Source organism: Sodiomyces alcalophilus (genome assembly GCF_042370955.1).
Source record: "Sodiomyces alcalophilus JCM 7366 unplaced genomic scaffold ACRALscaffold_5, whole genome shotgun sequence".
Taxonomy (NCBI): Eukaryota; Fungi; Ascomycota; class Sordariomycetes; order Glomerellales; family Plectosphaerellaceae; genus Sodiomyces; species Sodiomyces alcalophilus.
Genome location: NW_027263536.1, coordinates 2,161,691 through 2,233,779, shown reverse-complemented (window position 1 = coordinate 2,233,779; position 72,089 = coordinate 2,161,691). Strand labels below are relative to the sequence as shown.

Sequence of the window (72,089 nt, the reverse complement as noted above, 5' to 3'; positions counted from 1 at the left end):
CGGAGTTATCGGATTAGATTAGCTAAAAGTAATAAACCGCGAGGTTATCGTGGATTAGATTATATAATAGCGGTAAAAGGGCGAAAATAATAGATAGCGGAAGCGGCTAGTATCCCCTAGCGATCTATAGGAGTTTATAGACGTAAATCCCAGAAAGAAAAAGAAAACTATTAACGACCCTAACGTTATAGTAAAGGCCCCCACGTAGACGACCACGCCGGTAATATAGTCGGCGACTAATTTCGCGATAAAGGACGAACTAAAGGCCATGGATATAAGATCGAATAATTATATTAAGCGCCTCGAAAGAATAATCGATGATAGAGATAAGGCGTTTAACGCTAAATTCACCTAGTAAGTAAATAATTTCTAGAAGAAGCTCGATTAAAGAGCCGATATTATATATAAAGGATAGGATAAACACTATATTCCGATTAATTAACTAGAAGGCGACGGTTAGTAATAGAAAACGGAACTATAGTAAATCGGTAAGAAAGTCGATAATAACCAGGAGGTTATAGAGGTAAGTATTAGAGTAATAGAAGCTTAAATTACGGTAATATAAAAGGAAATCGCTTAGCTAAAGAAAGTTACGAAGACCTAAAAATAGCTAAAATCGACTTATCCAAAGTCGGCCTAGCCGACTATACCCTAGCCACCACTATAAGCGCCGCGACCACCACCGTTATAGAAGAAGACTAAATCTTCGTAGCCGTAATCTTCGTAATCTTCGTAACCGTAGCCCTAATCTTCGTAGCCGTAAACGTAATCTCTGTCACGATAGAACTCGTAATCCACTAACTAGTTAGAAGATTCCGACTAATCGGTGGGACATATAAGATAAGGTAAACGATAAACGAAAAGGAACCTAGGAGGAGGAACGGATAAGACGAGACGAATTTTGCTTCGGAATAACGGGTATTAATTTACTTTTAAGATAATAGTATAAACAGAAGTATATAGAGGAGTGTGGTATAGTAATCGGGACGATTAGTTTTACTGGGGAGGGCACTTATTATATATATCTACTAGCTTAGTCACACACACACTTACTTAGTTAGCGGGACTATCACTGATATTAGTCTATAGGCCCGCAGAGCTCTACGAGCTCAGACTTACAGAATACAACTTCACTTTTCCTGATTTCCTCTTATACACGTTTATAACACCATAGACGCGGGATTCCGCGTAGCACTCTTCTAGAGTACTCGACGATTCCTAGGTTAAAGGAAGAACCGAAGACGTTTCCCACTTTCCTAGAACTTCCTAGGACTTAGTCTCTCTTTTCAGGACTGCCTAGAACTCGCTGGCTTTCCTAGAACTTCCTAGGACTCGGCCTCTCCTCTTAGGACTTCCTGACTTCCTACGGCTCGCCGACTCCTCCTATAACCAGTCCACCCTTCCTAGATCTTGCTACGACCCGTCAGGACTTTATTTCTCTTCGTGGAATTTTCTAGGAATTTTCCTGGATTTTCTAGATTTCTTCTAGAATTCCCCTCGTCTTCCTGAATTCCCGGCCTTCCGGGATTCCCCCTGCCTTCAGGGAATTCCCCTTTTCCCGGGGATATTCACTATCTTCGAGGTTTCCCTCTCTTTCGTACCAAAAAGCTTATTTTCGTATCAGAAAACTTAAATCCGTTCGGATTTACCACCGCGGTTCGGTCCGCTTTTTCCAACCAATAATACCTCTTTCTGACCGATAAAGGTTCCGTCCGTTTTCCTGCCTCTTAGCACCGCTTCCCGACTAACAGAGGTTATCCTTTTCCCTTTTTTCTTTAGCCGTAAATAAACGATCGATTCGAACAACCGATATAAAATAAAGAAAAAGAGATAAAGTAAAAACAAGACCAGGGATTAAACGCGTGAAAAAGAGCTATAAGTATACCGTTGCGCCACTCACGTCTTTGTACGTGGCTTACAAAAGTGGCTTGCAAAAGTGGTTTAAATACTTAGCTATGGTTAAGTAGAAGTCTTTACTTAGATATTATCTATAATAACCAACCGTTTTACAAACCGTTTTCAGTTCCGGATCCACTATCTATTACTCTATTCATAGAGTATATAAGAGGTCTTCCTTTTCCTAAATCTATTAGGAAGTAATAAGGAATAACGAAGATATAAAAGAGATTTTTTATCTCGAAACTTCGTGGTTATTAAGGTTATATAACCTTAGTTATATCTTTTATAAGTGACTATTAAGATATACTTCTTTCTATTAACGAAAGCTTTCAAGGGAAATCGTAACTTTAAGTTATTTCCTTTATTATAAAAGCATAAGAAAGGAAAGAAGAGTCTTTATACTATAGTAGATTATTATCTACGTTTATAGTAAAAGTCTTAAAGCTATAAACATAACCAAACCTCTAATAAAGATATTGAGCATAGGCTTCTCTATTATTATAAAAGAGTATTATAAAGCTTAAGGCTTTTATATTCCTTTATAAAACCTAGCAGTTATAGATTATTCTTAACTGGATATCTTTCTGTATAAAGGTAAAGGAAATAATTGTGTAACTACATGAGCTCTTTATTATATTATTCTACGAGTACTAAGAGTACCCTTAATAAGTCTATGACTTTATATATCGATATTAATCGATAAGTGGAACTAAGTCCGGTTACTACTATACTTCTTAATAAAAAGAAGTAGTTAACGGTTATTACCCTACTTACTTCTTAATAAAGCAAGTAGTTAAAATAAATCCTTAAAAATCCTTAAAAAAGGAAAAGATATAAAAAGAAAAAGGAAAAGGATATTATAATAACTGTTTTAAAGCAAGATACCTCTGCTTTATTATATACCCGGAATAATACCCTAACACCTATTAGGTTAAGGGAGGTTAAGTTACAAACAGTTTAAAGGAAAAGTCCTTTAAAGGAGTATTAAGACTTTAAGTCTCGCTCCTATTTTTCTTAATAAAGAAAAGAGGTAATAAAGACTTTATGTCTTTAAGCCTCGCTCCTATTATTCTTAATAAAGAAAAGGGGTAATAAAGACTTTATATATACCTCTTACTAAAAGAAGATAAATAAGGTTCTATATCTTTATCTAATAAGGAATTTAATATCTGAAGGAGATAGAAAGATTATAAATCTTATCTCTATGAATTCAGAATATAATACGACTTTACTGTCTTAAAGACTATAACGTTTAGATTGTCCTAGTAATATAACCAGTGATTTAAGTATTAGGATACTTATCCTATTTACTATATCTATCTAAAACGCTATGGATATTATTGAAGAAATAGAAGAGGTAAAACCTTCTATTATTTATAATAAACTGGTTATAACATCAGTTAATGAATTAAATAATACGAAGTATTATCTTCGTGGCCTTATAATATCAAACAGAGTTACTGTTCTGATAGTGAAGTTACTTTACTTCTATCTAAAAAGGCATTATTTATATCTATTATATCCTATTAATAGCAGAAGCGGGTACTAGGCTTATAGTATCAAAATATCTATAAAGAGTATATGGCCTTGTTATGGCTAAGAAGTCTTCCTACCTTTTATAAGGAATAAAAGACTTAATAATGATATTGTTATTATATCACTCTTTAGATATATACTATATTTATACCCATAACGGTTTATTTAATCTTATAACTATCTACGTTAAAAGTCGAAGATTTCTATATCCTAAAAGGAACAAAGCAAAGAACGCATTAAAGATCTAGGATTTATATATCCATAAATAGATCTAATTCTACCTTTAAAAGGTCTAGGACTTATATATCCAATAATAGACCGGGTAGAAAACAGCATTATAAAAGCAAAGAAAAGCTTTTATTTAAAGAACTTTATGTTCTTAAAAGTATATAAGATTAGATTATTTAACCTAAGGCCTTAGCAGTTTACTTAAAAATACTCTGCTTCGCCAAAGGATTGATTATATCCAAAGAAGGGGTTCAAAATATAAGAACTGTATCGCTTAAAAGCAATTAGGGGCAGCGAAGTACTCTCTCCATTAAGACGTCTTATTATAGACGTTCTATCTATACAAGTCCCTTATACGCATAAACCATATAGCTCAAGTTATAAGCTATGGTTAGTATAGTTATAAAGGTTAAGACCTAGCTTTTTATGCAGGTTTAAAAAACAATACCTTTAGGGTAAAAGCTATTGAGCTTATTCTCTTACTTTAATTATAGCACTATAAAATGCCTTTTAAATTAAGAAGCCTGATATTTCTTATTGGTCTATAACGTATAATATTATACGGACCTTAATCTTAGAAAATCAGAACTACGATTCTTACGTGCTTTATAAACAGGCTTATATAACTATACGGAGTTCGGTTTCTATAAGAAATAATAACGAACTTAAAAGCGTATATAAATAATAATCGGTTTATATTTTATAAATAACCGAAAGTCTTCAAAGCAGCGCGAGGAGTCTGACTTAACTATTCTGAATTAGGAATAACAGACTATGACCTCCCCTCAAAAGCGATCCTGTAAAAGAAAGTTCCTCTATCCAAAGAAGATAAATAATAATAACACCAAAAGTTATTTAAAGGGCTACGACCTATAGCGGTATCAGGGCTCTAACCGAGACTTAGTCTCTTATTAAAAGACCCGCCGTATTAATAGGATCGTTAAAATTCCTCTGTATATCTATGAATATAAGAGGTAAAAAAGGCATTTCTAAGTTCCAGAGACCCTCCAGTTAATCTAGGAATGGTGCTTCTGTCTTTTTTCTAAGAAGGGAAGCTATATGGACTTTATCTCTGAGTCCTAAAGATCAGATTACGATCTAAAAAAGTAAGGCCTTACTATATTAATCAGAAGATACCCTTTAAGGAAGTCTTTAGCAGTTTATTATAGAGTATTTACTCTTAACTGTAAATTATATACGAACCAGCTATCTAAAGCAAAGCCTATAATAGCCCGAATAAATTATAAAGGATAGAGGCTGTAGAAGCTGAGATTCGAAGAAAAATCTGGAATACCTTGTATATTATATATATATAATCTCCTAAAGAGGATATAACGCTGCCTATACACCTAAAGGGGGGTGGTAGCTCTAAAAGATATATTAAATGCGTTTATACCGGAAAGCCAATATAAAGGCCCGGTGGGTTATATATGGTTTTGAAAACGGGCACTTTAATGTCTTAAAACTATAATGAATTACCTATGAAGCATATAGCTATAGGTTAACCTATATCCTTGGAGTTTATCTCGGTTGGATACTATACAGCTATAATTTGCTGTAAACTCAAACAGCGAGGATACGCAAAGCAGCTAATATATGCTATATAGTATATATATACTGAAATAGATATTAAGTTATCTATATCGCCTAATAGTTCTATAACTATTATAAGGCTTAAAGCCGTTATTGCAGGCTAAGAAATAAGGCATTATTCGGCCTATAAAAGCTTGTACCACTGGCATTAACTCCTAATAGAATCTCTAATATTCTAGGGAGTATAATATCGCCTAAAGTGAAGCTGCCTAAAATCTTATAAATCCTGCTATAAAAAGACTTAAGTAATAAGTTATATACTTATTAAAGGTTCTATCCCTATTTCGTTACAGGGAGTTTCAAAACACCAGTGCAGGCTATTAAACTACTATTAATTCCGAAAGGGGGGTATAAGCCTATACTACCTAAAAATTATAGTTGTATATAACTCAAGTCTTTAACGGCATATACCCCTATTACTACTCAAAGAATACTTTATTCCTTTTATAAAAGGAAGTATATAAGGCCGATATAAAATATATTAACAAGGAATAGGTGCCTTACTTTACCTAGTATTGCAAAAGAGACTAATATCAGTCTATGCGGTATCTATATACTAGGTATTAAAGTAACCCGTTAAAGGACCATTTTATGGCTTTAAAAGAAGGGCTAAGGCAAAATCCTATCCTGATACAGTCTGTATAAGACGTATATATATATTCGGTTACTGCATAAGAGTTCTTAATATCTATACTTAAGAGGATCTTGTTTTAGATTCCGGTATGGAAAAGCCAATAACCCTCTATTATCTTATAAGATCACGAGGGGGCTAACAGATTTACTCAATCCCTAAAAGTCATAAAGATATTAACAGATAATTTAATTGCTGTTAGTACTTATATTATAATGGGAGTATAATAACCGTATATTTGATACGGTATTATCATTATAACCAGGGCTGTTAACTATATAACGTAAGACCATAACTAGTATATGAGCTAGTAAATCAAGGGGGTAGTGGACTTTTTACCTTTCTAGGTTTTCCCACTATATGGATTTTCAACCTTTTTTCCTATTATAAAAAGGCTTAGTGGGTTTTTCACTATATTGTTTTCCCACATTCTAACCTAAAAGGTTTTTGCCCAAATTATAGGGTTTTTACCTAGGTATAAGGATTTTTAAACTTTTTGCCTATCTTAAAAAAGTCTCAGAATCTCTTGCTTAGATTCTAAGAGATCTACCTCGGTAGTAGGTTTTTTACCTATATAGGGTTTTCCTATAGGTTTTCCTACTATTATACTTAGGGTATTTTCTCCCTATTATAAGGGGTTTTACCCAAGTTAAAGAATTATTTGCATTTTAAGGCGATTTTCTTAAATCAAAGAGGAGTTTTTAAAATACTTTTTCCCCTATAGTAGCATAAAGTGCTATGGACTTATTCTTTGTATAAAAGAAAGAAACTCGAAAACAAGAGCCATAATACCCTTTTTAGCAGCTATTAATTTAGCAATGAATGCTATCTAAGCTAGATTGTCTAGCTTACGAGGGGGTGTTAATATCTGCTATTAATAACTATTATATAGTTATAGGCAGACAAATAAGGAGCATAAAGATATATATTTCTTTATACTAGCTTATATATATTAATAATATTAATAAAGCATTTATGGCTTGATTATTAATATATAAGGTTAGTAATATGAAATACGAGAAGAGAAGAAGTCTATTGCGTAACGCAACGCAGTCTACTGCGTAATACAGAAAGCTTATATTAAGTCTACTACGTAATACAGTATCCTTCTCTTCTTTATTCCTTGTCTATATATATCTGCTTCTTCCCTCTCTCTTCCTCTCTTTCTTCTTTTCTAAGCTAGTTACTATATTCTTAATATATACGGATAACTAATATATCCTGGATTATCTCGGAATCATTCACATAAAGGACCACGGTTACACGGTTTAAATAGCTTAAAATAACCGCCCGGGTCCTTCGTAAAGGTCTGCCCGGTCACACGGTTCAATAAGCTTAAACGGTTCGATTAATCTAATTGCCCGGGCCTTCGTAAAGGCCTGCCCGGTTCCGCAATTCGAATTAATCAGTTCTATTAGTTCTATTAATTAATCAAGCAGTTCTATTAGTTTAATCAATCCATTAGTTCTATCCAGCTAATCAGTTAGTTCCTAGGCAGCCCCGCCCTCTAGCTAGTTAGTCCGTAATAGCCCACGGCACGAATACTTTATAGCAGCGCAGTGTCCCTCCAGGACCCGCCTACTAGTAATAAGTCAATCGCCCGCGCGTATATAAGACCTCACCGACCTGAACGATCTGAATAACTGAATAAACGAATCGAACTGCTTAAACTGATCGAACTGCTTAAACCGAAGACGTAACTGAAGACGTAACTGAAGACGTAACCGAAGACGTAACCGAAGACGTAACTATCGCGACTGCCCTAGGCGACGGAAGCCTGACGTAGAAGACGTGATAAAACTGACCTGTACGACGACTGCCCTGTAATACTTCCTAACGGTCGGCGCGCCCTTTAAAAGGTAGAGAGTTTAATATATCAGGAGGGTTCGCGCGCAGAGTGAAAGAAGAGTATCACAGGGCAAAAGGACACAGAAATCACCCCTGTGGGGGGTGTTAATAAGATGAAAATTAAACTCTGGCCTCCTCCTAAAGAGGGGTTCGGAGGCCACGTATTTATAATACAATAACCGATCACGTAATCGATACGTATATAATTAATACGTATATAATCGATGCGTACATAATCGTACCCATGACAGGCTTGCGCTAAAAGCTAATAGTATTAGAAAGCGGTTATTATCGTAGGCTATATATACGGAACCGATAGCCGTTCCCCTAAGCAGGCTAAGGTGGCTAAGTTAACTAAGTAGTAGAAGTGCTAGACTGTTTTCGAAGTCCGTTCTTTTCTTAGTCTCGCTACCTTTTACTATATCTGGATCTACCGTTTCGCTATTATCGCTGGGCCGTTAATAGACTTACTAAAGAAGAGTTCTACCTTCCTATAGAGTAAGCCTTAGTAGTATACTATAGATACTCTTAAGGTTACCCTGACCTTTATACCCGTCCTAATTATTATCGAGTATAGTAAAGGGGCTAGTATTATCTATATAATTATTACCGTATATATTAAGAGCTAGGGCAGGATTTTAGGCTAATATATTAATAGGAAAAGAGCTATTACCCGGTACGAAAGCCGTAAATAGAACCCGATAAAGAAGGTCTATAATACCGGTAAACTAAAGCTAAGGAGAGTATTAAAGGTGCTTCGCCGACTCCGTAATTACCTTTATAATGTCCGCTTTATACCAGAAATAAATACTTAAGCCTTAGTATCCTAGCTTAGTGGTTCTGCTATAGACCTACTTAGCGTATTTATTACTCGGTGGATTACCTGGATCCGGCTCTTCGACTTTAGGATTAAGTATATTAAGGTGACTAAGAATACTATAGCCGATAGACTTTTAAAGATACCTACCACTCCGTCTAATTACGCTAATAAAGCTATAAAGGGAGATATTAACGACTTTATTAACAGCCGATTCTTCCTTATAGGTACGGATAAGAGGTTTAATAACCCTAACCTGGCCGAAAACGTTTTAGACCCGGATATTACCTAGAGCCAGTTCTCTTAATAAGTGGCCTTATATTTAATAAGCCTACGGATACCCTTTTAAATAGACCCTTATAACGCCCGCTATATTAAAGATCCGTTAACCCATGTTTTTATAAAGGACGGTCTGCTATAGATAAGAGTTACTAAGAAAGATTCGACTCCTAAGAGGTGGATTAACGATAAAGAGACTTAGGTTACCCTGATTAGAAAGGCCCACGACGAGTTCGGCTATCGTGTAAGGGATAGGATATACTAAAAGCTTACCCCCCTATATACCTAGGACGGGATTTATAAGTAGACTAAGGAGGTTATCGAAGTATACGCTAAGTCTTAAAGCCGCTAAGGTAAAGCACGCGAGGATCCCCTAATCGCTACTTAACTGCCTTAATAGGCCCTCCCCTTTATATAGGTAAGTCTTAATATTTAGTATCTTAGTAGCTACTACTTAGTAGAAGCTTAATATTTATTTATGGGATAGGTCGAAGCCTATCTACTACGGAAGAATATATCGCGAGCCGTCGCGATATTCTTATAAGAGGACGTTATTTACCGGTATAGGCTATACTAGTATATTATTATAAACGGAGGCCCTAAGAATAAGGGCAGCGTGATTAAGCTAAATCGGGTATAACTAATAAAGCGGAAGGTTATCTTTACCTATTACCCCCGCGCTAATAGTCTAAATAAGGTAGGATATAAGCCTATCGCCTATACGCTTATGATCTAATAAAATATTTATCGCGGTATATTATATAAGATCATGTCTATAGTCCTTTTCGTAGACCGCACGACTATCTAAGTATCTACTAGGAGGACCCCCTTTTACCTCCTTTATAGCTATAAAGCTATTACGCTTATTAAGACGACCTGCCTTACTTAGCGAGTACTTAACTAGGGCCGCGTGAAGACCCCGGAGGAAAAGTTATTACTACGCCTAAGGGCCTTCGCCTAGTTAGAAGCCGATTAGAAGACTATTACCGATATAATTAATAAATAATAGTAATAGAAGACCGACTTTATTAACTGTTTAAGAGTTAGGACCCTATATAAGTAAAGACTCCGAGTAGGAGACTTTATCCTTATATATGATACTAGGCTAGTTATCGATAATAGCCGCGATAAAAAGCTAGACTATCGCTAGAATAGCCTATCTCGTATTATATTACTTAATTATAATAATAAGACCTTTAGGCTATCGACTTTATTAGGGGAAGGGCTCTAGGGTGTTACTTTTACTGCTAACTGCCTTAAGAAATTTATCTAGGATAAAGACGGATACTAGGAGCCGGAGGACTAGACGATACTAGAAAGGGATTACGCTAAAGAGCTAATAATCACGTACCCTGCCCGCGGCGTTCTTATCGATAAGGAGCTAGTTAAAGCACCCCTCCTCCTAGGTAAATCCCCTAATAAAGACACTAAGGCCGAGGGTAATAAGCGTGATAATAATATAGGTTCCCCTAATTAGACCGTTAACGCACTCCTATAATAGTTAGCGAGACTTTAGGATATACTAAGCGAGTATTATAAGAGGTTAGAAGCAGAGCTCCGGAAAGCGACGTAGTCGGGAAGAGTTAAAGTCTATATCCTTAAAGATCCTGACTTTAACGTAAATAAGTATAAGGACTATACTAGGACCTTATACTTTATCCCTTACTATTATTTCCTACCTAGTTAACCTAATCGTGGTAATACTATACTTAATAGAAGTCTTATATATAGTATTAGGGCCGAGGATATATAAGGCACCGCTGTCTGCTTATCGTTAAAAACTAATTATTACCCCCCTAAATAAAAATACCACTTTTAGGACTCCTTAACTCGCTTCTTTTCTTATTTTTTTCCTGTTTACCCTTTATTACGCTAATTACTCTATTCCATGCCCTTTTACCGATTATTTTATTTATTAGTTCCCTTTATTTATATTTTACTATTATTATTTTCCGTTTACACGTACTAACTAAGTGGACACTATAAATATATATCTACTAAATATATTTATTATTTATCTACCTTTCCCTTACCCGTTTACGCCGTGTACCGAAATATAATATCCTAAACACACTAAGGTTACCCTGATTATAATAATTACTACTCGAATCACCTATCTTTATTTGACTCCGGCTTACTTTTATAGTCACTGTTACTAGGGCCATATACTTCCGACTTATACCGCTAAGCCTAAGCCCTAGAGATAAAGAGAATATAATACTACTTTACTATCTCTTCGCGATCCTTTTTTATCGGGTTATTCTAAATAGTATAATAGAACTTTTCGAGATTATCCTTATATTTATACGCTAATATAGGGACCTATACTATTATATAGTCGCACGGTTTAAGACCCCTTCCTCTATAAACGTCGCGTATCTACTAAGTATTTTCATAGTATAGAGTAATAGTACTTACCACGAAGATGCTATATTATAGCGATAACTATAGACGTATCTTATCGTTATACTTGGACTATAATAGCATTAGTAAGTCTTTAGTACACGCATTAGAGTAACTAATACCCGTATAGTTATTATCCGGCTATAAGACCTCCTGATTAGACTAATAGAACTGCTTCCGAAGTCCGTTATCGCGATACGTGTAAGCTATCTCGTGAAAATAGCAGTTAGCGTAGTCTAGAAATCGATCGCTGCGTTAAAGCGATACGTACTCGAAGAAAGGATAAGTGATCTTATTATTAACCTGATTACTTATAGCCGATTACCGTTCCTTATAGCACTAGTATAGCACCTTAATAATAACCCCGAACCCTTAGATAATTAGGGCTCTAACCGTATAAGCCCGGGTTATAGTCTTTATAATATACTCCCTCTACGGAATAGCGAGGTTATTAGCTATAAATATATAATAACGAAACAGAGATAAGCTATTACTAGGCCTTACTTTCTTATATAGGTCCTATCCTATATCCCTATTAGCGAGATTTAATAAGCTCTCCTAAACCCGACCTACGATAATAGCTTTAGAGTCGCCTTAGATAACTTAGCCTATAAAATCTAGTTCGATATACGAGGCGCTACCCTTATTAGCCACTTTATACTAATTAAAGTACGAGTTTACCTGTGTTTATAATATCAGCTAACCCTAATCAGGGTAATATAATAAGAAGCGTAAAAAGAACTTACTATTATATCTTAGGCCGTTATAAAAATATTATACTTATTAATTATACCTATAATAAGTCGTGTCTTAGACTAAAAGCACGCTATAGGATAAACTAACTCTTAATAAGCCACGGCATTCTTACGCTTATAAGAGCTAAGGTTATTAAGCCCCGTGATTAGAGCTTTAGCGGATATATCGATAATCTTATTACTATAGTTAAGGAGAAGTTTATAGGAAAACACGATATCGAACTATAAGATAATATAAAGACGTAGAGCCTAAAAGATACGCCTCTAGCCGGTAACCCTCCGCCTTATATCCCTTAAAGACGAATAACGTGGCCTAGCGATTTATGGTTTTCATAACTTAAGAAGGCGTAGTTAAATAAATAGCTTATTTTAAGTTACTAAAAGATTAGGCTTTAAGCGTGATTTACGATTACTTCCCTTATATCGTTTTATTATAAGGTTATGATTATAGGTATAATAAAAAAGGTATTATCTAATCTTTTTATCTAATTAGATCGGTTATACGGTAAGCCAACTTCCGTATTTAGATCCTACGCTTAATTCACTAAGTTACCTTTATCCGAAAACCATAAATAGTATTAGCATTACCCTTTTTTTAATAATCACGACCCTATTTAACTAATAGCCGGAATAGAAACTCTAGTTAAAGCTAGTCTTATAAGGGAGGCACTACCTAGAAATATAAGATATTAATAAAGGATATATATCCCTTATTACTAACTCTCGTTAACCCGTTTTCCCTCTCTTTCTCTCTTGTCCTATATCGTTAAGTTTATTTTTCTAGCTTACCCCCGCTATTTATTTCTTTACTATTTATTACCCCGCTACCCTTATATATTTTTCCAATATCCGCCGCCTATATATTACCGTGATTAGGCTAATGAAGATATTTAGAATATCTGCCTCCCCCGGTATTAACTACTAGGAGCCGGCTCCCGCCGGTCCTATCCTTACCGCTAATATCGTCCCCGCTACTCGTGTTATTATTAATAAGACCACGCGCCCCCGTTATATCGGCGGCCCTAATAATAGCCGATAGGTGTTTCCCTAGTAAGGTCTACCGTATCGTTTACTTAACGTCCCCGATAACGCTGCCCCCTGTATAGGTTTCCCTTAGTAGCCTAAAGATAATATACGCGTAGTCTAGCGCCTCCTCAAGAATACTATAGATAGCGAACTTAACGCTGCTATAATTAATATAACACTGCCTTATATCCTTATAGTAAGTATATTTAGCAAGAGGTCCTAGAATACTTATCCTATAGTACAGTTATTATTTAGGATATACTACGACCTAATAAATAAGAGGTAGCTAAAGAAGGGTAGTCTAGAGGATATAATACGTGTAATATTTAAGTGTAGATAAGGGGATAGCCGTCCCGTGGCCTGGATTAATATTACCCCTTACTAGGAGTTAAATATCCGGACAATAGTTTACTCTCCTTAACTACTCGGGGAGATTAACCGTATTAAGAGAAGCCGCTTTATCCCTATTATTTATTATTTTAAGAGTCACTTTATTAGTCTAATTATAGATTAAGAAATATAGTGTATATATAGGTTTAATAGTATTTAGAATATAAGTAATACTAAAGATCGCCTTTTACGGTTATTTAAGTACGCTATAAGTTCGCTATATAGTATAAATACACCTAATAAGGCCGTCTCTAGCCTTACTCGGCGTTTCTATATTATCCCCGGACCTTATTAGACGGATAATTACTTATACGGCCTTTTTGTTATTAAGTGGATATAAGCTATTATCTAAAAGGGCTACTTATTCCCTTAAAGCTCGAAGATTTATTGGTTTACGTAAGGACGTTACTACGGAAGTGATAGCGCCGCTTATACGCGTTATATTAAGGAAGAATAGTTATTTTATATTATAGTAATCCTCGGTTTTAGCTATTAGAAGATATTGGTAGTCCCGGTAGTCCCCTAGTCTCCTCTGCTACCCCCTCCTAAGAGTATAGGTTTTACTCCTATTAATAAACCTGTTATTAAGTCTAAGCCTGCTCCCCCTGGTTCCTCTAATTAGGTTAAGAAGAAGACTTAGGCCTTAGTTAGGAGCACTCCTAAGAAAGATACTAGTATCCCGGTATATTCTAAGACGCCTAAGAATATCTCTAAGTAGCCTTCGGCACCGGTTACGCCTAAGAACGTTACTAAGGTCACGAAGAGTCCTAAGAAGACTCCTAAGTCCTCTAAGCCTTCTAAGTTCGCTGGCATTAACTTAAATAGTTATAAGATTATTTAGATATCGCTAAAGAAAGTCTTGGTATAGCCTAAGAAGATTAATATCCAGGGTAAACAGACTAAGGATATAAAGGAGTAAGATAAGGGTATAAGATATCTTATAGCTACCTATTCTATAGGTTATATAATCCTCGCCCTATAGACTCTTATATTAGCCCGATTAGGCCTAGCTTATTCTCCTAGGATAACTGGGTTTACTTATATAATAGTATCTACTAAGCGATACTTTACGATACCACTATTAATAGTTCTTTATATATACCGCCTTTACGCGCGATTCCCTAGGAACGATAGTTATAGCATAATACTAGAATTAAGTAGAATAAGGATATAGTTATAGCCGCTACAGAGCGAACTTATACCGAGAAGGAGGATTATATAATCGGCGGATAGACTCTCCGTAAGCGTAAGTAAGTTTTGGAATAGTTCTGCTAGATTATATTTAGCTTAATTAGGGTAACCTAATTATATTTAAAGTTATTATAGCTATAAGGACGTGAGTAAGATAACTAGGCCCGATTATAAAGGGGTGGATCGGAGACCTAGTACTATATTATTAGGATATTATATAATATTATAAGACCCGTATATCTTTTTTATTTATCTTATATATTATATATATATAGCGACGCCACCTAGATATAGAGTATACTTATTATCCTATATAATTATTATCCTTTTAACCCTAAGTTTTGCCACGTTTATTATATTCACTTCGTTTAAGCTCTATTGCCCTGATTAAAGCAGCGCGCACCTTAAGAAACCTCTTTTAAAGGTCTCCTTATTATATGTGTTGTTTTGGTTATATGCACTTCGTGGTCTTAAGCACTCCTGTTATCGAAGACTTGTCCGAGTTTATACTGCCTAAGCCGTTCTGTATAGTAACGGCTTCGCCTTTCTTTAGTAGGTATATATAATATATAATTAGTATAGGTACCGTATACTATATTACTTCCCTTATCTTATTAACTATTATAATTTTCCTGAGTAGATACTTCGTAGGTACTAGTAGGAACTAGGTACACGGGCCGACGAATTCCTTATAATATCACGATTTAGGATGGTAAAATGGATATGTTAATAGGGGGCTAGAAGACGTGAGTTAAATACCTTACTTACTAGGTACGTTATACGTTATACAAAGTAATAGAGGTAGTTATACGAAATAGTAAGTAGCTACCTGGCTTAGTATATCCGGTACTTTGCGTTATCGCGCGGATCCACTAAGACCCACTGATTATAGTCGGAATAGTAGGACTTAGGGTCGTTCTAGTTAAGCCCTAATACTAATATACTAGGATAGGGACGCGAATATTAAAGAAAGGCGAAGCCGTCACTATGTAGAACGGCTCCGCTAGGGCCAAAACAAACAACTAACCTATAGGCTAGCCGAAAAGAAGGGTCAGGCTCGTCACGGGTACGTATCTAAAGCTAGGGTCCCGAGGAGACGGTCGCCGGGCCTCTAGAAGGGTCGGCAATAGTCCGATCAGGGGAACGGATAGCTATAGATAGGCAGGCGGGCCTACGGTCGGCTCTTCTAGATCGTCTAGATAACTAAAAAGGGAAGGATAATATAAATTATGATTATAATAGGTGATAGGTGACGATTATAAAAGATCAGATAAAAAGCTAGCTAGATATAGTGGGTCTATTCCGAAGAATAGCCGTATATAAGACCAGATCTCTAGGACCGAGTGGTTACGTGATATCCAACGTCCTGACCCGGAACACGGGTCTACCCCTCTATAATCGGCCCTAAATTATTAAGCCACGCCTCGTGGTCTTAATAATTTTAACATAAACATAAACAGTAACGTCCTAAATATATCTCTATTACCCTGATCAGGGCATCCATAAGCAGTCCTTCTTTCCTCGCGCACGTATTCCTAAAGCCGTCTCTCGAAAACACGGGCTCGAAGGATAGTAACCTTAAAGATATAGAGGTGACCTCGTAGGTCCTTTATACATAAGCCAGGCGGCGGCGGCTTCCTCGGTTCCGTATAAAGAATAAGTAACACGGCGGCGGTAGTGGGCGGTAATAAATAGGCGGCGGCCCTAGTATAGTCTTTAAGAAGACCGTGATATAGAACACGTGACCGTGACCGTGAACGCATACAGGGCAGGCGGCGGCCTCTTTAGTTCCATAGTAAGGAATAACATAACGCGGCGGCCCCAGTAAAAGATCAATAACGCAAAACGCAGAACCAGGTAACACAGAGTATATCCATCTCTTTCTACTACCCAGATCAAGGCAGGCAGTCCACTTTAGTTCGTAGGCGTAAAGCACGCAGGTCGGATCTTTTCGGCGGCGTGGCAGGTCGGTTCGTCGGGTCTCGGTAAGAATCGCGGCAGGCTCTTTAAGGCGGCAGAATCGTGGCCGGGCTCGAAGAAACAGAAAGAAGAGCAGGATTAACAGGATTAACTAGATCGATCGGATTAACTAAATTAATCGGATTAACTAGATTAATCGGATTAACAATAGGCAGGCGGATTAGGCTCGGGCTAATTAGAGGAATAAAGATATCGGGGAAAAGAAGAGTAGTAAAAGGAGTAGGAAAAAAAGGAAAAAAGGAAAAGCTTATAGTGACTCTGCTAGCAGAAAACGGCAGGCAGGATTAAAAAGGGTAGGCGGGATTAGTGGTACATGGTCTGCTTCGAATAAACGGCGAAGATATCTAACGCGTACCACTAAACTAACTAATAAGAATAACTTAATAACTAGCGATCCAAATTAATTAAAATTAGCACTATTCGATTCGGCTTATCCTAATCAGGCTAACTTAGTTATAAGTAAAAGAAATAGTAGAAAACTATAAAAGATATAGTTAAAAGAAAAGCTAAAAAATCGGTAGGTTACTCTTATAGACTTATAGTATAGGCTAGGCCCCGGGCCCAGTTATCCATCGGCCCTAAAGCTATACGAAGAAGCTCCTACGGCGTACAGCTTTCCATACAAATAACGGATTAGATCAGGGTATTTATATAGAAAAAAAAAGAGGGTAAAATCGGGCAGGGTGGAATCGGGGGAAGGGCAGGACTAGATATCCATCGGCCCTAAAGCTATACGAAGAGGTCCCCCTCGAGGGCAGCTTTCTAAATAACCCAAAAATAACAAAAAGATCCTAATCAGGTTAACAAAGGTTCGGGAAAAGAAAATCCGGTCCTAGGGCGTAATCCAAAAGAAGACGCGGCCCTAGATTCGAACCCACGATTATTAAAAGACACGGCCCCCGTCAGGAACTAGAAAAGCTCCTATAGACCCCACGCACACGTCTTCTGCTTCTAAAAACGATTCTATTACCCTAATCAGGTAAAGGGAAGGGCGGGAAAAGGAAAAAGCAAAAAAGGTAGGAGGAGGGAGGAAGATAGTAAGGAAAAATAGGATTAAAAATCCCTTGGCCCTAGTAGTAAATCCACCTAAAAAACATTAACGCCTATTCGGGACCTTAGAGCTAACGGGGCTCTTTTTCACGGCGGGCGCTATAAAGCTAGCATAGGAGCTCTTTACCTCGGGCATAACAGAGCTAACACAGGAGCTCGGCGCCGGAATAAGGGGATTAACGGACTCAACGCGCCAGTTCTTCTAAAGCGCGGAGCTATCATAGCTTTTCCGGATCATACAGCTAACGGGGCTCTTCCTTTCCGGGCACATACGCCGATAATAGCTATCCTAACCGTAGGAATAGCACCTAATTAGGCGAACAGGGATATACCGGGCGGCGGCACTCTTTTACTAGACAGGACTCTTCCGTAGAGTCGTACTTCTACTGCGGCGGCGGCTCTTCCGACTACTATTTCGGCTCGGGTTATGGCTACTTTTAGTAGGCTGCCTACGCCTACGAGTAACGACGTTACCGTTAGTCTAATTAGACAAACAGGAAGCAAATAACATAGAATCTTCCGATTATAGAGCGTATAGCTCTTATAGGGCTCCTTTACACGCCTTTAGCGTAACTCTTATAAGGACCTTACAATAACAGGTTAACCCGATTAAGAGTAATAGGAACGTATCCCACCCGCGACCACCTCAAGGAGGCTAACTATCCCGGTATTATATCCTCCTCTTTCCATAATATCGCCGTTATAATATCTTCCTCTTTATATTCGACTATTAATATATAGGCAGTCTCTGCGTCGGATTAGGTTACGGCTATTATTAATAAGCAGGCAGCCTCTACTCTTCCGGATCCATAGTACTTAGGACTATTGAACCGGATCTATAGGACTATTTATATATAGGTAGTCTCTACGTTAAGATAGTTTATAGCTATTAAGCAGGCAGCCTCTATATCGGGATAAATTTTAGCTATTACTAATAAGCAGGCAGCCTCTACTCTTCTAAAGTATTATCGGGATCGCTCTTCCGGAGGCTCGGGCCCCGGGATATTATTTTTAGTGTTTTTATTATTATTATATCATAACCGGAATCAGAATATAAACTTAAAACAGAGTCTTCTTTCGGAACTCTCCTTCTAGTGCCTATATAACGCGATATTCTTCTAGGCCTTTTCTAAAGCCCTTCGCCCGTTATTAAAGAACTAACCAGTAACCGTATCGTATCCGAACGCTTAAGACTCAAAGACTTAAAAACCGAAGACTTAAAGGCTTAAAACAGAATAAAGAAAACGGTAACCATATCGCTAATTAATAACGTGATAGGCCGTTCGTTTAGGCAGGCCGGAACTACCCTCGTATACTATTAGTTACCCTAATTAGATAAACAGGACCTCCTAGGCACCGATTATATCCGCCTCTAAGCATTAATTAAAGAAAAGCGAAGCCGTTACTATACAGAACGGCTCCGCTAGGGCCAAAACAAATAACTAACCTATAGGCTAGCCGAAAGGAAGGGTCAGGCTCGTCACGGGTCCGTATCTAGAGCTAGGGTCCCGAGGAGACGGTCGCCGGGCCTCTAGAAGGGTCGGCAGTAGTCCAATCAGGGGAACGGATAGCTATAGATAGGCAGGCGGGCCTACGGTCGGCTCTTCTAGATCGTCTAGATAACCAAAAAGGGAAGGATAATATAAATTATAATTATAATAGGTGATAGGTAACGATCATAAAAGATCGGACAAAAAGCTAGCTAGATATAATGGGTCTATTCCGAAGAATAGCCGTATACAAGACCAGATCTCTGGGACCGAGTAGTTACGTGATATCTAACGTCCTGACCCGGAACACGGGTCTGCCCCTCTACAATATAACGCCAATAGCGATAATACCTCTAGAAGCGAAAATAAAAAGGAGGGCGGTAGCGAAAATAAGGATACGTAGGCGGGTTAATACTATTATAGTTATACCTTATTAGTGCTTCTAGGACACTGGCTGATAAGGCTCTAAAGTGAATACGAAAGTCTGGGTTAGGTGCTGTCTTTATTTTATAGATTCTATATCGGGACGGTCCTATTATAGAGTCTCTAATACATAGTTCTTTATATTAATATTGTACTTATAATAAGTAATAAATATAATAATAATAAGTATAATATCTAAGTTAAAATAAACAGTGTATAGTTATAGCTATATAACTAGACGTCTACTTTATAACCAGCTTAACTTATACTATAATACTATACGTATTATACGTGTATATATACTTGGCTTATAATATATATTATATAAATATACTAGGTATCGTAAATACGATATCTTGGTTATTACTTAAGCTAATAACGTGGCGTGATAACCGTCGCGTAGGCTGTTGACGTAACAGTTGACACCCAATCTTCCAGGGCCTTTTGCCAGCCCTGGATCCAGGAAGAAATCCCAGAACTCAGCTCTTTACACATATATAATCACACGTTCGCGTAACAAGCAGTAATCCTACGGATCTACGAATTCAACAGCTATTTGCTTAATTTTCCTCTCTTCCGCGCGTACAGCCTACTACTCGTAGCCCAATCTATCAAAATTATACACCGAATCGAACCCGGAACCGGGAGACTAACGCTAATAGAGACGTTATAATAGGCGGGATTAATTAGGTCCGGCCCGACATTATTATAGACTAACGTCGTGATAACCAAGAGTGCTAGGGATATAGGAAGAAGGGATATATCCGTATAAACTATAAGTCCCGGGATAAGGGCTCGAAGGCTAAGGGCGCCCGTGTAGCGAAGGTTTAGGCCGGGCATAACGATATTACTATAAGCTGAGATAGTTCGGATAATAAAGAGTCGGAAAAATAATACCTCTAATACGAAAACGGGTATTAAAGCCGATAGCCGCCTTATAGCAGGAGTAGGAGGCGTTTAAATACTTAGCTAGCGGCGACTTAGCCCTAATATTAACGCGAGTAAATATAAGATATATATATACTCTTATAGATACGGGTTATAACTACTATACTACTATAAATAAATGCTTTACCTAAAGACTTTAATTACTATTAGTCGATAACAGAAAACGATTATTAAAAGGATTCTTAGATACGTCTAACCTGGCTATTAGTACTAGGATCGCCGCGTTTAAGCCTAAGATTAGCGGCTATATATAACGAGTCTTTACCTATATAGTAGAAGGACTAGGTTAGAATATATTCTTAGGGAAGCCGTGGCTAGAATATAATAATATTACTTATTACGCGAAGAATTATAGGTTATACTATAGAGTCGTTAATATTAACCTACGATTAGTAGGCGAAGAAGAACTAGCTAATATACGAGCTATCCGCGAGGTACGGCTAATCTCGGGATTAGTGTTTATAGCCACGATATAATAAATAAGAAGGGGGTTAAAGGGAAAAGAAAAAAACGAGTTTAACGCCTTAATCCGTGCCGTTAGTATATAGGATATCGACAAGGCCCTTTATAAAAAGGAGCTAGTGGACCCTTAAGACTATATCCCTATAAGTATATTATAAGAGTAGGCGACCTCTTTATACCCGATAAAGCTAACGACGTACCCCCTTACCAACTAAGGGTCGATTATAAAATCACCCTAAAGCGAGGTCCTAATAGGCTTAAGCTGACCTTACCGTGGGGCCCCTTTTATAGTATATTAAGGGAGGAGTTAGTAGTATTCCGGAAGACGGTTAACGACCTAATAGAGACAGGATTTATACGGGCTAATAGCTTAGCGGCCATTATACCGGTCCTATTTATAAAGACGCTAAGGGGCGGATTACGCTTTTATTATAACTATAGAGCTCTAAACGCGATTACCTAGTAAGATCGCTACCCTCTCCTACTAATCATAACACCCTATATAACCTGACTAGCGCTAAGTAGTTTACGAAGCTTAATATAGTTACCGCCTTCTATAAGATCCGTATAGCCCCCGGGTATAAGAGTAAGACGGCTTTTAGGATACGCTTTAGTCTTTTCGAGTAGATAGTATACCCCTTTAGACTAAGCGGCGTACCCCCTACCTTCTAACGCTATATTAACTATACTTTATAGGAGTTCCTTAACGACTTTATTATAGCTTATATCGACGATATCCTAATCTACTCGAGTAGATCTTATAAGGACTATAAAGCGAAGGTCCGACTAATACTATATAGGCTTATAGATACCGGCCTAAACCTAGACCCGGCTAAGTATAAGTTTAGCGTAATAACGGTAAAATATCTAGGCTTTATTATTATAATAGATAAGGGAGTATCTTATAACCCCGAGAAGTTAAAGGCTATCCGCGACTAGGAGGCTCCTACCTCCGTAAAGGGAGTATAAAGCTTCTTAGGATTCACGAATTATTACCGGATATTTATCTATAACATCATAGGTATTATAGCCCCCCTCTCGGTACTAATAAAAAAGGATTAGCTGTTTAGGTGGGGGGCTAAAGAAGATGCCGCCTTTAAGGAGCTAAAACGACTTTTCCAGATAAAACCCGTCCTATAGTTATAAAACCTAGATTATAAGACTATATTAGAGACCGACTACTTAGGTTATACGTTAAATAGTATCCTATCCTAGGTAGATAAGCTAGGACGTCACTATATAGTCGTATATTACTCGTATAAGCTTACCCCGGCGGAGTATAACTACCCTATTCACGATAAGGCGATATTAGTGATTATAAGCTATATACTCGCCTACAAGGCAGAACTAACTAGATACGAATAATTTATAATATTATCGGACTATAAGGCTTTTAAGTATTTTATAACTAAACGGTCCCTTACTAAAAGGTAAAGCCGCTAGGCCAGCGAATTAGCCTAGTTTAACTTTATACTAGAGTACTAGTAAGGTACTAAGAACTTTATAGCGGATATACTCTCCTATTACGAATAGGACGCCTTAAAGGATAGCTTAGATAGCTAGGAGTAAGGGCGAGTAGTTTAACTATTACCTAACTCCGTGATCCCTAAACTAATCCCCGAGCCGATTATATAGAGGATATCCGTTAAGCGGGTATTTAAAGCAGATAAAGACCTTTAATAACTTTAGTATAAAACTATAACGACTAACCCTTAGTATTAAGGGGTCCTCGCCGCGATTACTATAAGAGCTTATAGCTTTAACCCGTCCCTTAGACTACGACTATAGATCACGGAATACTCTCTTAACCCCGCAGGATATATAACTTTCCGGGATCGTCTCTAGGTTCTAAGCTATAAAGAAGACTCGTTATTAAGGGGACGCTTAGTATAGGCGATCTATAACTCTATTATTAGCGGCTACCCGGGTAAGGAGAATATAATCGCTATAATAGCCCGGTAGCTTTTCTAGCCTAGTATAAATAAAGATATACAGAACTTTGTTTATAACTATAACCTGTATAACGGGAGTGATTAGTAGCGGAACACAAAGTGCGGCCTATTAAAACCACCGCCTATACTAAAGCGAATCCGTAGCTACCTCGCGATAGACTTTATAACGGACCTGCTACCTACTAGTAAGGGCAGGGCGTGTGTTTTATAGGTAATCACGGACCGGCTAATAAAGTTAGTAATATTAAAAGCGATAGAAATAATAAAAGCGGAAGCCTATACGGAATACTTCCTAAGCTATTATTTTAGGTTTTATAGTATACCCCTCTTAATCGTTAGTAACTAAGGCTCGAATTAGACCAGGAGATTCTAGCGATACTTTTATAAACTTATAAGGATCGAGTAATGACTTAGCATGGCTTATTACCCTTAAACCGATAAAGGACCTAAGAGACTTAACTAAGATATCTAGGCCTACCTCCGCGTCTTTATATACTATTCGTAGGATAACTAGGGTAGCCTATTACCCGCCGCGTAGTTATCGCTTAATAGCAGGAAAAGCTCGATAACTTAGCTAAGCTCTTTCTTCCTACAATACGGGTTCTATATCGACCCTATCTAAGTCCACGACCGTTCGCCTATATATCCGAAAAAAGCCACCGCCTATAATTTACTAAGTCGCTTATAAGGGGCTATAGAGTTTATATAGGTAGCTATAGCCTCGAAATAATTATAAGATAAGGAAACCGCGAATAAGCGGCGACTCCTAGTAGAACGCTTTAAAGTAGAAGATCTTGCCTAGCTATTTATAGCTAATTACTGTATACCCAGGCCTTTAAAGAAGCTAAGCTAGTTATATTAGAAGTATAGAGTAACGAAAGTAATTAACTCTTATATGGTCGAGTTAAATATGCCCTTAGGGATATATCCCTGCTTTAACGTTAATATCCTAAAATAAGCTAGCCGCGACCCACTCCCCGGATAAATCGTAACCGACCCCTAGCCCGAACCGATCCGGGACGCCCTTAATAGCGATAAGGAGTAGGAAGTAAAGAGTATCCTATACGCGCGGAATAAGCGGCGAGGTCGCGGTATATAATATAAAGTACTAGTATACTAGGCAGGTTATATAGAACCTACTTAGGAACCACTGGACGCTATAAAGGAGACTAAAGCGTTAGACGCCTTTAAAGCAGAATACGGCCCCGCTAATAAGAATAACGGACCTTTATATAAATATACTATAAGGAATACACGAGGATAAAAAGAACTTAATACGAAAAGGGCGCGGCTTATAGCCGTCAGTTAATTAAAGGGGGGGAATTAACTAGCCCCCCCTCCGGTATCTAAAGAGGTAAATAGTGCCTCTGTAAAGGACTTTAATTAGCGATATTATCGCCTAAGCCCTCTTTGCTATTATTATTACTATTACCGGTAGCGGGACCGCTACCTCCTTAGAGAGTAGCGAGGATACCCTCTAGGAGGCGCGTTATCGCCGCGCTATATAAACGAACCTCTTAGCGGAGGGCCGCCACCTCGCGGCGGAGACCCTCGCTATTATTAATAAAGGCGGAGTTAGTGGCGGCGGGGGCGGGAGCTACCTCGGATAAAGAGGTATAGTAGTTATTACGGGCTAGCTTAAAGGCCTCGCGAAGCTAGACTAGAGATAATAGTGATCTAAGAGAGGACTTAGAAACACTTATGTTATTATTATTAGAATTATTATATATAGCGCGACCCGCCTTAGCTATAGGCTACACGAACTAGATAGCGGCGGCGGGGAGCTAGGAAGGTTAGTTATAACGACCTCGCTTATAAATCACGGGGAACTCACGGGGCGGTATATATAGGATCCTATAGTATATTCGTAGTATTTAGGCTTATTACGGGTAGCGCTAGGCCCGGACTAGTTATAACACGTCTAGTTAAATTTCTATTTAATACCGGCTATATAATCGGTATAGGGATAATAAAAAGCGTCGTAGGGGCGACCGGGGGGGTAGGCTAGGCCATGCTAACGCTTAGGAGGCGATATAGCCTGCCTAAGAGTTAGTAAGACCCTCGTAGCGAAATACTAGGCCCTATCACGAACCTCTTTTTTAGCCGGACGCTTACCGGTATCCGCTATAACGGCGAGGGCTTCTCTGGCTACACTTTAACTAATTAACCTTATTCCTCTTTTTTAAAGGCCGGGGGGGGGCGCGATATCGCTAGTAGCGGGCTATTTATCGGTAATACCCTCGCGGGTATAACGGGCGCTATAGCGGGGGGCGGATATCTAGAATATAACCTATTAGCCGCTACCTAGCTAGATCGGCGCGAGAGCTTATTAGGGGCGCGAGTAAGGTCGCCGCGAATAGCGCGTAACCCGAACCTGCCTAATATAAGGGAGGATACACGCCACCCTCGTAACGTATTTAGGTAAAAAGGCATCGGCCCTTAGTTATCGCGGCCCCGGGGAGGGGGGGGGGGGGTTAATATCACGGGTTAACCCCTTAGAAGTATAGCTCCGGTATAAGACCGGAACCGCTAATTAGCACGTAGATCCGACGCTCGGACCTCGCGTTACCTATACCGCGGATTCGTATACACCTAGTAAATCCTGCACTTCTCTGTAGACCTTTTCCTTTCTTTCCTTAATTCTAGCTAATATAATTATTCGGACTTACTTAGTACGATTAACCTATAACTAGACGCTTATAATAACGAACGGATAGCGGGGAATAATAATAATTAATAGAATAGTAAAAAGTAAATTATCGCTATATAATCGGCGATACGATAATAGAAGATAGTTATAAAAGGAAGGTTAGAATACTATAAGGAGAATTACGTAACGGAACGATATACTCGTCGCTAAAGGGTTACTTAAGGCTAGGTATAATATCTACGAAAGGTTAGATAACTATAGGTAATAATAATAAGTATCGCGGAGTTTCTATAATAATATTCGGATAAATCACGAGGCATATAGTTAGCGCTAGAACGCCGATAAGCAGGTAAATAAAGGAGCGGATACTCTTTTTTCCTACGGGTTCTTAATAAGGGCTCGTATAGAACTAAATGGAGAGAGATAATGAATCGTGATAAACGCGTAATTAAAGGTAGTATAATAATACGAATCTACGGGACCAGACTCGTTAGAAGGGGGGTGGGGGGGGGGGCGGGGCAGTGTAATAAGATAATCGCGGTCCTATGGGCATATAGTCGGACCGATAGCCACGAATAGACCATCAATCCGAATCTATCTCTATACATGCGTTAAGGGATCAGTTTAATCTCTTAAGTTAAAGTCTTAGTTTAAAGTCAGTGCTTAGTTAACGAAGATACTACGATCACTCTGCGATACTAAGCTATCAAGCCTTTTATATAATATCTTTTCCTTAACTAAAGTCTACGGACTTTCCTTTCGTTACATACTAATATCCAGGGCCGCCTCTATAGGACTAAACTATAGGCCGCCCCCGGCCTAGACGGCTTCCTAGGAGGACTCCTAAAGGCCTATAGCCCGGTCTTATACTAATTCCTAGCCACGATTCTCTTAGCCTACCTATCCCTAAGCTATTTCCCGCGATATTATTATACTGCTATTATTATAATTATATAGAAAAAGGGCCGCCTATAAAATAACTATAAGATAGCTAAAGGCTATAGGCCGATATCCCTCCTTAACACGATTAGGAAACTGTTTAAAGGAATTATAGCGGACTGTTTTATAGTCGTAGCGGAAGAATACCGACTCCTCCCGGAAGGCTAAATAGGCAATAGGCTAGCATATAGTATAAAGATAGCCGTATAGCGAGCGATAAAGGCTATTAAAGCCGCTTAGGTCCTAGGCAGTACCACCGCGATATTCTAGCTAGATATACACAGGGCCTTCGATACTATCCCCTATACTAGACACCTCGAGTCCCTTAAACGGAAAGGATTCCTAGACTAAGCTATCTAACTAATTAGTAGTTTCCTCTAAGACCGGATAGTCTACCTCCTTTTCGATAACCAGGTAATAACCCCGCGGCGCCTCCACGCTAGTATCCTATAAGGATCCTCGGTCTTACTAATTGTCTTCATTTTCTATATATCTACCCTATATAAGGAACTCGAATAAGCTATAAGAACTATGATTATCAGCTTTTCCGATAATATAAATATTATTACTTTTAGTAGTATAAAGGCCTAGACACGGTATTAACTCGCCTCCGCCTAATAAATATATAAGGCTTAGTCCTTAGCGAGTAACCTTTAATTCGAATCCTCGAAATATATAGATATTCCCTTTACGAAATCTTACTCCCCCTCCCCGATACCTAGTTACCTTAGCATTATACCGGCCCTACCCTTAACGGAGACTAGATTCTTTAGGGTATAACTAGACCGGAAGCTAAATTCTTATAGTATAGGAAGGAGATTTAAAGTAAATTAGCGATATAAAACTATACCTTAACCCGACTCGCCATAGTATCCTAGAGCTATAGCTTCGTAGATACCTAGCGCCTTTATATTATAATAATCTATCTAGCTATCTCCTAATACGCCTCTACTTTCTATATAATCACTACTAAGTCCCGTTATAGCCTCGCCGCGGCCCTTAGCTTAGCGTAGAATAAGTGTCTTAGAATAATTACGGGAGTATATAAAGCTATACTAAGCCTCTATAGTATAGTGGTGGTATACCTGGTATACGGTTAAGATAACCGGGTCGGTTCGAATCCGGCTAGAGGCGTATATAAAAGAGGAACCCCTTTTCCTTTTTTACGCTACTCGGATCCTATTCCAGGGGGCCCTTATCTGCCTTAGTATATATAATAAGGGTTAAACAGGGGGCCTGTTAGACCCACCTTCCGCCCGGCTTCGCTAGTCGTTAATAGGTGCTACGGGAGAGTTAGTCGCCCTACCGTGGAAAATAAGAAGACGGTATCGCGCTACCCCTGAGCGCGTAAGTAAAATACGCGGCGTCTTTTCCATGATAGGGAGGCAGCCTCTTACGCTATTATATAAGCGTTCGGCGTGGGTATATAGCCCGCGTTAGCTCCACCTATAGCCATAGAACAGGGAACCTTAGGAGCTTTAAACCCTAGGAAGCGTATATATAAGTCGCTTATAATAGACCTATAAGGGTTATCCCTAGGGCTTATAGGAAGGCGTATAAAAATAAATAGAGATAATTACGCGCGTGCCGTTAATTAAGTATATAGCCGGCTTTAAAGCCGCTACGGGCAAAACGTTATAGGCTTCTTAGAATAAAAGCCACGAGTTTCGGATATATATTAAATTAGTAACGGGGCCCCCGCGGTACCCGTATAAGGCAGTAATCCTAGAGGAGGAGAGTATAGGGGTTTTTATCTAAGTCTTATATTAGTTCCCTAAGTCTTATACTACGGTTCTCCCCCCTATAGGCATAAAAGAAGGACCGTATAGTTAGAATTCTAACTCCTAGCTACTTAAGGTAGGATAAGGATAGCGGAGTAAGAGATAATAAATAAATAAATAAAAAGCTATACTAATCCGAGTCTTTAAAAAAACGTATATCCCCTCCCTTAATCTATATTTTACCCGCCTCGCGGCTAAAAGAGCCTAAGATTACTAAGATATAAGAGCTAAGGGACTTATCCTAGCTAGCGCCTAAGCCACGAAAAGGGCGCTAGCGGTACCGGGGCGCTATTACCTTACTTAGCGAGTACCCGCTTAGCCTACCTAATCCTTTACCGCCTAAACCTAAATAAATAACCGGAGCCCGGATATCGCCTTCCACGAGGAATAGAAGGAGAGGTAAAAAGAGACTAGGGCTATAAAAAAACAGACCTATACCGTAACGGTATTAGATCGGGACCTATACAAGAAAGCCGTATAGAGATATAGGGATCCCCTAAAGCTGTAAAGTTTATTATTACCTATATCCGCTCTAAGAAACTTAGTCTTAGGGCCTTCCTTTTTAAAGTAAGAGTCCTAGGTTTTATTACTCTTCGGTGCCCTTACGGCAATAGGGGTATAAAGATAGCTATATATATTATCCTATAATACTAAAATACTACCCCGGAGTTATAAGGGGACCTTTATAACGCTATAAGGCGGCTACTCTTAACGCGAGGCGACTTTTTTAACGGCCTAAACTACCCTGAGAAAGCTAAAGTAATCGCGAAATAGTTCCTATGCCTTAGACGCCTAAACGAGTTCCGCCTCGCCTTAGAAATTATAAGGAGCTATATGCTAAAGGCCCTATAACGGGACCACCCCGGTATAAAAACCGCCGTGTAAAGATAGTATTTAACCTAGACTTTCGTATTTCATTATAGGGTCTTATAAGCCAGGGCTCTAGTAATACCGATAGGGTATAGCTATAGCGGTATTAACCCGCCTTCTTAACCTTAGACTCGCCGCCCTCCTCTCTTATATTGCTATTAGACGTACTATTATTATCGGCGTTATACTCGTGGCCCTGCCCTGCTATATTAGCCTTACTATACCACTAAAAGACCGTAGTAATATATACGTATTCCTTTTATAGGATAGTAATTATTCCCTTTAGCCGGTTTAGCCAGTGCTCTAGACTAGCCAGGGTAGCCTTACTATAATAGCGGCTAATACGGCGAGTATATCTAATGGTATACTTAAAGGATACCACCGCCGCTATAAGCCGACCGCGGGCCTATTCTAAGTTAGCGCGGTATAGCTTTAGTACCCCTAGAGTCACGACTTATAACCACCCTATTATTACCCTTACTAATAACCTTTATATACTCCAGATAGTAGTTAAGGACTCGCTATTAGTGCTTTAGGGCTATAGCCGAGACCTACTCCTATTATTAGAACACCGCTATTACCGCCTTAGTATTATTAAGCCACTATTATAAGACTAACGTATATCTTTATAGGTCCGACGACTATTAATATTGTTAATATTATATATATAGTACGTAATAGTCATCATAATTATAAGTATAATATCTAAGTTAAAATAAACAGTATATAGTTCTAGTTATATAACTAGACGTCTACTTTATAACTAGCTTAACCTATACTTACTATAATACTATACGTATTATATATGTATATATATTTAGCATATTATATAAATACACTAGGTATCGTAAATATAATATCTTAGTTATTACTTAAGCTAATAACATGGCATGATAATCATCGCGTAGGCTGTTTACGTAGTAGTCGCCACCTGATCTTTTAGGGTCTTTTGCCAGCCCCGGATCCAGGAAGAAATCCCAGAAGTCACCTCTTTATATATAATCATAAGCGGGCGTCATAAGCAGTAATCCTACGGATCTACGAATTTAATAGCTTTTACTTGATTTTCCTCTTTTCCGCGCGTATAGCCTATTACTCGTAGCCTAATTTAGTAAAGGTTATAACCCCGGGTTAGTAAGGAAGGAAACCTACTCTGTTTTATCCTTTTATTCTACTCGAAATACTGAAAAGACTTACGCCTTTTTAGGCCACGTAAAATACTTAAAAGACTTCTACCTGTCTTTTTAGGCTGTCCCTTTATCTCCCCCGGTTATAGATCCTTATCTCCGACTATGCGAAATTCCTTTATCTCCCGAAGATAGCTAATCGAATCGAACCGTTTATAGCGATACTACGGTTTAAATCTCTTTATTCTTCCTAATACGGTTACTAAGAGCCGTGCTAAGTAAGCTCTTCCTGACCGAGAAGAACCACGTGATCGGAATAAGACTCTTTATTATAATCGTATATACTATTCCTTTATTTATAAAGGGACTTTTTAAAAAAGAAGAAAAATAAATACGTGGATTAAACGCCGTAGCTCTTTTAAAGCTCTTATAAATGCTCCACGAATAATAGCTATAATAATTAAGCCACGTAACCTACCGCGCTACCTATAATAACAGGACATTATAACGTGATATATAAGCTTTTAATAAAATGTCCGCCTATAGAAATGGTATTATTCGCTTAGTACTAGCATCGCTTTTCTTTATACCGCTAGATCTATAAATAGCTTCACCGTTTAAACCCACTTTTAGACCTACTTTTCGAAGCTGGACTAATTATAACTATACATTTAGCTCGGTATTCTTTATTTCTATCCTTTATCGATAACGCAATAAAGAAAAAGGAATAAAGAAAAATGAATAAAAAAAGAAAAATAAATCGTTAAATAACTTAGTTAATTCTAACTGAAATAAATAATAAAAAATACTGTTCTACTACTTAAAAATAGCTTCATAAAAACTATTAAAGAAATCTCTATCCAGGAGGTTTAGGATAGTATAGACTATTATAACTAGGCCATAGGAATATACGCTTACTTTGCTTATAAAGGAAAATATCTAGACGATATTATAAAGCCCCTTCTAGTTAATCATTCTATAAAACAGAAGGAGGAGTCTTCAAAGATAGCTAGAGATATGCTCTCTGCTCTTTCAGATAGTTCTTTAACCTAGGTTTAAGGAAGAAACAAAGCATCTAAAGTATAGGATAAACTAAAGGATTTATATAAAGCAAAGGGATTCTAGGCCGACTATATTATCCTGACTTTTCTTTTAACCTCTCGCCTTTAGAAGTTCCTAATCTCGAGGGGCATTGATATAAAATATAAAACAGACTGCTTACCTTAAATTAAAGAGGTATATCCTTTTCTAATAAGGTAGTCTTTACCTGGATTCTTAATAGACGCAATAAAAGGTATGACTCGATAATAGGGTAAATAACTTAAGCTCTTTGTTATAATATAAGTAATTATATACTAGATAAATTAATAACAGAATTAATAAACGCTTTAAGAAAGGTCGATTACCCGTCGAATACTCTCCTTATATAAGGTTTACACTTATAGAAGAATAAGAAACCCTGGAAAAAGACGAAGGGTTTATTGTATAAGAACTATAAGAAGCCTAGCTATACGCCGACTAACTATTATTTTCTATATCCTGAGGAAGCACCTAAGAACTAGGTAATAAAGAATAATTCAGGATTAAGGAAAAATACCTAAAAGAGGGTAAACAAATCCTAGTCCCCTCGAAAGGATAAGGAAAAGAAAGGAGAAAAGGCGAGTATCTCTCGAAGAGAGAAGGGTATAATAACCCTCGTACTAAAGGCCAAGGAACAGCAGGCCTTAGATAGGTCATTAGAAGAAGAGAATAATAATGACGAGTCTGCTACAGTTAATATGATTTTAGATTAGCAGAATTAACCATAGGATTAGCCGTAGGAAAAACAAAAAGAACAGGAAGACGATAATAAAGATGAAGAGGCCGGCGTTATCTTTAAAGACGTCCTCCCTTCTCCTTTTCCTCTTCTAAACCGTCTGAATCCTTTTATAAAGGATATAATAGATATAGATCAGGTATTTAGTATCTTATCTAACGTAAATAATAAAGAAAATAATAATACTAACCTTAATATAGATTAGTTAGTAGAAAGAATTTATAAAATATAAGCAGAAAATAGTATTAAATTAGATCTAAATTTCTGTATAGATAGCGGGGCTACGGCGTATATTATTATGAATAAAAGACTCTTTTCTACTTATAATACAACAAAGAGAACTATTTATTAAGGTTAGTTAAAAGAAAAAAGAATATAAGGTAAAGGAGACTATATAATAGAATTCAGAGACACCACAAAGCTTCTGCTTCTAAAAGAATGCCTTTATATACCGGAAATAGGCACGAATATTATTAGTCTCTCTCGTCTTAATAGTAAAGCTCGCGGTCTTACTAGCAATAAAAAGCTCTTATTATTTAATAATAAAGAGTCTCTCTTTCTTTATATAACGGCTCTGCTTTATAACGGACTATACTAGGCTATAGCACGGGCACTATCGTATAGGGGGTTAAGTCTTAGAAAATAAATATAATAAATACTAGAAAAAACGTAAAAAACTCTTATAATAAGGTATTTGGCCTAAGCAATAGTCTTAAGACTTAACTACAATAACGAGGTTATAAAGGTTTAAAGAATAGGTTCTAAAGAAACTAAATAAATAAAGAAAAGGCTTAGTTAATATCAGGGATATGCTATTTAAGGGAATCGGATAGGACTTAGAGGCGTTAAGGAATGTGTTAAGAACCCGGAACCGGCCCTAAGGTTAACCCTAGGGATATTTAGGACCGAGTTATATTTTAGGATTATTAAGCTAGCCTAAGACCTATAGTCTTAGAGCCTTAGGTTATTATATACCGATCCTAGGGAGGATAGTCACTAGTCCTTAAGCAGGGTATTTCCCGTTAAGTCTTGAGTTAAAAGGGCTTAATAAATAATCTTATAATTATTCCCCCCCTAAGGTTAGCTTCGTGACCTATTCTTATTATAGTCTTAACGACTCTTTTTACTCCTTATATAAAACCTATAATATTTTATTCATTCTAACCATTTACGGGTATAACGACTATTAAGAGTTAAAAAGACTAGTTATTTTTTAAATTCTATTACTACCCCTAACTAGTACCTAAGATACCCCCTAAACGCACCACCACTATTCGTACCTAGGATACTTCCCCCGTTACTAAAGGAGCCGAAGCCGGGTTATTAGGCGCTAATCGTAAATAATCCCTTATACCCGAGTTAGAGGATAAAGATAGTAACCCCGAATTTAAGATTTGTGGATAAGCTAACCCGGACACTTATAATCCTATAATAAGACTATTACTTAACTAAGGGACCCCCTAAGTTATCCGCGTAGGACCCTGATTCGATATTAATAACCTTAAAAGCCACCCCCCGGCACTTTATTATCGGCGGAACTTAATTTCCTAATTAAGCACTATAAGGACCGCTAAGCGCGCGAAAAGAAATAGAAGCGCCTCCTTACCTTTTAATAAGGGAAGGACCCCGACACCTCTAAGTATATCCCTTAAGGGGACTCCCGTAAAAACTAGTATAATATCACGTAGAAGCTCCCCGAATAGGATAGATAGTCTTATAACTAGTTCTAAACGTTTATTACAGAAATTAAAGAACGCTTTATACTCGACGAGGTTAAGCCGTCCGAAGTAAAGAAGATCTATCTTACCTCTGCCCTACTATTAAAGATTATAAAATCCCGATAATATACCTATTATAAGCGTGTTTATAGGAAGACTAGAGGTGCTACCTAGGAGGTCCTTAAAACCTTCCTAACCGAGTAGTTAGTCGATAATAAGACCTATAAAATATCTATAACTAAGAAGCTATTCTCGGACTAGACTATATAGAAACCTAATTAGACCTACGCTAAGTTTATTAATAAGCTAGACTCGTTATTTAATAAGGTGTCCCTACCCTTCCCTAATAAATAGCGTATATAATTAATCTTAATAAAGCTTAATAAGCCGCTATATAACTAGATTATAGCCGCTAGTATCCTTACCGATAATAAGGCCTTAGGTATTATAGCCTGATAGGCAGAGATTACTCTTTTGCGTAAAAATAACGAAAAGACGCCCAGGAATAATCGCCTAAAGTATCCCCGCGGCGAGAAGTATAGGCGTAATAAGACCCCTAACAGGGCCCGTACTATAACTATTCGACCCTCTATACCTCCCTAAGGTTTTATAGAATTAATTAAAGTAAATAATATAAAAGCCCCCGGGCCTTCTAAAAGGCATAATAATAACGGCGTTATATACTTTAGCTATAATAAAAAGGGTTATTACCGGAACGAATACCCGAAAGAACCCTCTAAGTTAGGTTAGTCGTTAGGATACTCTAATAGTTAGAACCTGAATAACCTACCGGTTAATATAAGGCACCCCGTTATTAAATAGGCTTAGACCTAGGAAAGGCCACCGTCTTAGCCGTTCTTTGCTAGTAAGGGCGCGATTAAGGCGAAATTAGAGTTACGGTTAAACGGCGAATAGGGCCGCCAGAGCGCTAAGCTTAATAGAGGTGCCGAGGTTAACCTAATCGACTAAAAGGCCCTGCCTCCTGACTATAGTCCCCTAGGACTATTAAAGCGACTTAGATAGGTTATCCCTAGGGTCGATATATACTTTATCGGGTCCTTTAAGGTATACCTTAAGGTTATAGATAGTTAGGACTGAACCCGGATATATCCGATTAAGTTCGAGGTTCTAGATATAGACCCTAATAGGTCCTAAGTTATCCTCGGTATACCCTAGTTAATAGAATATAACCGCGTTACCTCTTTCCGGTCTAGCGAATAAATATATCGACTTTAGCGAGAGGACCTTTAAGGCGTCCCGGGTCGAAGAGAGTTAAAAAAAGTAAAGGAGCACGTATAGCTTATTATCCGCCTTATAAAGTCCGGTGCCCCCCGTATCGGCCGAGTTATTAGCATGAAGTAGAATGCTATTAAGGAAAAAGAGGACACGTTGCCTAATAGTTCTTTAATCCCTATTATCTAATTAGACCCGTTATAACCTATACCTCTTATACCCCCTAACCCGACCTAATTAACTAAAGGGTTCCTAGAATATCTTAATCCCGGGCCGTATTAAGAGTTACTAAATATGGACGAGTTAGGGAACGTTATCCCTAAGCACTACTAAGAGTTTTTAAACGTTTTTAATATCGTATAGGCCGGCCGTCTACCTGCCTACTAGCGTTAGGATTATATAATTAAGATAAAGGAAGGTAAATTACCCCTATTCGGCCCTATCTACCCCCTAGCTAAATAAAAACTAGCCGTCCTATAAGACTATATTAAGGAGGCTATAGCTAAAGGGTGGATTCGCCTATTAATAAGCTTTATAGACGCCCCGATCCTGTTTATACTAAAAAAGAGTGGATAGCTACGTTTATATATAGACTATTAAGGTCTTAATAAGGTTACCCGTAAGGACCGTACCCCGCTCCCTCTAATACACGAGATCCTTAACCGCCTCGCGTCCTCCACGGTTTATACTAAGTTAGATCTTAAGGACGCCTATTATCGCTTAAGAATTCGAGAAGGGGACGAGTAGAAGACGGCTTTTAGAACTAAGTACGGACACTTTAAGTACTTAGTAATACCCTTTAGTCTATATAATACCCCCGCTAGTTTCTAGCGTTATATTAACGAAGCCTTAAAGGGTCTTATCGACACTATCTCTATTATATACCTGGATAATATCCTAATATATAGTAAGGACCTTAATACCTATCGCGTATATATTAAGGAGATCCTTATACGCCTAAGGGAATAGTCCCTATTCGTAAATCGTTAAAATACGTATTTAAGATATAAAAGGTCGAGCTTTTAGGCTTTATATATAGCCCTAATAGTATCTTTATAGACCCTAAAAGGGTTAAGGCTATTAAGGATTAGGAGGAACCCACTTTTATTAAAAAGATTTAGGTCTTCCTAGGTTTTACCGGTTTTTACTAACGTTTTATCGAAGGCTACTCTAAGGTCGCTGCCCCTTTTATAGACCTATTAAGGTTAGGGGGCAGACTAAGTATATTCTAGTTAAGGGATATAAAGAGGGCCGCTTTTAAGAAGTTATGATCGTTATTTTAGTCGGCACCTATACTATAGTATTTTAACCTAGCCCTGCCTATTTATATAGAACCCGACGCGTCTAAGTTTATACTAGGCGCTATAATTAGCTAGTATAAGGACCGAACCTAGCGACCCGTGGCGTTCCTATCTAGGAAGCTAAGGGGACTAGAACTAAACTATCCGATACTAAATACCGAGGTAATAGCGATTATTAAAGCGTTCCGGTAATAGCGCTATTATTTAGCGTATAGTTAGACCCTAATAAAGGTGCTAACTAACTACTTAAACTACTAGTATCTACTAAATAAGCCTCGAATTAAACGTTAACACACCCGTTAGCTAGAGGAGCTATTAAGCTTTAATTTTAAGATTTATTACCGTCTAGGCGCTTAGAACCCCGTAGATAGGCTCTTACGGAAGCCGTAACTCGCTATAGATTAGGCGGATCTTAAAGCGGAGCGGTAGAAGCCTATTAAGAGATTTACGAAGAAGTTTATTATTAGCCTTATAAAAGCCCGAGGTATACCTAAGCCCTCGGGTCTATCTAGCCTAAAGGATAAGATTATCTTTACCTAGAAAGACGATCCCTTTTATATCTCCTTAGTATCGAAGGATAACTTAGCGGACCTATAGTCCTATAATAGTTAGGGTACGGTCTACTTTAGGGACTATCTCTTTATACCGAACTAGTTAGGTTTACGCGATAAGGTCCTCTACGTATTTTATAATACACTTACTACGGGCTACTATAAGTTAAGTCGGACTATTAAGAGGATTTCCGAGTCTTATTACTAGGAATACCTTTTATAAGATATTAAAAAGTTCGTGCCTATATATAGTATCTATTAGAGGACTAAGCCGTGTTAGCATAAGCCCTTTAAGTACCTAGCACCTTTACCCGTACCCGAATAGCCGTTCTAAGAGGTCTTAATAGACTTCGTAACGGGTCTCCCCCCTATAACCTTATAAGGAAAAAAAAGGAACTCTATCCTAGTCGCGGTATATTAATATACTAAGTACGCGATCTATATTCCCTATAGCAGCTCTTTAATAGCTAAAGGTCTCGCTTGTATCCCATAGGTGCATGTTTTTAGTATCTACGGCCTACCTAATAGTATCGTTTCGGACTAAGGGTCCCTATTTATAAGTAAGTTCTAGACCACCCTATATAGCCTCCTAAGCGTTAAGCGGCGGTTATTAACTGCGTTCCACCCCTAGACGGATAACTAGACGGAATAATAGAACCAGAACTTAAAGCACTTCCTACGGGTATTCGGTGCCCTATAACAGGATAACTAGGTCGACTAGCTACCTCTAGCCTAGTTTACCTATAACACCGTATAGTATTTAGCTATGTAATAAACTCCTTCTATTATACTAATAGGTTTTAACCTACACGGACTATATAATATATAGATATATAAGTTAGGTAAGGTTCGCGCCGCTATAGCCGAGTAAAGGGTAAAGCACCTTATATTAAATTATAGGGCTATGAAGGTCCTTATTAGGAAAGCCTAAACTATATATAAATAGTATTATAACGCCGGCTAGGCGGCCTAGCGCTTTAAGATTAGCGACTATATATTATTATCCTTAAAGAATATTAAGTAGCGCCGCCCTAATAAGAAACTATTCGATAAGTTCCTCGGCCCCTATAAGATCACCTCCGTAATAGGCTAATATAGGCTCGCCTATAAGCTATAGCTCCTAGAGTCGATAAAGATTTATAATATTTTCCCGATCTCGCTCCTTAAACCATAAAAGTCTCGGGATAGCAGATCGCCTATACCTATACATATTAAGGTCGAACTATAAAAGTATAATAAATATAAGATAGAAGAAATCCTAGCTTATCGCTATAACAGAAATAGGCGCGAATATATTATTAAGTGGGCCGGGTATAAATATAGATATAATATATAGGAACCACGAAGACACCTCCCCGATACGCTTATTAAGGAGTATTATAATCGGAAAAATAAAACCAGTTAATAGTATCGTCGGCGCCCCGCAGGGAGTTTTCTTATTCAGGTCTAGGGAAGAAAAAAAAGAAAAAGAAAAAGAAAACAAACAAAACGCTAACGCCCCCCTAACTCCTCTTAGCCCGATCCTAACGACTACTATAAGATATGCTTAGTTATTTTTTAGGGTTAGTTTTCTTATAAAGATCCGCTAACTTTAAATTTTATTTAACTAACTAGCCTAGGCGGCGGGTAATAATAGCGAGGTGGCGCTTTATATTAATAAAAGTATCGCGCCGCTTCTTCTCCGCCTCCTCCTCCTCCTCCTAGCAATAACGCTCTAGGGGGTTGAACCCCTTATTATTGCGGGCGTACTTTTTTATAGCCTTAAGGTCCTAGCGTAACTTAATTTAAACCCGAAAGGCCTAGCGCTTATATATATTAACGGTGCTCTTTATAAGGATATTAGGTTAACTTATAGACGCCTAGTCGTCGAAACTATTACCGCCCTATACGGCCGCTAGTAATATCTTCTATAGCTTCTTAGCTACCCGCTCCGCCTATAACGAAATCTGTATATCCAGTTAGTAACCTTAGGTTATAGTAAAGGGGACTATAGCTATATAAACATACTAACTCGTAGTCGCGGCTATTATTATTATAATAGTAATAGTATTTATCGGACACCTTACTACCGCGGCAGAGCCGTATAATAATAGGACTGGTAGCGCTATCACCACGCAGCACTAGGGAACCTAGTATATAGGCGCACCGCCTATAAGGAGTATATAGCTCTAGACCCGCCCTAACCAAAATAACAGGATATACTAGTATTTTAACGCCGCTACTATCGCTAAAGTCCGAGGGTCTATCGCTAAACCCGGTGGATAAAGCGAACTCCGATAATAACGACTTATCGGAGTCAGCTTCCTTATCGTTAAAAAGGGTAGCTTTATTAGCACCACCGCTTATAATAACGTCCTAACTAGTATAGTTAAGGATGCCCTCTAGGCTACCGAGGGGCTTAAGAGCACCCTGCGGCGAGTTATTATACCCTAAAAGGAGAGGGCCGGTCGACTTAGTAACCAGAGCAGCTATAATAGCCGGCTTCTTAACGGTCCTAACTAGCGTAGCTTACTTAGCTAAAGCAGCCGCTATACCTAGCTACTTAATAGCTTTATCCTTAAAGGAGGAAGAAAATGACGAATCCGAGGATAAATCAAATAACGAGTCTAATAAAGAATCAGACTACTACTACTACTACTATTATTACTACTACTTAAGAGTAGCCGCTATAGCCACGGCCTTAGCCTTAGCCTAAGCCCTCTTAGCGGCCCGCCGTGCCTTCTTCCTAGTAGTCTTAGTTATCTCCTTATCGATAACCTTAGGTACCACCTTAGTAGACTTAATACCGACCGCGTCGGACTTTTTACCGGCCTTACCGGACTTCTTAGATAATTTACTGGCCGCGCCGGACTTTTTATGCTTATTAGCTAAAACTAGGGGCGCTATTATATAATAGCGGTCTGCTTTAATACTATAAGTTAGTCTAAGGTCCACGTAAAGGGTATATAATACTTATATAATAGTAATAATATCAGTGTTAATAATAATAATAATCTGCCACGATATTAGCCGAATCCTAAACCGCCGCGCTCCTATACGCGACTAAAACAATATATAGCACCGCGCAGAGATAATATATACCCTAATAAGGAGTTAATAGGATAAGTTAATACCCTTAATATAGACGGGGATAGATAACTTACTATTAATAGCGATACTATTATTATTATTATAGATAGGTAAATAAGAAAAGGGTAAGGAAGAGGAAAAATAATAAGATAGGTTAGGCAGATAGAAAAGTCCTATATCAGAATAGTGGTATAACCTAATATAGGCCCTACTTATATTATTCCTTCCCCTTTTATCTAGATACGACTACCTATTACGGGATTCTACGATACGGTTATTTAGTTAATAAAGCACCCGCCTAGGGTGCTATTATACTATATGCGTCTACGGATAGGCTTTATTATTATTAATATCCACGATAGATATCACGCCTCGTTATTATCCGGCCTTAAGCTAGATAGACTATAAAAGGGCGATAAAGGAAATAGGGTAAGTTCTTTTATTATTTAGGACTATAGCGTGATAGGCCTTATTCTAGAAGTATTCTTTATATAGGCTTTTCGGGTTACCTTAACGATAATAGCAGTATAAAAGGAGTGGATAAAAGGAGCCTTAAAAGACTATAAAAATAATAAGGGCTACGATTTACTGCCTATAAGTGCCACCACTACTAACCTAATATCTACTTTTAGGAGTTATGGTTTTTTCTAACTAAAGCCCTTTATTAGATAAGGCCCCGGCCAGAGCACTTAAGGCGTTATTATAGTATAGTCTCAGTAAAAAAGATAAATAAAAGAGACCCAGGAGAGTTAGGCTTTATCTAAAGATAACTAGGCGTCTTAGTATATAAAGACCGTAGTTATACTACGCGAGGTAGATAGGAATAATTAGAAGGTTAGGTCAGGTTAAAGGGGGACGACTAGTTTAGCTCGGGAGGACGAGGAGGGAGTTAGTGGCCCTGATAGGTGGAGTTTAGGCCGGCCTATCCGTCCCTAGGTCTGGATAGATTAATGGACGGGCCGGACCAGTAACGGTCACCGGCTCCTATAGACAGGAGCCTTAGAAGGAGGGGCGTGATATTAGGGATATTCTACTTAAGGGAATCGGATAGGACTTAGAGGCGTTAAGGAATATATTAAGAACCCGGAACCGGCCCTAAGGTTAACCCTAGGGATATTTAGGGCCGAGTTATATTTTAGGATTATTAAGCTAGCCTAAGACCTATAGTTTTAGAGCCTTAGGTTATTATATACCGATCCTAAGGAGGATAGTCACTAGTCCTTAAGTAGGGTATCTCCCGTTAAGTCCTAAGTTAAAAGGGCTTAACAAACAATCTTATAATCATTCCCCCCCTAAGGCCAGCTTCGTGACCTATTCTTATTATAGTCTTAACGACTCTCTTCACTCCTCACACAAAGCCTATAACAGTTAAACCTCAACTAAGTAATAATATAATAAAGAGACCTTAAAAAGAGGTTTATAAATAAAAAGACCGTAATAACCGTCGAAGGACTACTTCTATAACTAAAAACATAACGCTATAGTATAATAGAATAGGTTATATTAACCCTATTACCTTAAAAAGTCTCTATACTAATACTCTTTAAAAAGATTATATTTAATAAATATAAAGACTTTTCCTATTTAGAAAAGGTTTATATAGATATTTAAGGACTAATCGAAGCTTTTTCTTATAATAAAAAGCGTGAGATTTTGTTTATACCAGACCGTTCTACCCGGCTTCTATGGGTATAACTGCTCCTAGATAAGTCTAAATCGACGGTTATAATAGCTATAAAAGAGAGGAAACCTTTAGTAGAAAATAATAATAATAAATATCACTTCTTTGTTAAAGAATTAGATATAGACGGTGGAAAAGAATTTAATAACGCCTCTTTCGAACACTTCTTCATAGGTGTAAAGCATAATATAAAGCCGCCGTATACTTATAAAGCTTAAGGCTCTATTAAACGAGTTATAAGAACTATAATAAAGAAGGTTCGAGCTCTTCTCTTCCACTCAGGGCTACCTAGATACCTTTAGAGTGAAGTTATTCTTTTAGCTGTTTATATATACAATAGATCACCTAATTCACCTCTTAATTCTAAGAGTCCCTATAAGCGTTTAGAATGTCAGAAACCTAATATTAATAATATACGGGTTTAGGGTTGTATTATTTATTATAAAAATAACGACCCTAATATAAAGAAACTAGATATAAGGGCACTACGAGGTGCGTTAATAGGTTTAAACGACTATAACTATAAGGTTTATAACCCAGTAACTAAAAAGACTAGTTGGTTTCGAGACATTTATATTCTAGAAAATCAGTTTCTTTACTCTTCTTTAGATAACTATAATAATAACTATACGCCTAAAAAGAAATATAATAACCTCCCTCCTTATATTAATACTCAGGTATTGTAGAGGGGTGGATCGGAGACCCAGTGCCATGTCGTTGGGACGTCACGTGACGTCATAAGACGCGCGCTTTTTCATTTGTCTTATATATTATATATACGTAGCGACGCCACCCAGACACAGAGGATGCTTATCATCCTACATAATCATTATCCTTTTGACCCTAAGTTTTGCCACGTTCATTGTATTCACTTCGTTTAAGCTACGTTGCCCTGATCAGAGCAGCACACACCTCCAGGAACTTCTTTTGAAGGTCTCCTTGTTGTGTGTGTTGTTTTGGTTATGTGCACTTCGTGGTCTTGAGCACTCCTGTTGTCGAAGACTTGTCCGAGATCACACTGCCTGAGCCGTTCTGCACAGTGACGGCTTCGCCTTTCTTTAGTATATAATCAGGTTTCTAACCACGGGTCTTATTAACCCGTTAAGTATTATAAAGGAATTATTTCTAGTAAAAACACTAGTTAATCTTTATAAAATCTTCCTTCGCGTGCTTGGAAACGTTCTGTTAAGTCTATTTAACCCAAAGAAGAGGATAATAATAATAGACGAAAGAGGCTACGAAACAGTCTATGAGTAGCGGGCTATGAAGTTCTAGCTATTAATAATAGTAATAATAGCTAAAGTACTAGGCTAGAAGTCCAAATACCTTTAAAACTATGTAAACAGAACTATAAGGATTTAATATCCTATAATAATAGTACCCACTTACTATATCTTATAAAAGATACTATACTTAGAAAGCTATAGTTTTAAGAGAATTCCCTATTTCTTTTAACTATAAATTCACTTAATAAACCAGCTACTTATAAACAGGCTATAAACTACCTGGATCAAGATACATAGATAGACGCGATGGTAGTAGAAATATTGGAACTCGAAAACAGGAAGACCTAGAACTTAATAACTATAAAGAACATACCTAATAATTATAATAGAATAAAAGAAGACTACCACGTACTAGGAGGTCGTTAGGACTTTCAGATTAAATATAATAGCTCTGGCAAAGCTATTTAACATAAACCTCGGTGGGTTATTTAGGGGTTTAATCAGGTTCTAGGTCTGAATTATCGAGAAACCTTTTCCACTACCTGCCGACCAGAAAGCCATAAACTAGCTTTAATACTAGGCATGTCCCACGGCTAGAAATTCAGGCAGTTCGACGTTAAAAACGCGTTCGTGAATGCCGATATAGATATACTAATATACGCTATATAACCTATAGGCTTCGAGAAAGACGACAGTTCAGAAAATAACAATAATAATAATATAACACTCTATAAGCTTAATAAAGCTTTATAGGGGTTAAGACAAAGTCCTAGACTGTGGTATAATTACCTGGTTAAGATATAATCTAAGCTCTGTTACCGGATCTCTGAATACGATAACAGACGTTTTACTTTTTATACGTATAATAAAATTAAAAGGACAGGAAAACGAGCTATTCTTTTATGCCACGTTAACCATATAGTAGCTCTAAGCCCTCCTAAAAACACTTTAGATTATTTCTTTAAAGAGATATCTAAAGATATAACACTTAAAGACTTAGGTGAAATAAATACCTTTCTAGGTTATACAATAAATATAAATAAGAAAAATAAGACTCTTTCTATAAGTTAGTTGCCACATACTAATAAGGTACTCGAAAGGTATAATAAACGAAGTCTAAAAAGGGTTAATACCCCGTATATATATAAGAAGGTCCTAGTACTAAATTCTGGATAAGCGTTAACTAATAATATAAATAAATACTAATAGGAAATCTGGGCTTTATTTTATCTAGCCTTATATTTAAGACCCGATATGACTTACGCAGTCAATTGGTGTTCTAGTGATGTAGGTAATCCCTCGTAAGATCACTTTACTGCGTTAAGTTGAATCTAGGCTTATATAAATGTATAACTTAATACTAGTCTTTTATATAACTATAATAAAGAAGTCCTTAGTATTTACAGTTATTCTGATACCCGCTTTTCAGATATAATCGAATATAGAACCTTCACTTCAGGATATATTTACTGCGTAGGAGTAAATAATCCCGTTAGTTAGACCTTAACTAAATACAACGTCATTGCCTTATTAATAACAGAGGCCGAATATATAGCTCTTATAGAAGCTTCTAAAGAAGGAATCTATCTTTATAATCTATATAAAGATATACTGTAGAATCTAGGTCTAGAGTTTAAGATAAGAGGCACTAATAATAATAATAATAATCATAATAATAATAATAATAATAATAATAATAATAATAATAATAATAATAATAATAATAATAATAATAATAATAATAATAATAATAATAATAATAATAATAATAATAATAATAATAATAATAATAATAATAATAATAATAAACCTCCCGAGATTCTTACTATCATAATAGATAGTAAGAGTATAACGACGCGCGCCGAAAACTCTGAATTTTATAAGCGGGTAAAGTATATAGCCAGGCAGTATCACTACTATAGGCCATAGCTATATAATAATAATATAGAAATCATATATATTAATACGAACTTGAATATAGCTAATATAATAACTAGATGTTCACTACAGGAAACTGATAATACTTTTTATAGTTATATAAACCTAGGTTATAAAGTATAATACGTGATCTAAGTATAATTTGTCGCCTTATAATAATATAAAAGAATTAAAATACTAAGTTTTAATACTTAGTGTTTGAGTCTTTATAAGGAGTATATAACTAGGCTTTTTACCTTAGGGGTTTCCTAGAAATCAAAGGTTTTTCTAAACTTCGCTTTAAATAAGTATACACTATAATAATAACAAGTGTTTTTGAACTTTCCCTTGAATTTAAAAAAGAGGGATTTTATAATTTTTCCTCTGTATATTCTAGTCTTAGATACACTAAGATTACTACACTATAATATAACTATAACCTAGTTAAGCTATTATTATTATATAAGGGTCAGCTTATAGGAAGGTATTAATATTATACACATAATAATTAGTAACTATAATCACAATAAGTATAATATCTAAGTTACAATAAACAGTATATAGTTATAGCTATAGAACTAAACGTCTAATTTATAACTCGCTTTACCTATAGTATAATAGTATATGTATTACAGGTATATATATACTTAGCTTATAATATATATATTATAATCATACTAGGTATCGAAAATACAATATCTTAGTCATTGCCTAAGTTAATAACGTGGCGTAATATTGCCGCGTAGGCTATTAACGTAACAGTCGCCACTCAATCTTTCAGGATCTTTTTGATAGCCCCGGATCCAAAAGAAATCCTCGAAGTCAGACGTTGATATCTATATGCACACACACATACGCAAGCAGCAGTAATCCTACGGATCTATTAATTCCATAGCTATTTATTTAATTTTCCTCTCTTCTGCTAGAATAGCCTGCTACTTATAGCTTAATTAATTAAAAGTATCTAATAGCCTTATAGATAGTGACTGTATTAATAGTATAATTAACACTTATCCTGATTAAAATATGATTATCTGCGTTTAGAGCTTATATAGTTAGCTCACGTTTTTCCTTCAGAACTAGGTTAGCCGTTATAGCCTCGTACTGCTCTCTTATAGTCGCTTCTTTTAGGCCTCCTCTCCTACTATGGCTTATTTTCGTTATCTTCTTCCCCTAGGTAAAGGGCCTAGAAGGCCACCGCCTTAGAGCCGTAAATGGGTAATATATTAAGCTACTATTCCGACGCCTTCTTCCCTTTACAGATAAGAGTCATCGCCGTTACTATTTTAAGGCTTAGTATAGCCTCTTTTACATCTACCTAGTTACTTAGGGCAGGTCGTATAGCGTCAAAGAAGTTATTAATCTAAATCTCTCGGGGGCTATTATATATACTACTATTATAGTAGCTTTTTAGTAGGTTCTGCTATTCGTCTAGCTAGCTGGCTAGCTTCCTTATGTTAATAGGCGGCTTACTCTTATATAGGTTATAATTCTTTTAGAAGTCCTATATATAGGTCGAGATATAGGGTACGGTATTAGATTATATGGCTTTAAAAATCTCCTCTAGTATAGTGCCCTCTATTAAGGCCTTATATCTTTTTGCTACGATAGACTTTCCCGCCTCCTTATATATAGCGTTAATACCCTTTTAGTAGGTGTCGTAATCCTTACGATCCTCTTTATATTGATAATAGTCTTTGGCATAGGCAGCCTTATATAAAATAATTAAGTCAGAGATATTAGCGGGCTGCCTGTTTACGGTAGCGATAGAGACATAGAAGGCAAATTCGGGACAGCTTGCTCGCTATAGTTAAGTGGTAGAGTTATTAGGGTATAGGAACTCCTAGACTCCATTACTACGGGCATATACTTTATAAAGGTGTCGCTATAGCTCCTAGTCTTCGTGGCTTACATAGATAGTCGTATTTATAGTTATAGCAATAGTTATAAAATAGTTATAGCTATAGGTAGCTCGGCGTAAATAGATTTAATAGGTTATTAAGCAGAAATAAGAGTCCTAATTATTATAAATAGCGTATAACTTAAAGTACGTAATTAGGTGTTAGATCTATTAATTTAATTAACTCGGTAGCAAACTCCGATCTATACCCCAACCCCTGTTTAATTGTTCAAAGTGTACTTGCGGAGCTTAAAGAAACCAATGATATCACGACCATAAGCGGAGTAGAGTACAATTAGATACATTAAGAGCAGGGCTTTTTCTATATAAAATACAGGGGTTTAGGTATACCGAACCAGGGTAACTTAGTATCCTATTAATCCACCTTATAGCTCCTTAACAAGCTGAAATCGTTAAAGCAACGGCGTTAATATCTATAGGAACTGCCTCCTACGCAGCGTATATTGTATAGGTATATTATACGGCTATTTTTAAGCGTAAGGCCAGCGTTATGGATAGTTACGTTATATATTGTGTTTATACGTTATAACCTTTTTTATACGTTTTTAATTGGATTATATAAGGGCTGGGTGCTATTAGGGCAGATACGTTTCTCGAACTTTTAAAACCTTCCTAAATAGGAAGGTTTTGAATGTACCGTATTGTACAATTAAAGAGGTGTTATAGTGTATGTGCCAAAATCCTGCCCTTGATCCTGCGGCAGACCCATCAATTGATATCTAGATTCGGGCCCGGAACAACCGGTTCCGTACCTTCTGCGGGCCAGCCTGTGCGACAGTTTGTGCGACACACTATACTCTTGATTGCTTGGTCCCACTTAAAGGCGGGTTTACATGTCATTCGGACAATCTTTACATGTCCGGTAGTCTTTCCCATAAACAAGCCCTTTTAAGCTATTACGTCGTGAAACAGCGCTAATAGACTCATAACGTCGCTTACCGACGCGTTATGTTGCGACGAAGTTCCGCCGCCCTTTCAATATCGCATTCGTGCCGACGTTTAGCACATCTCGCCAGGATGAAGAGGTCTTTCGCCAACTTCCTCAACCAATCGCCAGTTAAATGCCCGGGCTTTTCAACCCACATCGAGCTCACCACCCGAGAGGCACAGTTGAGAGACTTTCTCCTTAATGTAGCTGCAGCAATCAATTCCACTGATAGCTCTCTGGAACCTCTCACCTTGCGCTGGGCCGGAGGTTGGGTTCGTGACAAGCTGCTCGGTATAGAGAGTCACGACATAGACGTCGCAATTAACTCGATGACGGGACTGGCTTTCGGTGAAAAGATGCGCGAGTATTGTGACGCACCTGGCTATGCTTCAAGGCATGGCATGCGCCTGGATGACATAGGGAACCTCCACAAGATTGCGGCGAACCCTGAGAAATCGAAGAACCTGGAGACGACGACGATCAAGATACTTGACTTCGACGTGGACTTCGTCAACCTTCGCACAGAATCGTACGCTGACGATAGCCGGAATCCCGTAGTACAGTTTGGTACTGCTGAGGAAGACGCGTTGCGCCGTGATGCCACGGTCAACGCGCTGTTCTACAACTTGCATACAGCGCAGGTTGAAGATTTTACCGGCGGCTTAGCTGACATGAGAGCCAGACTCATCCGGACTCCCCTTGAGCCTCTGCGAACCTTCATGGATGACCCACTTCGTGTCTTGAGACTTGTGCGTTTTGCCAGCCGACTCGGGTTCACCATTGATCCAGCCGCGCGAGTAGCTATGTCTGACTTCAGGGTGCTTCGCGCTCTGAAAGTGAAGATAAGTCGCGAGAGAGTCGGTCTAGAGCTGGAGAAGATGTTGAGAGGTGAGCAGGCCGCGCTTGTCCCCAGTGCAAACACTGACTGATGCCGGATCCAGGACACGACCCATGCAGAGCTCTAGAGCTTTTAGACGACATCGGTCTCTATCAGACCATCTATACAGACCCTACTAGAGGTGACCACCCCGCTCCAGACCTCTCTCGCTGGAGTGTCGCGTATCGTCTCCTCGACACTCTCTCCCATGACAAGGCATCAGGCTCCATTTATGATCTTCTCGTAGAATCTGAGGAAGAGAAATATTACGCATGGGTCTTGGCTGCGCTGACTCCCTGGGCACTCATTCCCGATCCAACTACCACGGCTGGGGCAGGAAAGGCCAAATCTCCCCTTCCGTTTGCAGCCCTGGTGGCCAGGGAGGGCACAAAAGTTCCGAATAAGCTATGTAACGTCATTGCAGCAGCGCATCGCCACTGGCGTGAGATTCGACAATGTAAAGATTCCATATGCCTTGACATCCAACTCAAGAGAAGGAGCCAACGGGACACTATTGGCATGGCTATACGGAAATGGGACGCCCGCGAGAGTCACTGGAGGCTACAAGTTCTATACGCTATTCTTGTCGACGGGATGAATTGTTCGGACGGGGTTGCCACACCTGACGGTGAGTTTATTTGGTCTTGGATGTCTGTTTGTATCAGCGGTTTCTATTTGTCTAACCGTTTCTACTTACATCCATTCAGGTCTCCTGTCTGGGTGGCAGACGTTCCTTGGCTACTTAAAGGAGCAAGACTTAATGCATGTCACATCCATGACGCGACTAGTGGATGGGAAGATGATAGCCAAGGAACTAAGTGTCAGGCCAGGGGAATGGGTCGGACGCGCTCTAGACGTGTGCCTCTCATGGCAGCTTCGAAATCCTGGGATCACCGACCCAGTGGGGGCTATTAACGAAGTAAAACGGCGAAGCAAGGAGCTTAAGATTCCCTTAGAAACATAACTAACAATTCCTGACCAGGCAGCCTAGATAGACTAAGGGGCTGTATAGAGGTGCTATCTGGCTGAGTACCGGTATCCCGGTGAACTCTGTGCGGTATGTGGTATAAGTAACCGGTATTTGTACGCCCCCTATTTGGTATTTGCTGTCCACTCAATCTATTTTTGGAAGGTTACGCGACCGGGTGCATAAGCAAGATCTTAGCCGTATATACTGCGTACCTGTACCTTATAATAAGCCTTAATATCTGTAACCAAAACCGGATATCTAAAGCTACTAAATCACTACTGTTTCTGCCTGTGTATTTATTAACCCTAAGGTATTAAGAATATATAATATCCTTATACTAGGTACCTTATTATAATAATATCCGTGTTATATAATATATAATCCTAATATCCTAGTTATATAACCTTATTATATATTATATAATCCTAATACCTTAGTTACGTAACCTAATTCTATATTATATAATCCTAATTACCCTAGTTATATAACCCTATTATATATTATATAATCCTGATTACCTATTATAATATATATAGATATATAATATCTATAGCTAAGATCTTACTTATACACGCGCTTATATTACCTTTTTATTTATGGTTAAGTTAATAGCAGATACCGAATAGGGGGCGTATAAATACCGGTACTTATCTAGTATAGGCCTTATCCTTTTAGGATAGGTTACTAAGTTAAGTTTTTAGGTACGAAAGTAGACTTAGGGTATAAGGTCCTGGTATATCGTTAAGTTATAGATATAGGAAAGGTAAACTTATATATAGCTAGGCGATACGATTATTTATAGATTATTTATAAGGCCTTTAACGATAGTTTAAAGGCGGAGCGTTAAAGGATCTACAAAGCTTTATTTAGGCTTTATCACGATAGTTTAGAGATTTAGGGGAATTTATCTTTATATTTATATTAAGCTCTGGCTTTAATAAGTTATTTATAAAAGGCCCTAGGGTAGGATAGCTATAACCTGGATACGAATAGTGGCTTATAAGCTAGAAGCCTAGTATAGGCTAACTTAAGCTATTCGTAGTCGGGTACTATCCCGGGCCGAGTTATCTTTTTTAGAGCTATATCCGGAGGATATAGGTTAGACGGGAGAGGGTCCTTACGAGAATACCCGGTTAACTATGTTACTCCTAGGGATATAAGCACTAGAGGAGGGGGCGTGATATCACGGGTATAATTCGTTGAAGCCAGGGATAGTCTGAATAAAAGGGAATAATACGTCTTAATAGTTATAAAGGGGATTGGATAGGGTATAGTGTTCGGAGATAGGTGGTCGAGTCGGCTCCGGGACTAGTACTATCCGGGCCGGTCTGGTATAGTATGATAGGTAGGACCACCGGCGGATAGATCGTGGTCCTAGGAATACTTTTAAGGGAATTCTATAAGGTTCTCGGGGAAAAGGCTCTGGTTATCTATAAAAGGGATAGGTAAAGCTAAACTCCTGACTTAGAGGTTCAGCGAATAATTTAACTCTTAACTCGACCTATTAGTTTATATTACTCTTTTAATTATCTTATAACGTCTCTTTACTCTTTACACAAAAACCCCTGATAGTAAGACTATATTAGAGACTAACTATTCGGGCTATATATTAGGTAGTATCCTATCCTAGGTAGATAAGCTAGGATATCGCTGCGTAGTCGCGTATTACTCGCGTAAGCTTACCCCGGCGGAGTATAACTACCCTATCCACGATAAAGAGATACTAGTAATTATAAGCTACGTACTTACCTAAAAGGCAGAACTAACTAGCTACGAGTAATTCACGATATTATCGGACTATAAGGCCCTTAAGTACTTTATAACTAAACGGTCCCTTACCGAAAGGCAAAGCCGCTAGGCCGGCGAATTAGCCTAGTTTCACTTTATACTAGAGTACCGGCGAGGTACTAAAAACTTCGCGGCGGATACACTCTCCTATTATAAATAGGATACCCCGAAGGATAGCTTAGATAACCAGGAATAGGGACGGGTAATTTAATTAATACCTAACTCCGCGATCCTAAAAACGATCCCTAGGCCGACGATACGGAAGATATCCGTTAAGCGTGTATTCGAAGTAAATAAAGACCTTTAACGACTTTAGGATAAGACCGTAGTAACTAATCCCTAGTATTAAGGGGTCCTCGCCGCGATCACTATAAGACCTTATAGCTTTAACCTATCCCTTAGATTATAGCTATAGATCGCGGAATATTCCCTTAACCCTATAGGATATATAACCTTCCGGGATCGTCTTTAGGTTCTAAGCTCCGGAGAAGACTCGCTATTAAGGGGACGCTTAGTATAAGTAATCTATAACTCTGCTATTAGCGGCTACCCGGGTAAGGAGAATATAATTGCTATAATAGCCCGATAATTCTTTTAGCCCGGTATAAATAAGGATATACAGAAGTTTATATATAACTATAATCCGTGTAATAGGAGTAATTAATAGCGGAACACGAAGCGCGGACTATTAAAACCATTACCTATACCCGAGTAAATCCGTAGCTACCTCGCGATAGACTTTATAACGGACCTGCTATTTACCGGCGAGGATAAGGCGTGGTTCCTATAGGTAATCACGGACCGGCTAATAAAGTTAGTAATATTAAAAGCGATAAAAACGATAAAAGCGGAGGCCTACGCTAAACGCTTCCTAAACTATTATTTTAGGTTCCACGGTATACCCCTTTTAATTATTAGCGACTAAGGCTCGAACTAGACCGGGAGGTTCTAGCGATACTTCTATAACCTTATAAGGATTAAGTAGCGATTTAGTATAGCTTATTACCCTTAAACCGATAAAGGACCTAAAAGGCTAAACTAAGATATCTAGGCCTATCTCCGCGCCTTCGTATACTATTCCTAGGATAACTAGGGTCACCTATTACCCGCCGCGTAGTTATCGCTTAATAGTAAGAAAAGCTTAACGACCTAGCTAAGCCCTTTTTTCCTAAAACACAGGTTCCACGTTAACCCTATCTAAATCCATGACCCTACGCCCGTATACCTAAAGGAAGCCGCCGCTTATAACCTACTAAGTCGCTTATAAGGGGCTATAGAGTTTATATAGGTAGCTATAGCCTTAAAGTAACTATAGGATAAAGAGTCCGCGAATAAATAGCGACTCCTAGCCGAACGCTTTAAGGTAAGAGACCTCGCCTAGCTTTCTATAGCTAACTACTCCACGCTTAGACCTTCGAAGAAGCTAAGCTAGCTATACTAAAAGTATAAAGTAATAAAAGTGATTAACTCCTATATCGTCGAGTTAGACGTGCCCTTAGGAATATATCCCCGCTTCTATATCGATATCCTAAAATAAGCTAGCCGCGACCCCCTCCCTATATAGGTTATAACCGACCTATAGCCTAAACCGATCCGGGACGCCCTTTATAGTAATAAAGAGTAGGAGGTAGAAAGTATCTTATACGCATAGAATAAGCGGCGAGGTCGCGGCGTATAACGCGAAGTATTAGTGCGCTAGGCAGGATACGCAGAACCTACTTAGGAACTATTAGATACTATAAAGGATACTATGGCGTTAGACGTTTTCGAAGCAAAATACGGCCTAGCCGATACGAATAACGGGCCTTTATAAGATTATACTACGAAGTATACGCGAAGATAAGGGGACCTAGATATAAGGGAGGATAACCTCTGGTTATAAGTTAATTAAAGGGGGGGAATTTACTAGCCCCCTTACCGGTTCCTAAAAAGGCAGATAGTGCCTCCGCGGAGGACTTTAGTCGGCGGTATTATTACCCGAACCGCCCTTATTACTACTACTACCGGTAGCTAGATTATCACCTCCCTAAAGGGCGGCGAGAATACCCTTTAGGAGGCGCGTTATCGCGGCGCCCTGGACTTAAACCTCCTGGCGGAGGGCCTCTACCTCGCGGCGGAGACCCTCGCTATTATTAATAGGGGTGGAGGCGGCGTTAGTAATAGTGGTAGCGGCGGTGGCGAGGGGTTCCTTAGATAATAAGGTATAATAGTCGCCACGAGCTAATTTAAAGGCCTTACGGAGCTAGACCGGAGTTAGCAGCGACCTTAAAGAAGGTTCGAGAATACTTATATTATTATTATCTGGATTATCGCGTATAGCGCGACCTATAATAGCTAGAGGATAGACGAACTTAGCGGTACCGGGAAGGAGCTAAGGAAGTTAGTTACGACTACTTAGCTTATAGATCGTAAGGAACTTACTAGGTAGTAGGCTATTAGGGATATTCTATTCGAGGGAATCGGATAGGACTTGGAGGCGTTGAGGAATGCGTTGAGAACCCGGAACCGGCCCTAAGGTTAACCCTAGGGATATTTAGGACCCAGTTATATTTTAGGATTATTAAGCTGGCCTACGACCTATGGTCTTAGAGCCTTAGGTTATTATATACCGATCCTAGGGAGGATAGTCACTAGTCCTTAAGTAGGGTGTTTCCTGTTAAATCCTGAGTTAAAGGGGCTTAACGAATAATCTTATAATTATTCCCCCCTTAAGGTTAGCTTTATAACCTATTCTTATTATAGTCTTAACGACTCTTTTTACTCCTTATATAAAACCTATAATATTTTATTCGTTCTAACCGTTTACGGGTATAACGACCGTTAAGAGTTTAAAAGACTAGTTATTTTTCTAAAAAATCCTATTACCGCCCCTAACTAGTACCTAAGATACCCCCTAAGCATACTACTACTATTCGTACCCGGGATACTTCCCCCGCTATTAAAGGAGCTAAAGCCGGGCTATTAGGCGCTAATCGCGAGTAATCCCTTACGCCTAAGTCAGAGGATAAAGATAATAACCCCGAATTCGAGATTCGCGGATAAGCTAACCCGGACGCTTATAATCCTATAGTAGGACTACTACTCGACTAAGGGACCCCCTAAGTTATCCGGATAGGACCCTAATTCGATATTAAAGACCTTAAAAGCCGCCTCCCCGGCACTCTATTATTAGCGGAACTCGATTTCCTAATTAAGTATTATAAGGACCGCTAAGCCCGCGAAAAGAAGGAGAAGCGCCTCCTTACCCTTTAATAAGGGAAGGACCCCGACACCTCTAAGCGTATCCTTAAAGGGGACTCCCGTAAAAGCTAGTATAAGGTCCCGTAAAAGCTCCCCGAATAGGATAGATAGTCCTATAACTAGTTCTAAACGTTTATCGAAGAAATTAAGGAGCGTTTTATACTCGACGAGGTTAAGCCGTCTAAAGCAGAGAAGATCTATCTTACCTTTACCCTGTTACCGAAGATTATAAAGTCCCGATAGTATACCTATTATAGGCGCGTTTATAGGAAGACTAGAGGTGCTACCTAGAAGGACCTTAAGACCTTCCTAACTAAGTAATTAGTTAATAATAAAACCTATAAGATATCTATAATTAAAAAGCTATTCTTAGACTAGACTATATAGAAACCTAATAAAACCTATGCTAAGTTTATTAATAGGCTAGACTTATTATTTAATAAGGTATCCCTACCCTTCCTCGATAAAAAGCGTATATAGTTAATCTTAATATAGCTTAATAAGCCGCTATATAACTAGATTATAGCCGCTAGTATCCCTACCGATAATAAAGCGTTAGGTATTATAGCCCGATAAGCAGAGATTACTCTTTTATATAAAAACAAAAAAGAGGCGCCCCGGAATAATCGCCTAAGATAGCCCCGCGCCGAGAAGCGTAGGCGTAATAGGGCCCCTAATAAGGCCCGCACTATAACTATTCGGCCCTTTATACCTCCCTAAGGTTTCGTGGAATTAATCGAAATAAACGATACGGAAGCCCCCGGGCCTCCTAAGAGGCGTAATAATAAAGGCGTTATATACTTTAGCTATAATAAAAAGGGTTATTACCGGAATAAATACCTAAAAGAGCCCTCTAAGTTAGGTTAGTTATTAGGATACTCTATTAGTTAGAACCCGAATAACTTACCGGTTAACCCGAGGCACCCTATTATTAGATAGGCTTAGGCCTAGGAAGGGCCGCCGTCTTAGCTATTCTTTACTAGTAAGGGCGCGATTAAGGCGAAGATAGAGTTATAGTTAAGCGGTAGATAGGGCCGCCGGAGCGCTAAGCTTAACGGAGGCGCCGAGGTTAATCTAATTAACCGAAAAGCCCTGCCTCCTAACTATAGTCCCCTAGGACTATTAAAGCGACTTAGATAGGTTATCCCTAGGGTTAACGTATAGTCTATCGGGTCCTTTAAGACGTATATTAAGGTCACGGATAGTTAGGACCGGACCCGGATATATCCGATTAAGTTCGAGGTACTAAATATAGACCCTGATAGGTCCTAAGTTATCCTTGGTATACCTTAGTTAGTGGAATATAACCCTATTACCTCTTTCCGGTCCGGCGAATAGATATATTAACTCTAGTAAGAGGACCTTTAAGGCGTCCCGGGTCGGAGAGAGTTAAAAAAGGCGAAGGAGTATATATAGCTTATTATCCGCCTTATAAAGTCCGGTGCCCCCCGTATTAGCCGAGTTATCGGCATAAAGTGGAACGCTACTAAGGAAAAAAAGGATACGTTACCTAATAGTCCTTTAATCCCTATTATCTAATTAGACCCGTTATAACCTATACCCCCTATACCCCTTAACCCGACCTAACTAGATAAAGGGATCCTAGAATATCTTAATCCCGGGCCGTATTAAGACTTACTAGATAAGGATAAGTTAAGGAACGTTATCCCCGAGTATTATTAAGAGTTTTTAGACGTTTTTAATATCGTGGAGGCCGGCTATCTACCCGCCTACTAGCATTAGGATTATATAATTAAGATAAAGGAAGGTAAGTCACCCCTATTCGGCCCTATCTACCCCCTAGCTAAGTAAAAACTAACCGTCCTATAAGAATATATTAAGGAGGCTATAGCTAAAGGGTAAATTCGACTATTAATAAGCTCTATAAGCGCCCCGATCCTATTTATACTAAAAAAGGGTGGATAGCTATGTTTATATATAGACTATTAAGGTCTTAATAAGGTTACCCGTAAAGACCGAACCCCGCTCCCCCTAATATATAAGATCCTTAACCGCCTCGCGTCCTCTATGGTTTATACTAAGTTAGATCTTAAGGACGCCTACTATCGCTTAAGAATTCGAGAAGGGGATAAGTAGAAGACGGCTTTTAGAACTACGTATAGGCACTTTAAGTACTTAGTAATACCCTTTAGTCTATATAATACCCCCGCTAGTTTTTAGTATTATATTAATAAAGCCTTAAAAGGTCTCGTTAATACTATCTATATTATATATCTAAATAATATCCTAATCTATAGCAAGGACCTTAGTACCTATCGCGTATATATTAAGGAGATCCTTATACGCTTAAAGGAGTAGTCCCTATTTATAAACCCTTAGAAGTGCGTATTCGAGATATAAAAGGTCGAGTTCTTAGGCTTTATATACAGCCCTAATAGGGTCTTTATAGACCCGAAGAGGGTCGAGGCTATTAAAGATTAGGAGGAACCCACTTCCGTTAAGAAGATTCAGGGCTTCCTGGGTTTTACTGGTTTCTACCGACGTTTTATTAAAGGCTATTCTAAGGTCACTTACCCTTTTATAAACCTATTAAGGTTAGGGGGTAGACCAGGTATATTCTAGTTAGGGGATATAGAGAGGGCCGCTTTTAGGAAGTTACGATTATTATTATAGTCGGTACCCGTGCTACGGTATTTTAACCTAGCCCTGCCTATTCGTGTAGAACCCGACGCGTCTAACTTCGCACTAAGCGCTATAATCAGCTAGTATAAGGACCGAACCTAGCGACCCGTGGCGTTCCTATCTAGGAAGCTAAGGGGACCCGAACTAAACTATCCGACGCTAAACACCGAGTTAATAGCGATTATTAAAGCGTTCCGGTAATAGCGCTACTATTTAGCGTATAGTTAGACCCTAGTAAAGGTGCTAACTAACCACTTAAACCACCGGTATCTACTAAATAAGCCTCGAATTAAACCTTAACACGCTTATTAACTAAAGGAGCTATTAAGCTTTGATTTTAAGATTTATTACCGCCTAGGCGTTTAGAAGCCTATAAATAGGCTTCTATAAAAGCCGTAGCTTATTATAAATTAGGTAGATCTTAAAGCGGAGCGGTAGAAGCCTATTAAGGGATTTACTAAGAAGTTCGTTATTAGCCTTATAAGGGCCCGAGGTATATCTAAGCCCTCGGGTCTATCTAGCCTAAAGGATAAGATTATCTTTACCTAAAAGGATAATCCCTTTTATATCTCCTTAATATTAAAGGATAACTTAACGGACCTATAGTCCTATAACGGTTAGGGTACGGTCTACTTTAGGGACCGTCTCTTTATACTAAACTAGTTAGGTTTACGCGATAAGGTCCTCTAGGTATTTTATAACGCGCCTACTATAGGCTATTATAGGTTAGGTTAGACTATTAAGAGGATTTCCGAGTCCTATTACTAGGAATACCTCTTATAAGATATTAAGAAGTTCGTGTATATATATAGTATCTATTAAAGGACTAAGCCGTGTTAGTATAAGCCTTTTAGGTACCTAGCACCTTTGCCTATACCCGAACGGCTATTCTAAGAGATCTGGATAAACTTCATAATAGGCCTCCCCCCTATAACCTTATAGGGAAAGAAAAGGGATTCTATCCTGGTTATAGTATATCGATTTACTAAGTACGCGATCTATATCCCCTATAGCAGCTCTTTAATAGCTAAAGGCCTTACTAGTATCCTATAGGTGCACGTTTTTAGTATCTACGGCCTACCTAATAGCATCGTTTTAGACTAAGGGTCCCTATTTACTAGTAAGTTCTAGACCACCCTATATAGCCTCCTAAGCGTCGAGCGGCGGTTATTAACCGCGTTCCACCCCTAAACGGATAGCCAGATAGAATAATAGAACCAGAACTTAGAGCACTTCCTACGGGTATTCGGTGCCCTATAACAGGATAACTAGGTTAACTAGCTACCCCTAGCCTAGTTCACCTATAACACCATATAGTATTTAGCTATCTAGTAAACACCTTTTATTACGCTAATAGGTTTTAACCCACACAGACTATATAATATATAGATATATAAATCATATAAGGTTCGTGCCGCTATAGCCGAGTAAAGGGTAAAGCACCTTATATCGAATCGCAGGGCTATAAAGGTCCTTATTAGGAAAGCCTAAACCACCTATAAATAGTATTATAACGCCGGCCAGGCGGCCTAGCGCTTTAAGATTAGCGACTATATACTACTATCCTCGAAGAATATTAAGTAATATCGCCTTAATAAGAAACTATTAGATAAGTTCCTCGGCCCCTATAAGATTACCTCCGTAATAAGCTAGCATAGGCTCGCCTATAAGCTATAGCTCCCGGAGTTAATAAAGATTTATAACGTTTTCCTAATCTTACTCCTTAAACTATAAAAGTCTCGGGATGGCAGGTCGCCTATACCCGTGGACGTTAAGGTCGAACTATAAGAGTCGGATAAATATAAGGTAAAGGAAGTCCTGGCTTATCGTTATAACGGGAATAGGCGCGAATACCTTATTAAATAGGCCGGGTACAAGCATAAATATAACACTTAGGAACTATAAAGACACCTCCCCGATACGCTTATTAGGGAGTATTATAATCGGAAGAGGGAAGCTAATTAATAGTATCGTCGGTGCCCCGTAGGGTCTTTTTTTATTTAGGCCGGGGAAAAAAAAAAATAGAAAAAAGAAAAAAAATCAAAAAAAAACTAAACACTAACACCCCCCCCCCTACCCCTAACTCCCCCTAATCCGAGCCTAATAATAACCATAAATAATCCTTATTTATTTTTTATAGCCGGTTTTTTTATAAAGACCGGCTAACTTTGAATTTTATTTAACTAACTAGCCTAGACGGCGGGTAATAATAGCTAAGTAGCGCTCCGTATTAATAAGAGCATCGCGGCGCTTCTTCTCCGCCTCCTCCTCCTCCTCCTAGCGATAACGCTTTAGGGGGTTAAACCCCTTATTATCGCGGGCATACTTCTTTATAGCCTTAAGGGCCCGGCGTAACTTAATTTAGACCCGGAAGGCCCGGCGCTTATATATATTAGCGGTGCTCTTTATAAAGATATCGGGCTAACTTATAAACGCCTAGTCGTCTAGACCACCGCCGCCCCGTATAGCCGCTACTAATATCTTCTATAGCTTCTTAGCTACCCTCTCCGCCTATAATAAAAGCTATATATTTAGTTAGTAACCTTAGGAGCGGTTAAAGTAAAGGGGACTATAGCTATATAAATATACTAACTCGTAGTCGCGGCTATTACTATTATAGCAGTAATAGTATTTATCGGATACCTTATTACCGCGGCAGGGCCGTATAGTAATAGGACCGGTAGCGCTATCGCTATATAGTATTAGGAAACCTAGTACGCGGGCGTACCGCCTATAAGGAGTATAAAGCTCTAGGCCCGACCTAACTAAAATAACAGGATATACTAGTATTTTAACGCCGCCGCTATCGCTAAAGTCTAAGGGTCTATCGCTAGACCCGTTTATAGATAAAGCGAACTCCGATAATAACGACCTATTAGAGTTAGCTTCCTTATCGTTAAAGAGGGTAGCTCTATCGGCACCACCGCTTATAATAACGTCCTAACTAGTATAGTCAAGGACGCCCTCTAGGTTACTAAGGAGCTCGAGAGTACCCTATAACGAATTATCACGCCCTAAAGGGAGAGGGCCGGTCGACTTAGTAACCGGAGTAGCTATAGTAGCCGGCTTCTTAATAGTCCCGACTAGCGTAGCTTACTTAGCTAGAGTAGCCGCTATACCTGGCTACTTAATAGCTTTATCCTCTAAGGAGGAAGAAGACGACGAATCCGAAGACGAATCCGACGATAAGTCCGATAAAGAGTTAGACTACTACTACTACTAGTACTACTACTACTGCTTAAGAGCAGCCGCTATAGCTGCGGCCTTAGCCTTAGCCTAAGCCTTCTTAGCGGCCCGCTATACCTTCTTCCTAGCAGTCTTAGTTACCCCCTTATCGATAACCTTAGGTGCTACCTTAGTAGACTTAGTGCTAACCGCGTCGGACTTCTTACCGGTCTTACCGGACTTCTTAGATAACTTACCGGCCGCGCCGGACTTTTTATACTTATTAGCTAAAGCTAGGGGCGCTATTATATAATAGTGGTCTGCTCTAACGCTATAAGTTAGCCTAAGGTCTATATAAAGGGGTATAATACTTATATAATAGTGATAGTAATAGTGCGGATAATAATAATAATCTACTACGATATTAGCCGAATCCTAAGCCGCCCGCGATCCTATACGTGATACACGAAACCACGCAGAGATAATATATACCCTAATAAGGAGTCGATAGGATAAGTTAATGCCCTTAATATAGACGGGGATAGATAACTTATTATAATAGCGATACTATTATTATTATTATAGATAGGTATATAAGAAAGGGTAAGGAAAAGGAAAATAATAAGATAAGTTAGGTAGATAAAAAAGTCCTATATTAGAATAGTCGTATAACCTAATATAGGCCCTACTTATATTACTCTTTCCCCTTTCACCTAGATATAACTACCTATTATGGGTTTCTCCGATACGGTTATTTAGTTAATAAAGGGCGCGTCTAGGGTGCTATTATAGTGCACGCGTCTACGGATAGGCTTTGTTATTATTAATATTCACGATAAAGGTCACGACTTATTATCGCCCGGCCTTAAGCTGGATAAGCCGCGAGAGGGCGACGAAGGAAATAGAGTAAGTTCTTTTATTATTTAGGCCTAGGGCGTGGCAGGCCTTATTCTAATAGTGTCCTTTATATAGGCTGTTTAGGTCGCCTTAATAATAGTAGCAGTATAAGGGGATTATAAAAGCAATAAGGGTTACGATTCACTACTAACCTAATATCTGCTTTTAGAGTTATGGTTTATTCTAACTAGAGCCCTTTATTAGATAGGGCCCTAGCCAGAGCGCTTAGGGCTTTATTATAGTATAATAGTAGTAAAGGAGATAAATAAAGGAGACCTAGGAGAGTTATGCTTTGTCTAAAGATAACCGGGCCTCTTAGTTTATAAAAGACTACGGTTATACTATACGAGGTGGATAGGATTAATTAGAGGGTTATATTAGGTCGAGGGGGACGACTAGTTTGGTTTTGGGAGGATAAGGAGGGAGTTAGTGGCCCTAATAGGTGGAGTTTAGGCCGGCCTATCCGTCCCTAGGCCGGGGTGGACTAACGGATAGGCCAGGCTAGTAACGATCACCGGCTCCCGTGGATAGGAGCCTTAGAAGGAGGGGCGTGATATCAGGGATATTCTATTTAAGGGAATCGGATAGGACTTAGAGGCGTTAAGGAATACGTTAAGAACCCGGAACCGGCCCTAAGGTTAACCCTAGGGATATTTAGGACCGAGTTATGTTTTAGGATTATTAAGCTAGCCTAAGACCTATAGTCTTAGAGCCTTAGGTTATTATATACCGATCCTAGGGAGGATAGTCACTAGGCCTTAAGTAGGGTGTTTCCCGTTAAGTCCTGAGTTAAAGGGGCTTAACGAATAATCTTATAATCATTCCCCCCCTAAGGCCAGCTTCGTGACCTGTTCTTATTATAGTCTTAACGACTCTCTTTACTCCTTACACAAAACCTATAACATAGGCGTAGGATCCGACGGTATACTCATAGCACTTAGGCTTCTTACGGGCGGCGCCGGGCCCGGACTAGTTATAACACGTTTAGTTAAATTTTATTTTAATACCCGCGATATAATCGGCGTATAGGCGGTAGAAGTCGTTACGGTAACGGCTAGGGGGGTAGCTCGGACCGCGCTGCCGCTTATTAGGCGTGGCAGGCTGCCGGAGCGTTAGCAGGGCCCTTATACCAAAGTATAGACCATAATCGTATACCTCTTCTTTACCCGGACGCTTACCGGGGTTCGCTATCTTAGCGAAGACCTTATCGACTATTTCCTTAATAGAGGGAGAGGGGGGATAGAGGGGGAGGCGGCGACATTACTAATAGCAGGAGGCTTTTTAGTAGTGCTCTTATAGGCGTATTAGGCGCTATAACGGGGTACGGATATCTAGATATACTCCGTTAGCTATAACCTAACCGGATTAGCGAGAGGACTTATCGGGAGACTTATAATAGTGCATTAAATAGTTAGAAGGACATTTTTACTAAATTAATAAAATAGCTATAAATACGAAGTGACTACGCCGCGAGTTAGCGAAAAACGATATAGCCCTTAGTATTAAATAAGCGACGGAGCTTACTACTAAAAATAACGTTATAGGCTTATAAAGGAAGAATTAACTATAAACGAAAAACCAGGTAAAGCTACGCTTATATTATAATATCGAATTACGGAATATAATAGAAGCCTATAACGCTATTTATTATAATAGTTTACGAATAAAGAGGAAGGAGTAACTGGGCGTTTTAATATAAAGGGTAAGCACTTAGTGTAACGCGGAATGCTAGCGAGTTAGAAGCGAAGTCGTCGCGAACCCCGCGCGACTTAAGTATACCCGATATAAGGGAGGATACACGCCTCCCTCACGACGCGTTTAGGTAAAAACGGATTCGGCGCTTAGTTATTATAGCCCTAAAGGGGGGGAGGAGGGGGGTAATATTATAGGTTAACCCCTCGAAAGTATAGTTCCGGTATAAGGCCGGAACCGCTAATTAGCACGTAGATCCGACGCTCGGACCTCGCGCTACCCTTACCGCGGATTCGTATAAACCTACTAAATCCTGCACCTCTTTATAGACTTTTTTCCTTTCCTTTCCCTTAATTCTAGCTAATATAATTATTCGGCCTCACTTAGTATAATTACCCTATAACCAGCCGGCCACACTAATAAGACATCTACTAACCCGACTTAAGAACGGACTATTATATATAGTCGGAGAAGCTAATAAACTAAGGTTAGTAGTGCCCTATAAACTTATTAAAAAGGTTCTATAGATAATACACGACGATAATCACTATTTTAGCGAAAAACAAATAATACACGCCTTAAATAACTTTAGCTTTAAAGGTAAAATACGTGCCGTAGCGGAGTAGATAAGATATTACCTAGTATGCCTAGAGAATACTATAGATCGATAGAAACCGCTTAGAGAACTATAACCTATTCTACCACCGGTAATACTATTTTCCGTAATTATAATCGACTTTATAGTCAGTTTACTACCCACGGAATACCGACAGCTATTCTAAATAATTAAAAGTAAGTTAATAAATAAACTCGATACTATACTTATAGTTACCTATAAGACTAATAAAAAGACGATCCTTATACCCGGATATTCGATATACATAGCTAAGGATTAGGCGGAACTGCTACTCCGCATACTATAGCTAACAGACTAAGACCTGCCTATAAGGATTATATCCGATAAGGACCCGAAATTTATATTAGAATTCTGGCGCGAGTTATTTAAGGCTTTAGGAGTATTACTAGTAATCTCGACGGCGTGGTATACATAAACTAACGGATTATCCGAACAGAAGAACTAGTCTATAGAAATCATCCTAAGATATCACACCTCTACTAGCGATATTCCGTGGCTAGATATTATTCTAGCGGTATAGCACGCTTTAAATTAAGTATACACCGAAACGCTTAACGCCTCCCTAAACGAATTTCTTCTCGGATTCCGCCTATAAATAGTTATAGACTTAATAGTCAGCACGGCCGCTCCGTAAGCCTATAACAGGGAGTGGACCGAGTATATTAGGTAGCTATATCACTAAGAGGCGGAACACTTAGTAACGATTACCATAGCCGATATAAAATAATAATACGATATAACATAACGTCTATATACCTTCGATATAGGTGATTCCGTATATCTTCGTCTATACCGAGGATATAAGCTTCTAGGATAAGCTCACGACTTAAGGAAATAGTTATAGCAGAGGGTTAGACCTTTCCGGGTAGTTAGGGTAATTAATCCCCTTATATACGAATTAGATTTCCCTTAGTTATAGCGAGTCTATAGAATAATATTAATCGCGTAGCTAGTACTAACACTAACTAGGGATCCGTTTAGCAGAAAGCGAATAAGACCGGGACTAGTGGTCGTAGACGGAGATAACGGCGAATAGAGGTCCTATAAAATTAAGAAGTTATAAAGACGGCGAGTAAGAAAAATCAAAGGACGTCTATAAACGGAATACCTAGTTAAACAGAAAGGCTAGCCTATATAATACAACGAATAGTACCCTCGATAGCTATTAATAGAAAATATAAGCGATATAGTTTACGATTTCGAGAGGCGGGACCCGATCACTATAGCGGAACTAACGGGTTAAACGACTAGTAACGAAAAGGCGGAAAAAAAAATAATGAGCGTTAGCAGATAAAGGGACTAAAGAGCTATCGAACTAACACTCCCTTATAGCCGACACAGGGATAACGCGGAATATTAAGAAATAGATTTCGGAGAAACTAACTAACTAAGACCACTATATAAAGAAAATAGCCGTATAACCGTTATATAAAGAAAAAGCATATACACGATAAAGCGATAAGACGGAGCGCTCTCGATAATAAAGAATACCCCTTTTCCTATCCCTACCACTATCTTTTACTTTCCTCTTACTAAATTAATACTAACTCCACTCCCTTATATAAATAAAGCTAAAAAAGACGAATTACACGAATATAATTAAAGTCACCTTACTTATAAATTAACCTTATAAATAAAAAAAAGAACACGAGGCGACTTACCGCTTCCTAAATAGGAAGAACGATTAAATACCTCTTATACTGCTTTCTGTTTCCGTCTAATATAGCCATCCTCTAGACAGAATAGGAATTTATATCTACTTAGGCCGGAAGACTCGATAACGATCTACTATCTTTCCTGCCGGTCCTTTAGAGTCTATAGATATTCTACCCCTTTTTTTTCCCTATTCTTTATATCTACGGACTTAATTCTATATTATATATTATAGTATATATATAACTCCCGGCCACGAAGTTCACTATAGCTAAGAAGGGTAAGGATATCGCTCCTAGCCTTAAGGAACGCTAATTTATTCACGATAAGGCGGAGGAGAGTATTAAGCTACTTAAAAGGATCTCGAAATATCTATATAAGAACTACCGCTTATACGAGTGGTTTTATAATATACTACTATTCCTCTTAGCGGAATAGCGACAAAATAACTAGGATCGGAGGGCCACCACGACCTTTTATACTAGCTGGACGGTGGTAAGTAGTAGTAACAGGAAGAAGGTTAAAAATTTCGACTAGTTTATCGATAGTAATAACCTAAGCCTATATCTAGCGGAGGCGTGGCACGCCGCTTATTATATATAGATAAACGGAGCCAAATAATAGATTAACGACTAGTAAGATATATAGGATACTATAAATAAACGTATATAGGATAATAATTATCTACCTAATAAGGAAAACGCACTATAACTATTTAAGAAGGCGTTAGCCGATACTAAAAAGTTTAGATACTAGGAGGATATAAGCTTCCTTATAGCCGACTAGGACGATAAGTCGGTAGGCGACGATAAACGATAGGATATAGATTATATAAACTTCGAAATATCCGATAGTAACGTTTACCTATGCAGGGATAACGACTTTAGCCCGTGCGATAACGGAGGTAATAATAACACGATAAAAGACGCGATAAACTAACCGCTAATAGTAACCGCTCCGTTATAGTCGATCGCCCTATAGACGTAGATAAACACGCCTTAGCTATAGGCCGTAAAAGCCCCGATAACCGCTAACTAATAGCTAGACCTAACTTAGCAGACTAACTTAGGTCTATAGCCGGGTCTAGCCTTATAGATAAGTATAGCCCAATAACCCCCCGTTAATATCACCACGATATAAATAAAAGCGGTAAACACGTCTTTATAGCTTATTAACGATAACCGAGTAAAGTATATATTTACTAATTAGTGGTTTATTAATTACCGGAGCCGAAAGGGCTATTAACTAATATACTATAGCTAAAGTCGACTATTTACTAGGATCTATATTCTTTAACCAGATAGACCTTATAATCAGACTTAAACAGAAGCTTGTTATCGGATAAACGTCTATAAAACATTATATTATCGCTCTAGCCCTTAAGGATAAGGGAGTTATAGGCCCGGAATAGCCGAATATAAAAAACCGGGACGTTATAGTTAATTAGATCACGTAATAAAAGCAAAGAGACGAGAATAATAGATAGCGGAAACGCCTAGGATCGCCTAGCAAGATATAAGACTTTATAGATATAAATCCTAGGAAGAAGACGAAGACGATAGGAACTAATAATACCACTATCACGGCCCCGATATAGATAACGATAATAATGCCTAGCCAGAACGCTATAAAGAACTTATAGCCGATAACGACTACGTATACTATAAAGGATAAATTAAAGGCCCAGGACGCGAGATAGAATAACTATATTAAGCGGCTAAAAAGAATAATAGATAATAGAAGTAAAGTATTTAATAATAAACTACTCTAATAAAGCAATGACTTCCGATAAAAGCTCGACTATTCGTAGAAACTCTAGGATAACTATAAAGGAAGAATCGGTTAGCTAAACGGCGGTACCTAATAATAATAGACGGAAATTAAACGAATTAATTCGGAAGCCATTAATAGCTAAAAGACGGTAGACGTAAAGATCGCGGTACTCGAGACTTAGATTAAAGCTCTATAAAACGAATTCGCCCGATTATAAAAAAGGTCGAAAGCTCCTAAGCGGAAGAAATCCGCCTAGCCGGCAGCTAAGTAGTCCTAATAGTAATAACTATCGTCGTCGCAGACACTATAATAACTATCCTCGTCGTAAATCTAATAACAGCAGCCCGCGTCTTCCTTATAGCTATAGACCTAGTCCCTATCACGATAGAACTCCAACGTAACGGAATAGCTAAAGGACTCCGATTAAATTATTTACCCCGTAAATAAGAACGAAGGACGATATTTTTCGGGAAGGAAATACGATAAATAACCGAGGGAAATAAAATAATATAGATTTAGCTTTAATTAGGAGGATATAAGTTTTTCTTTGCTTAGATAAATAAATAGATAGATATAAAAAAACATAGTATAATAATCGGGACGATTATTTTTCGGAGGAGGGTATTTACTATATAAAGTTTGCTTAGATTAGTCACATATATATTTATTAGCAGGACCTTTATAGATATTTATCTATAGTCCCGTAGAGCTCTACGAGCTTATACTTAGAATAAAGATCTTCACTTCTCTTAATTTTCTCACAGACGTCTATAACTTTATAAACGCGGGATTCCGCGTAGCAATAGATTTTATTATAGGTCTACCGCCTATAAAAGGGGCTAACGGGTAAACGTATAATACTATCCTCGTAATTATTAACCGGTATATAAAGTACGCCTTATTTATTCCTATACGGAAGGACCTAATAATACCCTAGCTAGCGGCGCTACTATATAAGGAGATTAAGTGTCAATTCGGTAGCCTAGAGGGTATAGTGATAGACCGGGATAAGCTGTTTACTAGTTAGTTTTAGATAGAGTTTTACCTTAAGCGGGCGAATACTTAGCGATTATCTACTATATATTACCCGTAGACGGATAGTTAGACGAAATAAACGTATTAGTTCCTGATTAAGTACCTACGAATAATCACCGGTAATACGGCGATATAGTAGCCTATTTAGTTATTAAAAGCATGGTTTGCCTATAATAATAGCGAGTATTCCTTACTTAGTATCTCGCTATACAAAGCGTTATATAATTACTATCCACGTATAGTAGAGTATATTCGACCTAGGGCCGATACCCAGGTATAGGGTATTCGAGAACGTATTAAGAAACTAGCGGAGGTTTAGCGGAAGGTCCGCGAATACTAGGCGCGTGCCACGGAGTATTAGGCTCGGTATTATACTAAGCGCTATTAACTGTGATGGTATAAGATAGGCGATATTATTAGACTATCTATAAACAACTTCCAATTCCGGTAAGGGTTAAAGCTAGTATAATAATATATTCGGGCATAGGTAACTAGGAGGATCGGTAGGTAGGCGTATAGAGTTCGCCTTCCTATATAGTATATAAGGATACACGATATATTCCCGGTACCCTTATTAGAACCGTGGAAAGACCGAGTAGCCGTAGAGCTATCGGCGAAGGATCTCCCGCTTCTAGATAAGGAGTAAGATAAATAGGAGGTAGAAGATATCGTTAATTATAAAGAAGAATAGGGCAAAACGTTCTATCTTATAAAGTGGGTAGGCTAGCCGGTAAAGTATAATACCTAGGAACTAGAGGACTACCTAGAAAACGGTCTAGGGATCCGGAAGAGGTACTAGAAGTATAATATATATATATATATATAAAAAATAGGACGACTATAAAATAGTATAAGGCGCTAAAGGGTTATTAGATATAAATAAGAACTTAATTATAGGTTATACTAACCTTTTCCTTATAGTAACTAAATAAACGGGGTTAAGCCCCGATTAGCCCTAAAAAGCCTAAACTATTAGAATAAAGTTTAACGCTATTTCGGGCGATTATTACTAGCGGCTACTCGGCGAATAAAAAAAAGTAGTTACTAAAACTATAAAAATCGGTTTTATTATTAATATTAATAGCGGCGGTATCGTTATTATTATTAAGGGCCGGTTAGGCGGCGGGGATATAGCGGTAAGGCGTGCGAATACGATAATAAGGGATATCTTCCTTATCGGAAAAGGCGAAAATTAGCGGCGTATACTCGGTATCGCTAGCCGGAGCCAGGGTATTAGTGGCTAATAAAGCGGTAGAGGCTCGACGATAAGCGGGACGGCGGGGATAAGCCGCGGCGGGATAAGGAGTAGGCTTAATAGCCTTATTAAAGCCATCGGTAAAAGGATTATCGCTATTAGCGGAGGCGTATCTATAACGAGTAGCCGCTAAGTGACTAGTAAAATAATATACTAAAATAGGCCGCCGGGGATTATTTATAGCCGCTAAGAGGTTAGTAAGACTATTAAGGACCGGGAAGGTATCTAAGCCCCCTAGGCGTCTCTTATAGTTAAAAGGATAATAGCTATTAGTCGCTAGATCGTTAATAAAAGTAATAAACGACTTAACGTTATAGAGGTCGTCCTTACAGGGAGGGCGAATAAGGTCTAATAACGCTAAAGCCTTAGTGTCGTTATATCAGGTGCCGGACCTCCGGTACCTAAGTACCGGATAGTAATAAGTCACGATAGGGTTCTAGACCGGGGCGGATTACGGATAACCACGGAGTATCTAGTCCGGGACCTAACTCGACGCTGGCTATAATATAGTCGGCACCGGGGTATAAGTCGAGTTATCGCCATGAGCTAATAGATAGTAATCGATTAAGCAGAATAGACTTTAATCGGGCAGAATAGACTCTTATGCTAGACTAAAGCTGGCTAGTATATATATAAGAAAGGATAGATAGCCGCCCTTAGGATAAGGAGGCTAGCGATTAATTTAACTCTTCGGTACCCCCCACCTTTTAACTTAAGTATAATTATATCCTAACTATTAAGTGCCTTTATCCTAATTATCTCTTTACTCTTCGCGATCACCTACTTAATATATTAATCGCTCTCCCCCTCTAAGGGCGCGAGGACCGTTAAGAAGTTAAGATAAGATAGCTAACCTAATTAACGATTAATAAATACTCGATACCGCTAAGTAGCCGGAATAAGTGTAGCCGGATATTAGTTCGCTTATACCTATTACTAAAATACCGCCGGGTTAGGATTATAAACCTATATCTATAACGGAACCTAGTACCCCTAAACTTTAATAGGAACCTAACTCCGTTTAAGTTAATTATAGACCACTAATAAAAGGGTGTCCGATTATCGTTTATTTAACACCTACCCCTTTAACACCCTCGGGCCCTCTAGCTTATAAGCCGCTTCCTTATAGGCCCCCTTATAAGCCGGTCCCTAGGGAGTAGCCGATATACTAGTAACTAGAAGAACGCCTACGCTACCTAGAATAAGATAAGGAGCGTAGACTTAAGCGTTAGCTAGAGCTTAAGGAACTAGCCACCTATTAACTCGGTCTTAATTAGGACTAGCTATAGGATTTAGGCGGCACGGTAATTAAACGTTTTGCTAGCGGATAAGCGGTTCCGGTCCCTATTAATTAATATACGCCTATAAGGGGTCCTGGTATCTAGACTAATTAGGCTAAGGTTAACTACCCTTTTCCGAAATAGGACGGGATATCCTAGGCTAAGTACCGGACCTTTATTTAGGAGATAAAGGAACGGTTTATAATTAACCCTTATAGCTTTCTAACTAACGCTACTAAGAACTATTTTATTATCTCCTGCTTACCCTATTATCTTAAGGAATATTAGCAGAACAAAGTCCGCTATAAGTATAACGGTTAGTCCGCGGGGGTCTTATAGCTAGCACTTAAGGCCTAGCTAGGCTAATAGGTAAATAACCGGGATACCCGCCTCCGGGAGGTCGCTATTTAGATTATATCCGAGTAGGAGTCCTACTAGAATTATAATAAGACTTTTTAATAATTTTTTCGGAAATAGGAGACCCTAGAGTCCGAACTACTAGAGGAACTGCCTAAGTTCTGGCGTATTTAGATAGTCCTAACCAGAGTCTACCTAGCTACCCGCGACTATATTATCGCTTAGGGAGTTCCACGGGTATACGGAGAGCTTACCCCTTTATATCGAAAGGCGGAGGCCTTAATATAACCTTTAAAGAGCCGCTTTAGGGGCAGGCTATAATCACGATATAGCTAGCATAACCAGCGTAACGATTAAGGTAATTAATAGGGGCCCCGGGATTAGATAGCGGCTCTAGCTACTTAGGCCTAGACTATAGGCTAGTCCTAGAGTTCTTCCGACCTAGCACCTAAATAAGGCGAGCCATTTTCTTCTTCCTCCTATCCACCTATTAAGAATATTACTTATTATAACTACTAATAGCGAGGCTACTATACGAGTACCTATAATAACCCTCGCGTTAAGCGGCAGAACCCGAGGCAGAATCCGAATAACTAGCCTATAGCCGGGATAAGGCTAGTATTAGGCTATATTATAGTTAAGGACCGATAAGAACCTTCCCCGCGTAAGGACGGAAAGGCCCCTATTAAACCCGTGGAGGCCTATATTAGTATCCGTAAAGGCGGGGGTTAGGTTATAACTCTAGCGCGTCTAGATAGCGGCGCTGACGGTAATATAGTAGACCGGTCCCTTATAGGCCCGGACTAGGTCGTAACAGGACCCTGATTATAGGTAAGATAGTTATTTAATAGCGTGATAATAATAACCCACGGAATAGTATCTAGAATTATTAAAATAAAAGACTATTAAGGCCGTATAAAGATTTAACGGGATAAGTTCTATATTATAGACCTTAACCCGTTTAGCCCTAAGATTATCCTGGGTCTACCCTAGTTAGGATAAGTTAACCCTAATATTAATTAGGCCCGAAAGACTTAGACTTACCCTATTATAAAAGGTGACCTAGACCTAGTTATATCCCGAAGAAATATAAGAAAGGTAAAAGAAGACGTATAGCAGGTTTTAATGCTAAAGTTACTTAAAGAAGTCTCCTTTCGGTTAGGCTGGATAAGCCTATAATAGGATCCAGATAAGGCCG

The 72,089-nt window shown here is 38.5% G+C and overlaps 2 protein-coding genes and 1 non-coding gene across 3 annotated transcripts; all 3 read left to right on the top strand.

Annotated features, from left to right (window-relative positions):
* Nucleotides 1–27,549: 27,549 nt before the first annotated feature.
* ACRALDRAFT_t202 lies at nucleotides 27,550–27,624 on the top strand. Its single transcript has one exon. It is a non-coding gene; the product is annotated as a tRNA-Val (tRNA).
* Nucleotides 27,625–42,348: 14,724 nt separating this feature from the next.
* ACRALDRAFT_2020538 (uncharacterized protein) lies at nucleotides 42,349–45,650 on the top strand (the record flags this gene model as incomplete). Its single annotated transcript, XM_071020018.1, has 6 exons — nucleotides 42,349–42,371; nucleotides 42,441–42,578; nucleotides 42,622–42,676; nucleotides 44,496–44,703; nucleotides 45,576–45,601; nucleotides 45,642–45,650. The coding sequence occupies 6 exons, from the start codon at nucleotides 42,349–42,351 to the stop codon at nucleotides 45,648–45,650; spliced, it is 459 nt and encodes a 152-aa protein (XP_070874226.1).
* Nucleotides 45,651–47,718: 2,068 nt separating this feature from the next.
* Nucleotides 47,719–49,470, top strand: ACRALDRAFT_2107458 (uncharacterized protein; the record flags this gene model as incomplete). The annotated part of the gene is made up of 3 exons (XM_071023337.1): nucleotides 47,719–48,517; nucleotides 48,571–49,107; nucleotides 49,172–49,470. 3 exons carry the CDS (start codon nucleotides 47,719–47,721, stop codon nucleotides 49,468–49,470), a joined length of 1,635 nt encoding a protein of 544 aa, XP_070874225.1.
* Nucleotides 49,471–72,089: the final 22,619 nt, after the last annotated feature.